The 71,344-nt window shown below is 54.0% G+C and overlaps 2 long non-coding RNA genes across 4 annotated transcripts; both read left to right on the top strand.

Moving 5' to 3' along the window:
- The first annotated feature begins 23,757 nt into the window (after window positions 1-23,757).
- LOC120693007 lies at window positions 23,758-28,338 on the top strand. Of its 3 annotated transcripts, none has more exons than XR_005682818.1 (4): window positions 23,758-24,063; window positions 24,139-24,239; window positions 24,498-24,572; window positions 24,745-28,338. It is a non-coding gene; the product is annotated as an uncharacterized LOC120693007 (long non-coding RNA). The 3 variants fall into 3 exon arrangements; XR_005682817.1 differs by having other exon boundaries at window positions 24,139-24,252; XR_005682816.1 differs by lacking the exon at window positions 23,758-24,063 and having other exon boundaries at window positions 24,079-24,252.
- A 148-nt stretch (window positions 28,339-28,486) lies between these two features.
- LOC120693006 lies at window positions 28,487-29,034 on the top strand. The gene is made up of 2 exons (XR_005682815.1): window positions 28,487-28,808; window positions 28,906-29,034. It is a non-coding gene; the product is annotated as an uncharacterized LOC120693006 (long non-coding RNA).
- The last annotated feature ends 42,310 nt before the right edge of the window (window positions 29,035-71,344 follow it).

Below are 71,344 nucleotides of genomic sequence, written 5' to 3'. Positions count from 1 at the left end.
ACTCGACGACTCGTCCGTTCCAAAATCCAAACTCTGCACATATATGAAATCCTACTAGTACACAACTATCTCCGTTTGCAACGAAAAAGGAAATAAAAAAGGAAGCAAACAACAGCATATCAAGATCTAAGAAACACAAGTGCATTGATGGACCACGACGCGCGAGGAGTCACCTCGTCGCCATGCCCCAAGCTCCCCGCCGACGTGCTCAGCGAGATCGCTGCCTGCCTTTTTTTAGATGATGGGAAAAACGTCCCGGCTTTGACCTCATAGAAGTTACAGCATACAACCCGCTTATTACATCAAACTGCAGCTCCTCTGTCTGCAAACACACTCATAAAGTTTACAAAAGTAAATAGGAGACACCAACAAAGATCTCATGGGAATTTATTAAGCAGCAATCCTATTGCTAAATCTCCATCCATGGTTGGCGAAAATTTGCATAGCCGTTGTCTCCAGTGATCGGCATGCATCCTTCAACAAGTTGGTGTCATTATCATACTTTTGAAGCAGCGACCACATCCGAAGCCAATGTGTGGCCCTGAACAATACCTGCCTATAAGTTTTCATAGGAGAATTGTCAAAAACAATATCATTTCTGCTCAACCATAGAGCCCAGCAAATCGCAGAAACTCCACATACTAATTGCGTTTTAGATTTACAGTCAAAGCGCAATAGCCAATCATTATAGAGTTGAGCAACACTCGTTGGTGGTACCAAGCCAAAAGTGTATTGTACCACTCTCCAAAGGAATTTTGCAAAATGACAATCAAAGAAAAGGTGTTGGATAGTTTCATCATGTGAACAAAACACAAATTTTTTGCTACCATGCCAATTACGCTTAGCTAGATTGTCTTTAGTTAGCACAACACCTCTATGCAAGTACCACATGAAAATCTTAATCTTAAAGGGAATTCTTGTCTTCCACAAGGTCCTATTCTGCCGTACATGGCCATTGCAAATTAAAGCACTATACATTGAATGGACAGCGAAAATTCCACTTTGGTGTAAACCCCATTTAAAGACATCTTCCCTATCATTCAATCTCACTTGAGCTATCCTTGCAACTAGGTTATACCATAATACCAAATTATTCCCTACCAAACCACGTCGGAAAGAGATATTTAAAGGAATGGAATTGAAAACCGTTGCAATGGAAATATGCTTCTTTCTTGCAATGTTATACAGGGAAGGATACTGTTGACTAAGAGTGAAATTGCCCAGTTATTTATCCTCCCAAAACCTGATGTTCTCACCGTTGTTTAGTTGGAAACTATCTAAGTTCAGGAACTTGTCTTTAACCTTCATTAAGCACGACCAAAACTGTGAGTTACCTAGTCTTTTTTTGGATCTGCGCAATTGGTTTATCCTTTATGTATTTTCTCTTTAGTAGATTTTGCCATAGGCCATCCTCATGGATCAGTTTAAACAACCACTTGCTTAGTAAACACTGGTTTTGAATGTCTAAGTTTTTTATGCCCAAGCCACCTTGATCTTTTGGTTAACACAGAATGCTCCATTTAGCTAGTCTGTACTTCTTTTTGTGGTTATCACTTTGCCAAAAGAAACAGGATCTGTAATACTCTAATTTCTCTAGGACTCCCCTTGGGACCTCAAAGAAAGAAAGCATAAACATCGCTAGGCTCGTTAAAACTGAGTTAATCAACACCAATCTACCCCCCACAGATAGGTGTTTCCCTTTCCAACTACTTAATTTCTTCTCAAACCTTTGTTCAATAATGTTCCAATCCCCATTGCTTAACTTTCTGTGGTGCATTGGGATACCCAGGTATTTAAAAGGATAATTCCCTGTTTGGCAACCAAACAACTGTGAGTATTGAGCTTCACATTGTTGTGCCTCTCCAAAGCAGAAGATTTCACTCTTATGAAAATTGATCTTGAGTCCAGACAATTGTTCGAAAGCACACAGGAGTAGCTTTAGATTGATTGCTTTCTCTAGATCATGGTCCATAAAGAGTATAGTGTCATCTGCATATTGGAGTATCGACAAACCATCGTCGATTAGATGTGGGATGACACCTTTTATTTGTCCTTGCACCTTAGCTCTGTTTATAAGGATGGCCAACATGTCTGCCACTATGTTAAAAAGGATAGGAGACAACGGATCGCCCTGTCTCAATCCTTTCTTTGTTTGAAAATCTTGTCCTACTTGATCATTTATTTTAATGCCCACGTGTCCTCCTCTCATGAATGAGTCCACCCATTGGCACCACTTATGAGAAAAGCCTTTCATTTCAAGAGTTTGTTTAACAAAAGACCATTTTATTTTGTCATATGTCTTTTCGAAGTCAATTTTAAATATGACTCCATTCTGTTTTGTCTTGTGCAACTCGTGGATGGTTTCATGCAAAATCACGACACCTTCCATGATGTTTCTACCATGTAGAAAAGTTGTTTGTGTAGGACTGATAACCTTTTGTGCAACTGTGGTGATTCTGTTTGTAGCTACTTTTGTAAAGATTTTAAAGCTAACATTCAGCAAACATATTGGTCTGTATTGCTGAATTCTACTAGCTTCTTTACATTTGGGCAACAAGATTATTGTGCCGAAGTTGAGGCTAAAAAGGGGAAGTGTACCATTGTGGAAATCCTCAAATAAAGCAATTAAATCATCCTTTATTGTACCCCAAAAGGCTTGATAGAATTCAGCAGGGAAACCATCCGGCCCAGGTGCTTTATTATGCTCCATTTGAAAGATAGCTTTTCTCACTTCCTCTTGTGTAAACCGTTCAACAAGAGCTTCATTTTCTAGATCTGTCAGTTGTGGGATATCATCCTTACGCGTCTCGTCCAGTCGAAAATTATTTTCTTCTGGAGGACCGAAAAGACCTTTGTAATATGTGGTGATAAACTTTTTTAGATCTCTGTCACCACTTATTACCTGATTCCCATCATGAATTTGAAATATTATAGTCTTCCTATGTTTTCCATTAGCAATAAGTTGGAAATATTTTGCATTAGAATCGCCTTCTAATAAATCCTTTGTTTTTGCCCTTTGATACCATTTAATTTCCTCTTCACGTAGAAGTTGTGCTATGCGGTTCTTCAAGCATTGTTTAACATCAATTTCACGTGTAGATAGAAAAGAATGTTCTGCTTTTTTATCCATCGCATCAAGAGCATCAAGTATGTCTTTCTTTTCTTTTTTGTTTGCCCCACTTACATTTTTTGCCCATCCCCGAAGGAACTGCCGAAGCCTCCTAATTTTAGCTTGCCATTTTTCCATGGGTGCAGAGCCTGTATCTTCTTCAGACCACACTTTCTTTACCATGTCCATAAAGCCATCTCTGAGCAACCAACCTAGTTCAAATTTAAATGTTGGTTGATTACTATCAGATGATGCTACTCCCGTATTTTGCAGTAAAGGCGTGTGGTCTGATATATCCCTAGACAAGGCAATCACAGTGGATAGGGGAAACTTCTGTTCCCATTCTGTGGCCATTAAAATTCTGTCCAATTTTTCATAAGTAGGGTTTGGTAAAGAGTTAGCCCATGTGTATTTTCGTCCGGACATTTCTAGTTCCCTTAAGTTTAAGCCATCAATAATTGCATTAAACAAGAAGGGCCAGCGGCTGTCAAAATTGTCATTATTTTTGTCGTACGGAGTTCTTAAAATATTAAAGTCACCACCCACAAGGATAGGTAACTTTTCATGACTACACATGTTAACTAACTCTGTTAAAAACTGTTCTTTCGAATTGTTTTGTGCTGGACCATAGACCACCACCAAAGCCCATTTGAAGCCATCCATTTTGGTGCACAAATGGAATTTAACATAGTGATCGCCCTCATCTATAGCTCCTATGTCATAGAAGTTAAGATCAATTCCTAAGAGAATCCCTCCTGAGCGTCCTCTAGGCTCCTTAACATGCCATAGAAAATCTCGTCCAGCACACAAATTTTTAAGAAAAGGGGATGTAAAGTTCTTCCTTCCAGTTTCCGATATAGCGATGAAACTGAGGTTATGCTCTTTCGTGAGATCTGAGATGAATTTGTGTTTTTTTGGGTCTTTAAACCCATCACTGTTCCAAAAAACTCCTTTCATTATACAGAGTTTGGAATATGGATTCCTTGGTCTTTCTTACTCTTTTTGGATTTTAGTTTTGTTTTTGAAGCAATAAGATCTACTTGATCATTGCCCAAATCCATTACCTCCTCCATAATTTCCCCACACAAGTGATTAAGAATAAATTTATCCAACTCCTCTTCCTCAGCCAATTCCTTTTCCTCTTTTTCTAACACATTAGTTTTTTTATCAACAACGTGTAACTCAAGCATCCTATCCAATTCTATTTTTTTCAAATGATCTATCGACCCTTTTACACTAGTAAAATCAACTCTTAGGGAAATACCAATACTACTGTAGTTGGAAGTAATAAGGTCATCTGAAAAATTTAGAAAAGAGTTGGGATGTTTGGTGTCACCTTCGAGGCGTGATGCCTTGAGCTTTTCAGCCTTGTCGAGGCACACCTCGTCCGCTGTCTCCGCTTGGCGCTTGCTCCTGCGCGCCATGGCTTGGACTGGCGATGCCTCCGAGATGGCCGCCAGTTCATCAACTGACGGCGCCGCGCTTTCCACGTCGGACATTCCAAAGCGCTCCAGTTCACGCTCAACTTCATCACTGTACAGCTCTGATTCTTCACCGTCCAGCTCTGATTCTTCACCATGCTCCCCCATTGGAGCAACCCCCTCATCAAGGCCCAGCTTAAGACCTAGCTCCTGATTCTCCATGTGCACGCCACCCTCTTGCAGTAAATCTTTACCATTGGCCTCAGCATTTGTGACAGCAGCAGTGTTATCACCAAGTGCCTCGTCGACCATGGTAGACGTGCCACTATTTGCTACCAGCAAGCCATCTGAACCAGGATCTTGTATACGATAAATAGGACGCTTGTTCTGCTGTGCCGGTGCTATAATCCGGATGGCAGCTCCCTTGCTCACCAGGATGTTACGCCTATGAGTAGCAATATTAGAGTTCCCCCCAGGTAACACCGGTGCATCACTTTTGTTTCTAGACTCTTTGGCCTCTTTGCCATTAGCTGCGCCTTGTTGTGTGCCTGGTGCTTTGTTGTTCTCCCTCGTGCCTTTGTTGTTGTCATCATCTGTCGGTGTCCCGACCCGGGGGCCCGGATCCCAACTAGTAAATACTGCGTGTTTCCTCATCCCAGATGATGATGCAAGAGGCAACACAGTAACGCATGATTTATCCTGGTTCCGGCCGCGGGGCCGTACGTCCTGCAAAGGGGGTGTGCGAGGGCACTGTATTATCTTGCACCCAGAGTGCTTGTAGTAGGGGATACAAGCGAGGCGAGAGAGGGAGGAAGGCTCCCAAGTCTCTGCTAGAAGAGGGGTTGAACGTGGCGAATAGGGATGCCGGAGCGTAAGTGATGATGGATCCCGTCTGGAAGCGTCTCGGCGTCCCTTCTAAAGGAGGCCCGCCTCCTCCTTTTATAGTCACAAGGAGGGGCGGCGCACATGAGTGGGGGCGTGGAAGTCATCGTTTTCCCCCGAACCGCGGGGTACAGTGGTCGAATACTGTAGAAAGTACACTGTGGGGCATGGCGACCGGCGAGGCGGTCGTCCTGGATATCGTCCTTCGTCCCACGGAGATCGCGCCGGTGTCCTGCCAGCTCCTGTAGACGGCGTGGCTGTCGCTGTAGGGCGTACTCCAGTGGTGGCATTCTGCGGGCCCCGCAGGTCAAAGTCTTGCGTGCTCCAGTGGCGGTGGGGCACGCGGCGGTCCCGGACCCCTTGGTCGGAGTACTGGTGTGCACGTTAGGAGGTCCAGAAGGCACGTGGAAGTCCCGGACCCCTCGAGGGGGGTCCGGGGCTTCGGCTACGGTGACGGGCGTCCCTCTTCGAGAGGTCCGTGGCGACACCGGACCTCCCCCTCAGCGGAAGATGGGCCCGGGGCCATACGTATGATGAGGTGGAGCCCGGTCAACCGGAGTTGGCAGAATTGTAACGGGGACTGTGCTGAGCGCGTCTTGTCCTGCGTCGCAGGTTCCACAGTGCGTCAGCCTGGCCGTTGCGTTAGCCAGGGGCTCAGTGCCTTTCTTCGTCACTCGTTCCTCCCCAAGACAGGGAAAATTGCCACGTAGGTGGCAATGTGTTTGTATCTTTCGACGGCCTCGCGGCTGTAACCCTTTGTAATCTTTATTTACATTTGAGCAATGAAGTCCCCTTTTCTTTTTTACGGGGAGTATGATCGAGGGTATAGGGGCATATAGAGGGTTACAGGCCTCGAATATGTGTGAAGTCTCCTTCGCGTGGTTGCGTCAGCGCACACGTGGGTGTAGCCCCTGAGGCTTTGGAGGAGAGTTTGTGCTCGTCCAAGGGATATAAACGTTGTCCCACTGGGTTGCCTCGCCGGGGTGGCCGTCCAGCGTCTTTTTTCAGCCGGCAACGACACTCTTTCAGCCGCCCTCGGCATTCTCTGTGGTGGTACAGCGACCCGGCGTTCAGCTTAATCATCAGGGGAGCGTACGTTAATAGCGAAGGATTTGATTACACACGTGGAGCTTCGTAGTTGACGGTCGTCGGCTTATTCGAGGGTGTGATCGGAACCGTGGCGTGCGAGGAGCCCCCGAGCCCAGGCCTGTGTGAAGGCGTTCAGGGGAACCCTCGACTTTGATTACGACCCTCGTCGCCCTTCCACAGGGAGGAGGGGTGAAGCGCACCATGCTACCCATGCCCGGGCCGCGAGCAATGGCTGCTTCGGTGAGCTGTTAGCGGGTAGTTCAAGTGGACGTCCGTGCCCTGTTCGATAGGGGTCGGCTCGTGGTCCTTGGACACGTCTCATAGAGCGCTCGCGAGGGTTCGCTAGGCGGGGCTCGGACCCATTCGATAGGGTCCGAGGGCTCGATGCTCTCCCTCGATGGGATCCCCCTTCTAGGCACCCTCGACTGGCCTTGAACACTGCGTAGGATGTCTTGAACTCCGCGTTCGAGGGTGGCTTGTATGGCACATCCCTGCAGTCCCTGACTCTGGTGATCTGGGGCGCCTGTCGAACCTCCGAAGGGCCAGGCTTCGGACCCCTGATCAGTAAGGCCTTGAAATGCGATTCCTTCGAGGGTAAAGGGACCCCTGAAGGAATATTCCGTCTTGATTCGAAAACAACGCAGAGTCGCGAGTCACGCGCGCGGGTCTTCCGCTGGTGGTAGGCGACGTGGCCCGATTCGTGCGGTGCGGTGCGGGCAAGCCTTTTCAAGCGGCAGCCTCGGGTAGATGAAGCGGCGTGGGCGGCGGCTGACGGATGGGATAGTGTAATAGTCGCGCCGTGCCCGCCGGTTACCGTGCCGCAGTTATTGCTGCGTGTGCGCGTGGGAGACTCTGCGGTCGCGGGACCCAGCCGTCAGCGACAGCGAAATTTACCGCATTCAATGCGGCAGATTCGGCCTGAGGTGGAGGACCCGCCCATCGTGGTGAATAAAAAACGAAAAGAATGGGGATGTTTGGGCTCACCTGGCTGTTTGCCTTCATCTCACTTTGCCTTCTCCGCGTCCCCTGCATCCTGAGCCCGCAGCCAAGAGCGAAAGGGAGGAACAAGAAGGCGAGGAAGAGAGAGAGAGAGAGAGCACCTTAGCCATCCCGGAGTGTTCATTCCCCTGTCCCCACTTGACTCGAAGAGATGTCGGACATCCAGGAGCCATTGCCGTGGGGGAAATCCTCCGCCACTGTGGCGGTTCTGGAGCAGTTGGTGGCCGACCGGCTGCTGCCACAGATCACCGACTCGGGGGCGCTGGCGTGGATTTCCCCGCATCCGAACGAGACCGAGCCGATGCCCCCGCAGGGCTACGTCGTGAGCTTCGTGCGCCTTCACGAGTGAGGCTTCGGCGTCCCCGTCAGCCAGTTCATGCGGGCGCTGTGCGATTATTATGGAGCGGAGCTGCACAACTATAGCCCCAACTCCATCTCGCAGGTGGCGGTCTTCGTCGCCGTCTGCGAGGGGTACCTCGGGATAGAAGTGCACTGGGATCTCTGGATCCACCTGTTCCGCGGCGAGCTTTTCATCGAGAGCGGGCGGGGCCAACCGAGGTGGTTCGCGCGTGCTGGTGGCCTGACGTTCCGTGCGTCACTCCCGGAGGAACCTCTACATCCACAGCAAGATGACGACAAACAACGCCGGGTGGAGCCGAGGGTGGTTCTATCTTCGGAACTACAGCGGCGCGCTCCCGGCATTCACCAACAGGGTGCTCCGGGAGCGGCCACCGAAGTGGAATTGGGGGGTGTCGCCCCCAGCACCACAAGACAAGCTCGAAGTCCTCACCGACGCGCTGGCGCATCTGGCGAGGAAGGGGTTGACGGCAGCGGCCGTCATCGCAAACTTCCACTAGCATAGGGTGATCCCGCTCGTGGAAAGGGCCCTGCCGATCTTCCAGCTCACCCCCGGGAGCCAGGTGGAGGGCTCGAGGACATCGTACAAGCTGCTTTCCCGCACCACCGCCGCCCGGAGGGCGAAGTACGCGGTGGCGGAGATCCCCTAGGACCCCGAGGATCTTTGGAGGATCAAGATGCGCCCCGAGACGGGGTACATTTCTCTGGTAAGTTTTGACTTCGAATCCGGTGTGTGTTGTGTAGCCCCCTTTTCCTGAGCCCATCTCGGTCGTGCTTTGCAGGGGTTGAGGTGCGGCACCTCGAAGCCCCCGGTCCCGGAACAACGCCTGATCAACCGCCTCCACGCGGAGAAGATGAAAAGGCGAAAGGACGCAGCGGAGGCAAAGGTCGAGAGGAGGAGGAAGAGGAAGGCGAAGCACGACAAGACGTGCAAGCTCGCTCGCGCGGAGGGGAAACCGCGGCCCGTCACGCCCGAGTCCTCGGAGGAGGACGAGGATGAGACCTCGGATGCCGAGGACCACTCTCTGGGGGGAAACGGGGCGGCAGTGGGTGCGAGCCCCCCGCCGAGCTATGAGTGGGAGGATGACGAAGGGGCGCCGGCGGTGCCGGAAGAGACAAGGGCCGAGGCAGAGTCCTCGGCGGGCCCATCCCTCGAGGGTGTGGAGCGGTTGCCGTCGCCTCCGGTAGCCGGTGAGGAGACACCCGCGCCCCAGGTGCTGATCCGCGGCGACGAGGCTGTGGCGGGCGTGGAGTCGTCCGTGCTGGCAGCCTCGAGTCACTAGGCCGACACGAGGGGGCGCCCTCGGGGCAGTCTTCGAGGGGCGGCATGGTGCCTCGGGCCTGAAGAAGCGCCACGAGGAAGCGGAGCATGAGTGCTCGATCCGGGTAAGTAAACTTGGGTTTCGTTTTTGTTGCGTGTTTGGTGGATTTCTCGATCCTGTTGTCCTCAACTCGTGTTCCTTTATTTCCAGCCATGTGGCCGTCGCCAAGGATGCGGTACAGCTTGCCCCGGCTAAGGCTCTCAAGACCGGGGAACGCAGCACGCCGCACACGGCGCCGCAGCCCCTGCCTGCCGTGGACCTCGTGGCGGAGGCGGCGGAGCTGCGGGCGGCCGTAGCCCGAGGGGCCCAGGCGGCCCAGCAAGCCCGAGTACAGGAGGAGGGCGGCGCCGGCCAGAGCGGTGTTGAAGCAGCCGCTCAGGCTGACGACGCCGAGGAGACCGGTCGGGGCGGTGCCGGTGGCCCAGCGTCGCCCGACCGGATACGGGAGGAGAAACTGGCGGGGGCGCGCAGGAGCGCCCTGCCGACCATGTAGAAGAAGGGGCCCTCGTCCTCCAGCCCCCGAGGGCTGAGGCCGAGGGCATCGCAGAGGAAGAGATGGCGCAAGGGGCGCCAGTGGTGGAAGGAGCCCCCGTCTCGGAGCCCACCAAGGCCCCGTACGAGGGTATCGTCGTGGTAGTGCCCGTGCCAACGGCGCAAGGGAGCGTGGCGGCGGTGGTGGAGCTGCCGGACAGCAGCGAGGAGTACGGGGACTCGATGGACATCGACCCCGCTGCTGCGGCAAGCACCGCCGCGCACATCGCCGAGTTCGCGTCGGCCAGCTCGGGCGTGCTCGAGGCGGGGACGTCCGAGGGGCGTCATCTCGGGGCGATCGTCCCGTCCGGGATCCCCTCGGAGTTCCTCCGCAAGGAGCAAGAGGAGGAGGAGGCCTGGAACACGCAGTTTGGCGTCGGCCGCGATATCCTGCATGCTCTCGACCGCGCGTTCCAGCTCCATCAGGGGGCGGATTACCAGGTCAGCTAGGTAAATGCTTTCCCCTGAAAATTGCTCAGATTCGATTCGTCCTTAACGTGTTTTTTACCCACGCTTTCCCACCTGCAGCGGCTGAGTGACATCTCGCGCGAAAAGAGCGCCGAGATGATCCGGATGTACTCCCAGATGAGCCAGCTCGGGCAGCTCAACGCCGAGCTGGTGCTCAAGAACATCGACGCCAACACGAAAATGGCGGATCTGGGAGCGCGTCAGCAGGCGCTGGAGGAGGAACTGGCGCAGGTTACCGGTGAGTGGGACGTCCAGAAGGCAGCAGCGGAGCAAACGGCTTGGGAAGCCGAGGCGCAAGCTGCCGAGCTGCAACGCCTCCGGACGGTGCTCGAGGAGAAGGCTCGGGAAGCCGAGGCGCAGAGCGCCGAGCTACAGTGCCTCGGGACATCGCTCGAGCAGCAAAAGACCGAGCTCCTCCACAAGGAGATGGCCATGGTCGCGCTCACCGGGACCCTCCGGGAAATGGGCGAGGCCCTCGAGGAGAAGGGGGTGGCCCTCCAGAACGTCGGGTCCGCCCTCAAAGAGAAGGAAGCCTCCTTGTCCTTGCTCGCAGAGGCCGCCCGAGCCCAGAGGGAGGAGGCACAGAGGAACATCACAGGTGAGTACCTTCGAGTTTTCGTCGATTTGTTTCCTTTCATAACTTACGTTGATTTCCTTTGCCCAGAGCTGAGGCAGAAGGTGGCGGACGAGTCCACGGCGAAGGAAGCAGTCCACACGACGCTCACGGCGGCGCAAATGGAGTTTGCTGAGCTGGAGCAAACCGCCGTGAGCGTGTGTCAAGAGCTCGAGGGGGAGGGTGCTGTCTCGGGCAGTTCGGTGATCAGCCGCCTGCGCGCGCTAGGCGGTCGGATCGCCGAACACGCCAAGAGCACCTTCCGCCTCGGTGTCCTGCGGGCTCTCGCCGTGGCCTCGACACACTACCTCATGGATCTCCAGAGGGTGTCGTCGGGGTACGTCGTTCCCGATGACGCTGATGCGGACGCCACGTCGGCCATTATGGACGAAGCCGACGCAGCCACAGAGGAGTTCGCCACCGTACTTGCTGAGAAGCTCGAAGCCGACATCCCTCCCATTGCTGAATTCGACGCCCCTGAAGACCCGCAAGGGGGGGATGGTAGCCTGTAGGAAATCCGGGCCTCGAAGCCCGTGTAATAGATTAGTGAATATATCATAGTCGCGCTTTGTAATCGCATCCGATGAATATAAGATATTTATTTTCGTTGAATTGACTGTGTGGCCCATCGAGGCCTTGTGCGTTCGAGCCTATGTTTCTTTACTTTATTTCCGTGTTCTCGTATGTGACTTAGATAAATGTCTGCGAGGAATTTCGCGTTCATAAGCAACGTAGGCGTAGGGTGGTGAGGGGGGTGCCGTATCCCAGAGGCGTAGGCGGCCCCACGACTCGGCCGGCCCCGTACCGTAGTTGCTTATGCCTCGCATCCATTTTTTCCAAGGATTCGAGAAGCTTAGAGGCGAGACGGAAATATTTCGAAAAACATTGGTGACTTTTTGGGGACGTTCAGGGGTTCCCCCCGTAGTAGCCCCCGAGGGAGGCTCGACTTTGCCGAGGGTAAAGCCGAGCGTACCTCAGTGTTAGCGCGGATCCGAGCCTTCGAGGGCCCGGAAGGTTCCTAAAAATAAACAAGTAATGTGTACTTCTTTATTATTTCGGGAAAATGAAAATGCGAGAACAAACGATGTACAAATAGCTTGGAATGCTAAGGATAGAAGCGATGTAGCTGTTGTATGTTCCAAGCGTTGGTGAGGACTTCGTCATTTTCGTTCGCCAGCTTGTACGTGCCGGGTTTGAGCACCTCGTCGATTATGTACGGTCCTTCCCATGGAGGTGAGAGCTTGTGGCGGCCCCTGCTGTCCTGTCGAAGCCTCAGCACCAAGTCTCCTTCATTGAGGTCTCGGCCCCGGACCCTCTGCGCTTGATACCTTCGTAAGGACTGCTGGTAGCGCGCAGAGTGGAGGAGCGCCACGTCTCGAGCCTCGTCCACTTGGTCCAGCGAGTCTTCGCGAGCTCGCTGGTTTTGTTGCTCTTGGTATGCCTTGAGCCTTGGCGATCCGTACTCCAAGTCAGTGGGGAGTATGACCTCGGCGCCATAGACGAGGAAGAACGGGGAAAAGCCCGTGGCTCTGCTTGGGGTCGTCCTCAGGCTCCAAATGACCGAGGGTAGCTCCGTGAGTCACCTCCGGCTGAATTTGTTCAGCTTGTTGAAGATCCTTGGCTTCAGTCCTTGGAGGATCATGCCATTGGCACGCTCCACTTGCCCGTTCGTCTGTGGGTGTGCCACAGCCGACCAGTCCACATGTATGTGGAAACTGTCGCAGAACGCCAAGAACTTCTTGCCTGTGAACTGGGTGCCGTTGTCAGTAATGATCGAGTTCGGGACCCCGAACATGAAGACAATGTCGGTGAAGAATAGAACTACTTGCTCAGATTTGATCTTGCCGATGGGTCGAGCCTCGATCCACTTGGAGAATTTGTCAACCGCTACCAGCAAGTGGGTGAAGCCCCAGGGCGCCTTCTGCAGCGGACCGACGAGGTCCAGTCCCCACACGGCAAACGGCCACGTGATGGGGATGGTCTGCAGAGCATGGGCCGGGAGGTGTATCTTTCGAGCGTAGAACTGGCAACCCTCGCAGGTCCGCAGGACGTTAGTGGCGTCGGCGACCGCGGTGGGCCAATAGAAACCTTGCCGAAACGCGTTACACACGAGGGTGCGCGGCGCAGCGTGATGGCCGCAGATGCCGGCGTGGATGTCGCGGATCAGCTCCTTGCCCTCGGGGACGGGGATGCATCGCTGCATGACGCCCGAGGGACTGCGCTTGTATAGCACGTCGTCGATTAGAACGAAGGACTTGGCCCTCCTGGCGAGGCGCCGCACTTGAGCACGGTTCGAGGGTAGGTTCCCTCGAATCATCCAGTCGATGTACTGAACGCGCCAATCTTGTGAAGTGGGGGCCTCGTCAACTTCCATTGTTTCGGCCTCGTCCGCGGAGGTGGTCCCAAAGTCATTGTCCATGGGCTCGACCCCGTCCGCCGGGGGGTTCCCGCTGGGGGACCCGGTGGACGAGGGGCCTGGCTCCGCCGGATCCTTGAATTCGGCGAAGGGCTTGGTGATGTCGCGGGCAAAGATATTCGGAGGGACGGTGGTCCGCCCCGAAGCGATCTTGGCCAGTTCGTCGGCGTCCTCGTTGTACTTGCGCGGGATATGATTGAGCTCTAGGCCGTTGAATTTGTCTTCGAGGCGGCGCACTGCATTGCAGTACGCCTCCATCTTCGGGTCATGACAGCTAGACTCCTTCATGACTTGATCGACGACGAGTTGAGAGTCACCGCGCACATCGAGGCACTTGACGCCGAGCTCAATGGCGATGCGGAGGCCACTGAGGAGGGCCTCGTACTCCGCCATGTTGTTCGAAGCAGGGAAATGCAAGCGTATCACGTACCGCATGTGTTCTCCGAGGGGTGAGATGAGGAGGAGGCCGGCACCGGCGCCGGTTTTCATCACCGACCCGTCGAAGTATATAGTCCAGCATTCGCCCTGGATTTGTGGCGAAGGTAGCTGAATGTCCGTCCATTCAGCTACGAAGTCGGCCAAGATTTGCGACTTGATCGCTTTGCGGAGGGCGTAGGTAAGAGTTTCCCCCATCAGCTCCACGGACCATTTGGCAATCCTACCCTCGGCTTCCCGGTTGCGGACTATGTCTCCCAAAGGAAAAGACGAGACCACAGTGACGGGATGGGCCTCGAAGTAGTGGCGCAGCTTGCGCCGAGCCAAAACCACTGCGTAGAGCATCTTCTGAATCTGCGGATAGCGTGTCTTAGTTTCAGACAACACCTCGCTGATGTAGTACACCGGCCGTTGGACGGGCAGAGCATGGCCCTCCTCTTGTCTTTCGACCACGATCACCGCGCTGACCACTTTGGTCGTCGCAGCTATGTACAGATAGAGGGGCTCACCGTCCGTGGGTGGCGTGAGAATGGGGGCGCGAGTGAGCGACACCTTTAGCCTTTCGAGGGCTTCTTGGGCTTCGGGGGTCCACGTGAAGCGTTCGGTTTTCCTCAAGAGTCATTACAAGGGTAAGCCTTTCTCGCCGAGACGCGAGATGAACCGGCTAAGGGACGCTAGGCATCCCATGACCCTCTGTACCCCCTTTAGGTCTCGGATCGATCCCATCCGAGTGATGGCCGAGACTTTTTCAGGGTTGGGCTCGATGCCCCGCTGGGAGACAATGAAACCCAAGAGCATGCCTCGAGGCACCCCGAACACGCACTTCTCGGGGTTGAGTGTTACCCCCTAGGCCCCCACTAGGTCGTCTGCCTTCCTGGATTTTACAACGATATCGTCGACATATGCCTCTACGCTGCGCCCGAGATGGTCTCCGAAAACGTGGAGCATACACCGCTGGTATGTGGCTCCGGCGTTTCTGAGGCCAAAGGGCATCGTAACGTAGCAGTGCATGCCGAAAGGTGTGATAAAAGAAGTCGCGAGCTGGTCGGACTCTTTCATCTTGATTTGGTGGTAACCGGAGTAAGCATCAAGAAAGGATAGAAGTTCGCATCCCGTAGTAGAATCTACAATCTGATCAATTCTTGGCAAAGGAAAGGGAACCTTCGGACATGTCATATTTAAACTAGTGTAATCTACACACATCCTCCAGTTTCCACTCTTTTTCTTCACTAATACTGGATTAGCTAGCCACTCGGGATGGAATACCTCCTTGATGAATCCGGCCGCCAGAAGTTTCTGCAACTCCTCGCCAATCGCCCGGCGCTTGAGCTCGTCGAAGCGTCGCAGGCGCTGCTTCACCGGCTTGGAGTTGGGTCGGACATCAAGGGAGTGCTCGGCGACCTCCCTCAGTATGCCAGGCATATCCGAGGGGCTCCACGCGAAGATGTCTGCGTTGGCGCGGAGAAAATCGACGAGCACCACTTCCTATTTGCCGTCGAGGGTGGCGCTGATCTGCAACGCCTTGTCGTTGGGGTGGCTCAGGTCAAGGGGCACCTTCTTGATACCCTCGGCGGGTTCGAAGCTCCCGGCGTGTCGGTGTGTGGAGTCCAAGGCCTCGCTTGCCATTTTGTCGAGGGTGGCTGCGAGGGCCTCATCCTCCGCGTGAGCCTCCGTGCGCTCAACGCACTCGACGTCGCACTCGTAGGCGTGTTCGAACGAAGAGCCAATGGTGATGACGCCCTTTGGACCCGGCATCTTGAGCTTGAGGTAGGTGTAGTTGGGGACGGCCATGAACTTGGCGTAGCAAGGACGGCCAAGGATGGCATGGTAGGATCCTCGAAACCCCACCACCTCAAAAGTGAGTACCTCCTTGCGGAAGTTAGCTGCCGTGCCAAAGCATACAGGTAGATCGATCTGTCCGAGGGGTTAGACTCGCTTCCCCGGCGCAACGCCATGGAATGGCGATTTGCTGGGGCGAAGCTTGTCCAGTCCGATCCCCATGACCTCCAAGGTGTGGGCGTACATGATGTTGAGGCTGGTGCCTCCGTCCATGAGCACCTTGGAGAAGCGTGTGTTGCCGATGATGGGATCGACAACAAGCGGATACCGTCCCGGATGCGGGATGTAGTCGGGGTGGCCCTCGCGGCCAAAGGAAATGGTATCCTTCGACCAATCGAGGTAGGATGGCGTGGCCTTGGTGACGGAGAAAACTTCCCGGCGCTCGCGCTTGCGCTGCCGAGAAGTCATGTTCGTCGTTGCTCCTCCAAAGATGAAGAAGGTGTTCTCCACTGGGGGGAACTCGTCATCTCCACCTTTGTCGAGAGCATCCTTCTTCTTGTCTTCGTCACGATGCGCGACGCGGTTGTAGTACTTCTTGAGCATTTTGCACTGCTCGAGGGTATGATTAACCGGGCCCTTGTGGTAAGGGCACGGCTTCTTAAGCATATCGTCGAACTGGCCGCCACCGCCTCGAGGGGGGCCTCGAGGTCCTTTGCGATCCGGGGTGGCAGCGAAGGCCTCCTCGGAGTCCTCTGCCCGCCCCGACCCGTGCTGGTTCGGTGGGACCGGCTTCTTTCCCTTCCTTCCCCGCTTCTGTTTCTTAGCGAGGGCGTTGGGCTTGACGTTGCTGCCCTCCGCGGGCGCATCGTCCTTGCGCTTGCTTGGCTTGTCGTCGAAGATGTTACCAACAGCCTCTTCGCCGGCGGCGTAGTTGGTGGCAGCGTTGAACAGCTCGTTGGTGTTGGTCGGATGGCTTCTCGCGAGCTCATGCACCAGGTTCCTGCACGTCGTACCCTCGAGGAAGGCGTTGATGACCTCGACGTGGGTGACGCTGGGGAGCTCGGTGCATTGCTTGGAGAAGCGCCGCACGTAATCGTGTAGGGACTCGTTGGGCTTCTGAAGACACCCTTTGAGGTCCCAAGAGTTCCCAAGGCGCACGTATGTGCTCTGGAAATTGCCCACGAAGATCTGGACCAAGTCGGCCCAGTTGTGGATCTGATCCGCAGGCAGATGCTCGAACCATGTTCGTGTGGCGTCAGCAAGGTGAAGAGGAAGGTTGCGGATGATGACCGCGTCCTCTGTCGCGCCGCGTAGTTGGCACGCTAGGCGGTAGTCGTTGAGCCAGACAGCAGGGTCGGTCTCGCCCGAGTACTTGACGAGGGTGTTGGGTTGTCGAAAGCGCGGGGGAAAAGATGCAGTTCGGATTTCCCGGCTGAACACCCGGGTTCCCGGAGGCTCCGGTGACTCATCCCTGTCATGCTCGGGGTCGAAGCATCCACCCCGTCGAGGGGTGTACCTCCTGCCGTCGATGATGTTGCGGGCGTCGCCGTCGCCGACATGCCCGCGCGTGTCACGGATTCGCTCTCTTACGGGAACTCTGCCAATGCGCTCATGCACCGAGGGTGCCTTCGTACCAGGCGCAACGGCTGCCTTGCTCTTCCCTGGTGGTGGTGTGTGCACAGAAACCTCGCGGTCCTGGTGCGCAGTCCCATCAGGCTGCTCCAGGGCTTTCAAGTGCATACGAAACGCAGAACTCTCGGCCTGCTGCACGGCAGCTTGCTCGATGAGCTCCTGTGCCTCGCGGCGCAGGTTGCGGCCCGAAGGCGTCGATGGTTTGGGCATAGCTTGGAGTAGATAGGCCGAAGCGACGAGTTTTTCGCCAGCCGTCTTCAGTTCCGGAGATTTGTCGACGTTGTCGTCGGCCAGGATGCGCTCCCAGGCAACACGTCCCGCCACCTGGGCATGTACACCACGCGCGGTACGCTGCTGCTCGAGTGTGGCGCGCAGCTCCTGGGTTTGTTGACGCTGCTCGTCGAGCTTGGCTTGAAGCTCCTTGAGCTGCGCCAGCTGAGCTTGCCGCGCCGCCGAGCTTGACGAGGAAGGGGCTGCAGGCAGGACCACCGGTTGGTTTGCCTGCGCGTCCGCCCCGCCGTCCCCGTCATTGCTCGGGGCGTTGTCGTTTTGCTCGTCCGCGAGTTGGACCATGAAGCACTCCCGGGAAGGATCGAAATCCCCCTCGCTGGAGTCTTCGGAGCAGGTGAGGTAGTAAGCCGTCGCCAGCTGGAACGAGCGAAGAGCGTCGGGGTCGCAGACTCCGGAGTAGTCCTCGGCCTCCTTGGCCGTGAAGTTGTTCATGAAGAAGTTGATGTCGTCGGCGATCAAGCTCGCCATCTCGGGATAGGATTCGTCGAGAGACGATGCGATGAGATTGCGGATCGATAGAAGATGATGTCCCGGCAGATCCTCATACTCGGTGAAGTTAGTGCTGATTGAAGAGGCGTAGGTGCGGGCGGCAGTGTTGCGCATCCCGAAGGGGAAGGGCAAAGGCGGGGTCGAGCCCCCCCTGGGAGACACTGGTGCCGCAGCAGGTGATGGTGCCGGCGCAGATGACGCCGAGGCACGTGATGACGAAATGGTGGCCCCGTTGGCCATGATGCAGAGTTGCGACATGCCAGTCTCGACCCACGTGGGGGAGCCGTGGCGTGCCGCGCGACGTCGCTCCGCGCATGCTTGTCGCGAACGCTGACCCGAGCGCCTGTTGTGCCGGGCTGGTGAAGTCGGGGTGATGGGGTTGCGTCTGGGTGAGAGGAGCCGCATGAGGTAACCGTTGCCGGTTGCTCTGAACTCGAGACTCCCGAACCAGATCACGAATCCCGCTGGGAGCGGATCCGAAACACCCATAGGGTATGGGTTGGATCTGCCCGCCATCCCTGGAGATCAAATGGGAACAAGAGAGAAAAATGTCACGCATCGATCCCCTACCTGGCGCGCCAACTGTCGGTGTCCCGACACGGGGGCCCGGATCCCAACTAGTAAATGCTGCGTGTTTCCTCGTCCCAGATGATGATGCAAGAGGCAACACAGTAACGCACGATTTATCCTGGTTCCGGCCACGGGGCCGTACGTCCAGCAAAGGGGGTGTGCGAGGGCACTGTATTATCTTGCACCCGGAGTGCTTGTAGTAGGGGATACAAGCGAGGCGAGAGAGGGAGGAAGGCTCCCAAGTCTCTGCTAGAAGAGGGGTTGAACGTGGTGAATAGGGATGCCGGAGCGTAAGTGATGATGGATCCCGTCTGGAAGCGTCTCGGCGTCCCTTCTAAAGGAGGCCCGCCTCCTCCTTTTATAGTCACAAGGAGGGGCAGCGCACATGAGTGGGGGCGTGGAAGTCGTCGTTTTCCCCCGAACCGCGGGGTACAGTGGTCGGATACTGTAGAAAGTACACTGTGGGCATGGCGACCGGCGAGGCGGTCGTCCTGGATATCGTCCTTCGTCCCACGAAGATCGCGCCGGTGTCCTGCCAGCTCCTGTAGACGGCGTGGCTGTCGCTGTAGGGCGTACTCCAGTGGTGGCATTCTGCGGGCCCCGCAGGTCAAAGTCTTGCATGCTCCAGCGGCGGCGGGGCACGCGGCGGTCCCGGACCCCTTGGTCAGAGTACTGGTGTGCACGTTAGGAGGTCCGGAATGCACGTGGAAGTCCCGGACCCCTCGAGGGGGTTCCGGGCCTTCGGCTGCGGTGACGGGCGTCCCTCTTCGAGGGGTCCGTGGCGACACCGGACCTCCTACTCAGCGGAAGATGAGCCCGGTGCCATACGTATGATGAGGTGGAGTCCGGTCAACCGGAGTTGGCAGAATAGTAACAGGGACTGTGCTGAGCGCGTCTTGTCCCGCGTCGCAGGTTCCACAGTGCCGCCACAGCGTCCGGGATGGCGGAGCAGTGACCGGAGGTGATGGATGGGACTCCTGTCACAACTACTGTGGGAATGGCGGCCCGACGCCGTCTGTCCTGAGCACTGTGGAAGAAGCGATGGGCATTCAATGCCTTCGTACGGCGAGCGGTTGGGCGACGGGGCCGTTCGTCCCTTGTGCCGAGGGGTAGCCTCGAGCGAGGCGGAGATGAGCTTCCCGCTCGAGGGTAGTTCGTTACCCTCGAGCGAGGCGGAGGTGCGCTTCCCGCTCGAGGGTGGGTTCGCTACCCTCGAGCGAGGCGGAGGTGCAGGGCGCAGTCGAGGGGTCTCGACGGGGACCCTCGAGCGAGGCGGAGATTGTCCCGCGGGTTCGAGGGGGATGCGAATGGGCCGCGTGCTGGGCTTCTTTGAGTCATTTCCTTCCTTCCAGATTTGAAAGAAGGCCGTGGGCCTTCATGGGCTCAGTCGCTTAACATGTGTTTGCGTTTTTAAGGCGGTCTGAGTACCCCAATTAGGGTGTCCCTAATTGTGGTACCTGACACCATCCTCTTTTCCATGGTGATCCATGTCCATTGGTGCCGGATTATTAGCATCCCCATTAATCTCAACCATGAATTGTAGTTCATATAAGTAGTCACCTATAACGATATCTACAAATTGTGGAATGAGATTGGGGTCAAGTACTAGAACCTGCAAGCGACAAACTGCATGCTGTCTAGTAAATCTCATGTCGACCGCCTTCGTGACTCCTAGTATCGAGCCAATGGCCCAAATGGTTAGGAAGTCATGGAGATCATTGGGTAGGCCAGTGAACTGCACCCAAATTTTTGGCAAAGCAAACTTGGCTTTATCTCCCAGAGGTCGCTCCTCTATCTTGAGCTTTGCATTATTGAACTTTGTTTGCACAACTCCCCATTCTGCCATGCGTTTCAGTTCAGTTTTTGATGGAAACAAGGTTTTGAAAGTGTTGCTATTACCACCACTCTCAACATTCCACTTCCACTTCCCAGGAATCACCCGTTCGAGCTTAGAAATTACATTAGGAATGGTTAGTGTACCATCTGTAACTCTGATTACTGTTGCCCTTGGATCACTTCTCTGTTGTGGTGTAACTGATTGTGGGATATGATAGAAACTCAATCCCTCTACTGCATACCCACAGGGTATAGCACATGGCTTATCTCCACGGAATTTTGGGCATCTGGATGTGAAGTGCTCAATGCAATCACATATATCACAATACATCTCAGCATCACAATCCTCTCGAACATGGCCTTTTGTGAGACATCGATAGCAGTACGGCGTTTTGCCACTGCTATCTCTAGTTGCCGCTTGGGCAGATGATTCAGGTGCCTCATTTGACAGAGTTGCTTTAGACATCTTGTGAATTGGCACCAGTTCAGAAGCATCGTTACCCTCCTTTGGCTTGGTTGTTTTCGCCATGGCATTGACGTTGTCCTTAACTGGAGGCAGGTGTGCTCCCTGGTGAATAGATGCAAGAGCTTGTTGAAGAAGAGCAGCAACATCAGTAGGTAGCGTTGGGGTTTGTGTCCCGTTGCCATGCACGTTGGGAAACAATAGGTTGTCCCCTAAGTGCATCCTCGATCTGCTGGTCTCCAGAGCCTAGGTGACCGCCATGGGCTTGGCCATAACCGTGGCCGCGGCGACCACTAGCGCCTCCCCTTCCACGACCTCCGAAGTTGCTGCCGTCGTGACGTCCTCGACCGCCGCCGCCACGGCCCGAATAGCCACGACCACCACCACCGTAGCCAGGGTGAAAGCCCTGGTTAGTGGCGTGAAAGCCGCCGCCACCGCGGCCAACCATGCCGCCTTGTCCGCGGCCGTTGCCGCGGTGTGCGCCACCACTTCGCAGCTGGTTCCCATGAGATCCCCCCTGCGCACCACCGTTCTCCATGGTTCGACGAGCGACCTCGACGTAGGACGAGGCGGCGACGAAACGTGAACGAGCGTGTGGTGCTCTAGGGTTTTTTCCACCTGTGCCTGTTCTTGCAAAAAGGGAAACCAGGCCAGCAGTAGGACAGTAGGGTACATCTGGGCCCAAGATTAAAATCTGACGGCCCATTCTTTTTGTGCATGCTTTGAAAGGAAAATCCAAATCAGATGGGCCAACACCAGACCCCAGAATCGGATTATTTTTGAATTTTGAAAATTTCCTTGAATGCCCAGATCCGAAAAACAAGGATCGCGAGTTATTCACCTGCGCCGTCTCCGGCGATCGCCGAGATCGGCCGGTAGAAGCTGTTGGAGAGGAACCAGAAATCCATGAACGAGAAGAAGAACCAGGACATACCGTTGCTGCCTCGATGGCATCTCCCAATGTTCGCTTCGGGGATACCCGTGGTGGCGGCAGAGGTCCCCGCCATGGCCGTCGGGCAGGTTTTGATGAAGCATGCTTAACCATCGTGTTGAGGATCTTCGCTGCAATGGACCCCTCCACGATAGGTACTTGACTGGTCGGCGATGGCATCTCGTTTTCAGCCTGCAGAAGTTCTGGCACCGTGAAGCCCAATTCCATCGCCCTTCGGATGAACTCCGGCGACGAAACGGACTCACAGTCGTCCTCCTGCTCGCTCTCCTCGTCAGTTTCCTCCTCCAACTCAGGATCACTCCCACGCGCCCAGAAACGCGTGCCGATTCTATCTTCGACTCCATGAACGTGCGGCCTGGTTACCGGCGATGAGAGGTGTGTGATCTCTATGGCCCGAGAAAAACGCTCCTCAGCCATAGTCCTCTCCTCCTCCTCGACCTTCTTCACGCCCGCCGCAAGGAGCTCCGGCAAAGCTGCCGGTGCTAAAGTTAAGCGGCGGACACGAAGACGACCCCTCATCGCCCTGCCTGCACGACGCCGGCGACTTCGTCCGCTTCCGCGCCGCGTGCAGGCCGTGGCACGAGGCTCTGCCGCCGGCCCGCGCGCCTAGCTTCCTCCCGTGGATCATCGAGGCGTACGACTCGTCGATCGACGACCCCCGCGTGCTCCTCTGCTCGCCCTTCTCGACGAGGAGGACTCGGCACCTCCTGCCCCTCCCCGCCATCGGAGGCACGTCGATAAAGGGATCCGACGCCTCCGGCGGCCGCGTCCTCGCCGTCCCCGACGAGGGCCGAACGGCCGCGCTCGTCAACCCGCTCGACGGGCACGACGCCGCCTCGTTGCCTCCGGTGCCCCAGAGCAAGTCCCGGCGCGACATCAGGTGGGGAAGCGCCAGCGGCGCCGTCGTCTCGAGCAACGGCGCCGTCGTGTTCCACACTCTCCGGCACCGGGAGGATTATTCCTTTGCGGCCATCCAGATGCGGCCCGGCGAGCCCAGCTGGGAGGAAGTGTACGTGCCCTACGCGGTGGGGTGGCGCTTGGAGTTGGACGATGACGAACGCCGCGCCGCGGCGCTGTGGTCGTCCGCGGTTGTCCCCGGAGCCGCGTGCCGCGTCGCGGAGCTGCCGCCGCGGCCTCGTGGGAGCAACAGATTCGTGCGAGCTCCTCTGCGTCGATGTCGTCTTGCGGCCGAGGCCGAACTTGGTGTCCGTCCGATTCCACGCGATGCGGGCCGAGGACGACGGGTGGCGCAGTCGCGGTGACACTGACCATCTCTGCCTCTTCCTCGGCATCAGGAGCAGCTTCGCCATGGATGCTCGGGAGTTCACAGGCAGCGCGGAGGTGACAGGCGGGTGCGCCTACTTCTTCCTCCGGCGCGCGAACAAGGCGAGAGAGGAGCAGCCTCTTGGTCGCATACTTCTGTACAGGTACAGCTTCCAGAGCGACTGCGCCACGTTTGTCGACGAGCTGATGAGCCCCATGGTAATTCCCACTTGGTTCATACCTCGGCCGAGGATGTCTCCTCCGCTACCACGTCTGCAGTAACCGCAACAGACCAGGTTAATTTAGGTATTGTTTAGATCTTTATCCGTAAACGTCACATCGAATGTTTTTACACATGCATGGAATATTAAATGAAGTTTATTTACAAAATTTTTTGCATGAATGGACTGTAAATCGCGAGATGAATCTAATGAGCCTACTTAATCCATGATTTGCAACAATGATACTACAGTACCCATCCATTAATCATGAATTAATCATGAATTAATTAGCATCATTAGATTCGTCTTGCAATTTACAATCCATCTGTGAAAAAAGTTTTGTAAATAGACTTTATTTAGTACTTCAAATTAACAAAATTTCAACGCAAAATTTTTACATGTAAAAAACTAAACACGGCCTTACATACTCCTGGGAAAAAGATGTTTCCTGGGATCAGGCCCACTGCTCGCAAAGCTGGTTCTACGGGTGACCGGGTGTTCGGCTTCTCATGGTCGATTTGACTACTCACGTGGGTAGGTCCCACAGCCACATCAATTCATCACTTATTACTAGCTTCATCCATCCGTCGTCCTCATTCAAAGCACCGAGCGCTTCTTCTCCTTTCTTTTTTTTTCTCCCCTTCATCTCTCTCTTTTTGCTTCAGATCTGAATCCTAGGGAAGCTCCGCGAGCTTCGGCCCCAGGAGCGAGCGGTGCGGAGCGCTAGCGGCAGGGGAGGTGCGGCGCGACGGCAGGATTCTCGAGCGGCGGCGGCGGCGTCTCCAGTTGGTGGAGCTCCGCGAGCGGTGCGGCGCGACACCGGCCTTCCTCAGGAGGCGCGACGGCCTTTCAAGGGAGCCGTGACAGCGGCGGCAGGGACCTCCCCGGGCGCTCGCCCCTAGCGGCGGCGGCGAGCTTCACGGGGGTAACGGCGTTTTTTCTTATTTTTTTCCTTTTTTTGTTGATAAGAGATTTGGGTGTTTTTTTGTTTTTTTTTCAGGTGTGATTCTGGTTTCGCGGCTATTCGTATCTACTGTAGGGGGTGGGGGTGTTACAGATCAAGTTAGACTGCATATAAAAAGTAGAGCACCAGTATCGTCGGTACGGATTCATGGTAGTCAAACATAGCCAATCCATATCAGTTTTTATTTTCAGTTATATTCTGGTAGCTGTATTATCTTCACAGATCATTGAACTTTGAATGTCCAAGTATTTGAATAGGGATGCAGAGATCTAGAGGGTTTCAAACACCTTTTTTATGAATCTAGTAATAGATGTCACTAGTTTTTCTGAATGAGTATATACCTTTTTTTTCTAATAGCTATAGACAAACCTTTTTTCATTTTCTTTTTTGTACAGTAGATGGATGACAATACTAATTCGGAAGGTGTCCGGTCAAGTAATGAAGCTAAAAGATCGAAGCAAACCTCCAGAGTTAGTATATCTTTTTCACCATTTTATCTCCCCATGCGCCTTTTTCCATTACTTCTGAATAATCAGATTGTTCCTTTTATGTTGTGTGCATGATTTTTTTTACCGGGACCAAGTAAGTAATGTAACACCTCCCCCCCTCCTCCACATTTTTTTTGTACCTTTATGTTCTCAGGAAGATGAACACACAAGCACCTGTGATGGCGGCTCTTCAAGAGCGGCAGTGCCAATGAATTTGGAAGGATGTTCAGTATGTGCCCCCCATCAACAACTGCTGTTATTTTTGTTTTTGTTTTTTCATGCCGCTACATATGGCCTTAGGAGACCTTAGCAATAAATTTATAACAAGGTTTATATCAGAGACCTTAGCAGTAAAGTTTTTTTATGTGTTAGTTAATTTTTTATATGGATATGTTCTGTATCTGGCGGCCATCTTTTTTTTTTGGTTGATAACTTTTGACCAATTTTTTTCACCTTTTATATCATCACAAAAAGCTTTTTCATCTACCAAAATTCCCCCTGTAAAAAGTTTTCATGTAAAAGTTATACGGTACTATGTTATCACTTCGACAATGACAAAAATTTTTGCTTCTGTTCACACAAACTTTTATACCATCCATGTTCAACTTTTGTATTTGGTAAATTTTTCATCAAAAAGTTTCTCCACTAAACTTTTTCTCACACCTTCAACATAATTTATTTCTTTGCAACAAAATTTTGTCTCTCGCGTCAGTTAATTTTTTTATGGACAAGTTCTGTATGCAAGGGCAGAAGTTTTCTTAGCATTTTCAGCACCATAGAAGTGTCTCAAAAGTTTTGCAGCTATAATTTTTTTCTATGAACAAGTTCTTTCTGATGAGTATAGTTCAATGGACATTTTTCTTTCTACTCATTTTTTTTATGCACCAAAATTTAAATCTACTAGTATCATGACAAAGCAATTGCATATTATTCTGAGGCTCATTCCAACAAAAACCATATTCAGGTTTTTTTTGCATATTACTTAAATTTATTTTTTTTCTCCTATATAATTGAATTCATTTTTTTGTTTCTCAAAATACAACCCAGCTCTGACAATATTACTTAAATTTTATTTTTTCCCTATATAATTGAATTGAATTCATTTTTTCTCCTATATAAGTTTTTTTATTCAAAAAATTTATGATAAATATTTTTTCTCTTAAATTTTTTCATTCCAAAATTTTATGAAAAATATTTTATTCTTTTCTCAGAAGCATTTTTTCAGTAGTGACCATGATAAATATTTTTATTATCTTAAACTTTATGCAAGTTTGAAAATATTTTTTTCCTATTCTTTTTCTTCTGAGTTTTTGTTTGCGGATAGAACTTATTATGATAAATATTTTTACTATGCATAATCTTTTCATTTTGAAATCTTTTTTCTGCCTCATAAAGTTTTCTGATACATTTTTTTATTCTCAGCTTAACATAAAATTCTTTTTGCCTATATTTATCGTTTGCAGAAATTTAGCTACAATTCTCACTTGCGAAGATGACTAGACTTGTTGGTAGACTGTCAAAAGTTCAGAAAGAGATTGTTACATCCTGTGGATTTGGGTCATTACTTGCTCTTAGCTGCTCATCCATCCCAAACAATCTAGTAATTTGGCTGGCAAAACATTATGATTCCAGATCCAAGTCTGTAAAGCTTCCAGGTGGCATACTCGTTCCAACTGATTAGGGTCCGTCACGTCAACCTGCCATACTCGGCCCAACTGATTAGGGCCAGTCACGTCATCCTGCCATACTCAGCCCAACTGATTAGGGCCAATCACGTCATCCTACCATACTCGGCCCAACCAGTTAGGGTTTTTAGGGTTCGACTTCATTACCATATGTCTTGATTTTTAGTATATTTGAAGGTTGACTTGCCATAATTGGCTCAACTGATTAGGGTCAGTAACGTCCACCTACCATACTCGGCCCAATTGATTAGGGTTAGTCATGTCATCCTGTCATACTCGGCCCAACTGATTAGGGCCAATCACATTATCCTACTATACTCAGCCCAACGAGTTAGGGTTGTCTGGGTTTTAGTGTTCGACTCAATCATCATATCCTGTCATACTTGGGTTTTAGTATTGACTTGCCATACTTGTCCCAACTGATTAGGGCCAATCACGTTCTCCGGCCATACACGGCGCAACTGATTAGGGCCAATCATTATCAACCAGCCATACTCATTCCAACTGATTAGGGTCCGTCACGTCAACCTGCCCTACTCGGCCCAACTGATTAGGGCCAGTCACATCAACTTGCCATACTCAGCCCAACTGATTAGGGCCAATCACGTCATCCTACCATACTCGGCCCAACCAGTTAGGGTTGTTTGGGTTTTTAGGGTTCGACTTCGTCACCATATGTCTTGATTTTAGTATATATAAAGGTTGACTTGCCATAATTGGCTCAACTGATTAGGGTCAGTAACGTCCACCTACCATACTCGGCCCAATTGATTAGGGTCAGTCACGTCATCCTGTCATACTCGGCCCAACTGATTAGGGCCAATCACATTATCATACTATACTCAGCCCAACGAGTTAGGGTTGTCTGGGTTTTAGTGTTCGACTCAGTCACCATATCCTGTCATACTTGGGTTTTAGTGTTGACTTGCCATACATGTCCCAACTGATTAGGGTCAATCACGTTCTCCGGTCATACATGGCCTAACTGATTAGGGCCAATCATTATCAACCAGCCATACTCGGTCCAACTGATTAGGGTCCGTCACGTCAACCTGTCATACTCGGCCCAACTGATTAGGGCCAGTCACGTCATCCTGCTATGCTCGGCCCAACTGATTAGGGCCAATCACGTCATCCTACCATACTCGGCCCAACCAGTTAGGGTTGTCTGGGTTTTAAGGTTTGACTTCGTCACCATGTGCTTTGTAGTTTTGTCAAGTGTTCAACTAGCTCGAGCTATCAGGTGATTTATTGTAGTTTCGTTTATGACTTTGTCTGCATACAGCAAGGCTAGTTCATGTGGGGGTTTTACAGTCCTTGCTCACTGATGAGTCGATTTGATTAGTGCTTTGGCAGATGTGTTGTTTGCTTGTTATTATGATTTCGTTTGTGAACTAGCCATACAATCTGGATGGATCTATCTTCATGTAGCTTAGCGATGTTGATATTTTGATGCTTTATGCCAGTTCTAAGTGCAATTTATTGTCTGCATCTAGAAGGCCTTAGTTCTTTTCGCCTCATTTGTAGCTAGGGAATTGATGAAGATTGGCTCTTATTGATATATTAGTATATTCTGTTCGGTATCTGAATCGTGGCTTGGGGTTTGAGCTTGGCATAGGATTGACTTTGTGCTATTGGGCTTTGCGAGTCTAGATTAGTTGCAGACTTGCAGTTTGGCGCTTTTGCTTTCAATTTATATGTTCTGGTTTTGGTTAACTGGACACAAGTGCCCATGAATTATTTGATTTAACACACCCATCTGCCAATTTGGATGGTGCTTACATGTTTTGTATCCGTTTTGGTATTCAGATCCTAAAATTTAAAATGTATTTGCACATGAAACTTATATGGCCCCTCCGTATGGTTATTTGCTGATTTTATGGTTCCTTCTGGATCCTTGTCATGAATCGTGTTTTAGTAGTATCCGTAGGACACCTGAAATGTGCTTTGAGCATTTTTGGACATGGCCCAGGAATTCACTTGAACACTAGTGAGCTCTGTGAGTCTAGATTTTCGTTCTGGTTTAGTTTTTATTCTCTAACTCTATATGTTCTTTGTTTTTTTTTAAAAAAAAGTTCGCTACCAGGAAAAGGTTGTAATTGAATTCAGCAGGTTTTTGCTAATAATTTTGTTTATTGCTAATGACTGGTATATTCTACCATGCCACAGACCAAATTGACCATCTGTGAAGGAAAAGATGGCACCGAGTCATCTAATGGAGATGTGTTGATCTTTCCAGATATGATCAGATACAAAGCCTTCTAACTAATAAGCTTGTTTAGGCTTTTAAAGCCAACTGCTTCTTATTTTTTCAATCTGTAACATAATGCTTGCAGAGGTCTGACTCATTTTGACGTCGACAACTTTGTTGAAGAAGTACTTGTGAAGGATACTGAGTGGCTTCCTGGATCTCCTGAGGCTATCAGCGAGTCCTATGTCTTCACCTTCTTCATCATTTCTTTTAATTAAATTTTATTTCTATCTCTATAAACCAGGGTGTAATTCTGGAGAACAACATTGCAGGGACCAGAAGGTACCCCACCACCCTAGCCTATACCCATCCGTTAGTTCACCAAATTCAAATATCATATATTTTACGTATCTTATATTTTGCAACTTTTTTTTTGTAGGAGCCATACTTGAAGATTTCCAAACAGGCATCATTGCGTTGTTAGACCACTAAGTAACGTCAAAAAAAAGTTTGCAGGAAGAAAATATTTCTATTTTTTATGCGCACCTAAATTCTGTTGGTTATTGAATAGTTGTAATCCTTTATTATATATATATATATATATATATATATATATATATATATATATATATATATATATATATATATATATATATATATATATATATATGGAGACAGTAAAGGTGTGGCGTACATTTTTTTGTTCGATCATTCTATTTTTTCCAATTGTTTGTTGTTTTGTTGATGAAGTAAACTTGTCCTCAATTTTTTTAAAGATGTTCATGTAGTAAAGTTTTTTTTTCTCAAATTCATTTTCTTCCAATCTTTTTTCGCGGACAAGGTTTTCCCACAAAATTGTTCAATACTATATTATCTATAAATTTTTTCATGTAAGAAATTTTCATGTCAAACCTTTTTCCTTCTTTTCGAACATGTAAAGTTTGCCGGGTTCAATTTTGTTAATTTTAAATTTATTTTTTTATGTATAATTTTTTCCCACAAAATTGTTCAATACTCTATTGTCTATAAATTTTGTCATGTCAAAAATTTTTATATCAAACTTTTCCTTTTTTTACAACATGTAAATTTTGTCGAGGTCAATTTCGTAAATTATATATTTTTACTTGTTTTTACTGTTCCAAATTCTTTAATTGTAACTCTAAAACTTAGTTTTATTTTGACTCCCCCACCCAATATTTGCACCCTATTATCTCACATCCCGGAAAAAAAAAGATTCCTGAAAGAGATGGAGTGGGGCGCCATTAGTCTTCTCGCATGCGGCGGAACCTGTTTCCCGAAAAGAAAAGGAAAGAAGCGGCGGGAATCTGTATTCCGAAAAGAGAAAGAAAGAAATATAATTTCTTACTTGAAATGGAAAGGTGCGCTGGTCAGAGAATCGACCGCACCGTCGAATCCCAACGGGCGACCGTAAACTAGGCACGCCCCCCACTGCTACATACTCCAGGAGTACTACTTTCTTATCGAGCCCATACCACTATCAAGCTGTACAAATGTTTCCTGGGTAAAAATAATCACTATTTTCAAGCTTTCATCTTATGTTTATCGATATTTCTTCTCAGGTTTTTGGTCTATATATATTAAACGGTGCGCAAGTGTGTCACCTCCATATTTACAGCAAGAATTACCATGTCTATTTAAAGAACTTTTTTGTCTTGTGCAACTCGTGGATGGTTTCATGCAAAATCACGACACCTTCCATGATGTTTCTACCATGTAGAAAAGTTGTTTGTGTAGGACTGATAACCTTTTGTGCAACTGTGGTGATTCTGTTTGTAGCTACTTTTGTAAAGATTTTAAAGCTAACATTCAGCAAACATATTGGTCTGTATTGCTGAATTCTACTAGCTTCTTTACATTTGGGCAACAAGATTATTGTGCCGAAGTTGAGGTTAAAAAGGGGAAGTGTACCATTGTGGAAATCCTCAAATAAAGCAATTAAATCATCCTTTATTGTACCCCAAAAGGCCTGATAGAATTCAGCAGGGAAACCATCCGGCCCAGGTGCTTTATTATGCTCCATTTGAAAGATAGCTTTTCTCACTTCCTCTTGTGTAAACCGTTCAACAAGAGCTTCATTTTCTAGATCTGTCAGTTGTGGGATATCATCCTTACGCGTCTCGTCCAGTCGAAAATTATTTTCTTCTGGAGGACCGAAAAGACCTTTGTAATATGTGGTGATAAACTTTTTTAGATCTCTGTCACCACTTATTACCTGATTCCCATCATGAATTTGAAATATTATAGTCTTCCTATGTTTTCCATTAGCAATAAGTTGGAAATATTTTGCATTAGAATCGCCTTCTAATAAATCCTTTGTTTTTGCCCTTTGATACCATTTAATTTCCTCTTCACGTAGAAGTTGTGCTATGCGGTTCTTCAAGCATTGTTTAACATCAATTTCACGTGTAGATAGAAAAGAATGTTCTGCTTTTTTATCCATCTCATCAAGAGCATCAAGTATGTCTTTCTTTTCTTTTTTGTTTGCCCCACTTACATTTTTTGCCCATCCCCGAAGGAACTGCCGAAGCCTCCTAATTTTAGCTTGCCATTTTTCCATGGGTGCAGAGCCTGTATCTTCTTCAGACCACACTTTCTTTACCATGTCCATAAAGCCATCTCTGAGCAACCAACCTAGTTCAAATTTAAATGTTGGTTGATTACTATCAGATGATGCTACTCCCGTATTTTGCAGTAAAGGCGTGTGGTCTGATATATCCCTAGACAAGGCAATCACAGTGGATAGGGGAAACTTCTGTTCCCATTCTGTGGCCATTAAAATTCTGTCCAATTTTTCATAAGTAGGGTTTGGTAAAGAGTTAGCCCATGTGTATTTTCATCCGGACATTTCTAGTTCCCTTAAGTTTAAGCCATCAATAATTGCATTAAACAAGAAGGGCCAGCGGCTGTCAAAATTGTCATTATTTTTGTCGTACGGAGTTCTTAAAATATTAAAGTCACCACCCACAAGGATAGGTAACTTTTCATGACTACACATGTTAACTAACTCTGTTAAAAACTGTTCTTTCGAATTGTTTTGTGCTGGACCATAGACCACCACCAAAGCCCATTTGAAGCCATCCATTTTGGTGCACAAATGGAATTTAACATAGTGATCGCCCTCATCTATAGCTCCTATGTCATAGAAGTTAAGATCAATTCCTAAGAGAATCCCTCCTGAGCGTCCTCTAGGCTCCTTAACATGCCATAGAAAATCTCATCCAGCACACAAATTTTTAAGAAAAGGGGATGTAAAGTTCTTCCTTCCAGTTTCCGATATAGCGATGAAACTGAGGTTATGCTCTTTCGTGGGATCTGAGATGAATTTGTGTTTTTTTGGGTCTTTAAACCCATCACTGTTCCAAAAAACTCCTTTCATTATACAGAGTTTGGAATATGGATTCCTTGGTCTTTCTTACTCTTTTTGGATTTTAGTTTTGTTTTTGAAGCAATAAGATCTACTTGATCATTGCCCAAATCCATTACCTCCTCCATAATTTCCCCACACAAGTGATTAAGAATAAATCTATCCAACTCCTCTTCCTCAGCCAATTCCTTTTCCTCTTTTTCTAACACATTAGTTTTTTTATCAACAACGTGTAACTCAAGCATCCTATCCAATTCTATTTTTTTCAAATGATCTATCGACCCTTTTACACTAGTAAAATCAACTCTTAGGGAAATACCAATACTACTGTAGTTGGAAGTAATAAGGTCATCTGAAAAATTTAGAAAAGAGTTGGGATGTTTGGTGTCACCTTCGAGGCGTGATGCCTTGAGCTTTTCAGCCTTGTCGAGGCACACCTCGTCCGCTGTCTCCGCTTGGCGCTTGCTCCTGCGCGCCATGGCTTGGACTGGCGATGCCTCCGAGATGGCCGCCAGTTCATCAACCGACGGCGCCGCGCTTTCCACGTCGGACATTCCAAAGCGCTCCAGTTCACGCTCAACTTCATCACTGTACAGCTCTGATTCTTCACCGTCCAGCTCTGATTCTTCACCATGCTCCCCCATTGGAGCAACCCCCTCATCAAGGCCCAGCTTAAGACCTAGCTCCTGATTCTCCATGTGCACGCCACCCTCTTGCAGTAAATCTTTACCATTGGCCTCAGCATTTGTGACAGCAGCAGTGTTATCACCAAGTGCCTCGTCGACCATGGTAGACGTGCCACTATTTGCTACCAGCAAGCCATCTGAACCAGGATCTTGTATACGATAAATAGGACGCTTGTTCTGCTGTGCCGGTGCTATAATCCGGATGGCAGCTCCCTTGCTCACCAGGATGTTACGCCTATGAGTAGCAATATTAGAGTTCCCCCCAGGTAACACCGGTGCATCACTTTTGTTTCTAGACTCTTTGGCCTCTTTGCCATTAGTTGCGCCTTGTTGTGTGCCTGGTGCTTTGTTGTTCTCCCTCGTGCCTTTGTTGTTGTCATCATCTGTCGGTGTCCCGACCCGGGGGCCCGGATCCCAACTAGTAAATACTGCGTGTTTCTTCATCCCAGATGATGATGCAAGAGGCAACACAGTAACGCACGATTTATCCTGGTTCCGGCCGCGGGGCCGTACGTCCTGCAAAGGGGGTGTGCGAGGGCACTGTATTATCTTGCACCCAGAGTGCTTGTAGTAGGGGATACAAGCGAGGCGAGAGAGGGAGGAAGGCTCCCAAGTCTCTGCTAGAAGAGGGATTGAACGTGGCGAATAGGGATGCCGGAGCGTAAGTGATGATGGATCACGTCTGGAAGCGTGTCGGCGTCCCTTCTAAAGGAGGCCCGCCTCCTCCTTTTATAGTCACAAGGAGGGGCGGCGCACATGAGTGGGGGCGTGGAAGTCATCGTTTTCCCCCGAACCGCGGGGTACAGTGGTCGAATACTGTAGAAAGTACACTGTGGGGCATGGCGACCGGCGAGGCGGTCGTCCTGGATATCGTCCTTCGTCCCACGGAGATCGCGCCGGTGTCCTGCCAGCTCCTGTAGACGGCGTGGCTGTCGCTGTAGGGCGTACTCCAGTGGTGGCATTCTGCGGGCCCCGCAGGTCAAAGTCTTGTGTGCTCCAGTGGCGGTGGGGCACGCGGCGGTCCCGGACCCCTTGGTCGGAGTACTGGTGTGCACGTTAGGAGGTCCAGAAGGCACGTGGAAGTCCCGGACCCCTCGAGGGGGGTCCGGGGCTTTGGCTACGGTGACGGGCGTCCCTCTTCGAGAGGTCCGTGGCGACACCGGACCTCCCCCTCAGCAGAAGATGGGCCCGGGGCCATACGTATGATGAGGTGGAGCCCGGTCAACCGGAGTTGGCAGAATTGTAACGGGGACTGTGCTGAGCGCGTCTTGTCCTGCGTCGCAGGTTCCACAGTGCGTCAGCCTGGCCGTTGCGTCAGCCAGGGGCTCAGTGCCTTTCTTCGTCACTCGTTCCTCCCCAAGACAGGGAAAATTGCCACGTAGGTGGCAATGTGTTTGTATCTTTCGACGGCCTCGCGGCTGTAACCCTTTGTAATCTTTATTTACATTTGAGCAATGAAGTCCCCTTTTATTTTTTACGGGGAGTATGATCGAGGGTATAGGGGCATACAGAGGGTTACAGGCCTCGAATATGTGTGAAGTCTCCTTCGCGGGGTTGCGTCAGCGCACACGCGGGTGTAGCCCCTGAGGCTTTGGAGGAGAGTTTGTGCTTGTCCAAGGGCTATAAACGTTGTCCCACTGGGTTGCCTCGCCGGGGTGGCCGTCCAGCGTCTTTTTTCAGCCGGCAACGACACTCTTTCAGCCGCCCTCGGCATTCTCTGTGCTGGTACAGCGACCCGTCGTTCAGCTTAATCATCAGGGGAGCGTACGTTAATAGCGAAGGATTTGATTACACACGTGGAGCTTCGTAGTTGACGGTCGTCGGCTTATTCGAGGGTGTGATCGGAACCGTGGCGTGCGAGGTGCCCCCGAGCCCAGGCCTGTGTGAAGGCGTTCAGGGGAACCCTCGACTTTGATTACGACCCTCGTCGCCCTTCCACAGGGAGGAGGGGTGAAGCGCACCATGCTACCCATGCCCGGGCCGCGAGCAATGGCTGCTTCGGTGAGCTGTTAGCGGGTAGTTCAAGTGGACGTCCGTGCCCTGTTCGATAGGGGTCGGCTCGTGGTCCTTGGACACGTCTCATAGAGCGCTCGCGAGGGTTCGCTAGGCGGGGCTCGGACCCATTCGATAGGGTCCGAGGGCTCGATGCTCTCCCTCGATGGGATCCCCCTTCTAGGCACCCTCGACTGGCCTTGAACACTGCGTAGGATGTCTTGAACTCCGCGTTCGAGGGTGGCTTGTATGGCACATCCCTGCAGTCCCTGACTCTGGTGATCTGGGGCGCCTGTCGAACCTCCGAAGGGCCAGGCTTCGGACCCCTGATCAGTAAGGCCTTGAAATGCGATTCCTTCGAGGGTAAAGGGACCCCTGAAGGAATATTCCGTCTTGATTCGAAAACAACGCAGAGTCACGAGTCACGCGCGCGGGTCTTCCGCTGGTGGTAGGCGACGTGGCCCGATTCGTGCGGTGCGGTGCGGGCAAGCCTTTTCAAGCGGCAGCCTCGGGTAGATGAAGCGGCGTGGGCGGCGGCTGACGGATGGGATAGTGTAACAGTCGCGCCGTGCCCGCCGGTTACCGTGCCGCAGTTATTGCTGCGTGTGCGCGTGGGAGACTCTGCGGTCGCGGGACCCAGCCGTCAGCGACAGCGAAATTTACCGCATTCAATGCGGCAGATTCGGCCTGAGGTGGAGGACCCGCCCATCGTGGTGAATAAAAAACGAAAAGAATGGGGATGTTTGGGCTCACCTGGCTGTTTGCCTTCATCTCACTTTGCCTTCTCCGCCTCCCCTGCATCCTGAGCCCGCAGCCAAGAGCGAAAGGGAGGAACAAGAAGGCGAGGAAGAGAGAGAGAGAGAGCACCTTAGCCATCCCGGAGTGTTCATTCCCCTGTCCCCCCTTGACTCGGAGAGATGTCGGACATCCAGGAGCCATTACCGTGGGGAAATCCTCCGCCACCGTGGCGGTTCTGGAGCAGTTGGTGGCCGACCGGCTACTGCCACAGATCACCGACTCGGGGGCGCCGGCGTGGATTTCCCCGCATCCGGACGAGACTGAGCCGAAGCCCCCGCAGGGCTATGTCGTGAGCTTCGTGCGCCTTCACGAGCGAGGCTTCGGCGTCCCCGTCAGCCGGTTCATGCGGGCGCTGTGCGATTATTATGGAGCGGAGCTGCACAACTTTAGCCCCAACTCCATCTCGCAGGTGGCGGTCTTCGTCGCCGTCTGCGAGGGGTACCTCGGGATAGAAGTGCACTGGGATCTCTGGATCCACCTGTTCCGCGGCGAGCTTTTCATCGAGAGCGGGCGGGGCCAACCGAGGCGGTTCGCGCGCGCTGGTGGCCTGACGTTCCGTGCATCACTCCCGGAGGAACCTCTACATCCACAGCAAGATGACGGCAAACAACGCCGGGTGGAGCCGAGGGTGGTTCTATCTTCGGAACTACAGCGGCGCGCTCCCGGCATTCACCAACATGGTGCTCCGGGAGCGGCCACCGAAGTGGAATTGGGGGGTGTCGCCCCCAGCACAACAAGACAAGCTCGAAGTCCTCACTGACGCGCTGGCGCATCTGGCGAGGAAGGGGTTGACGGCAGCGGCCGTCATCGCAAACTTCCACTGGCAGAGGGTGATCCCGCTCGTGGAAAGGGCCCTGCCGATCTTCCAGCTCACCCCCGGGAGCCAGGTGGAGGGCTCGAGGACATCGTACAAGCTGCTTTCCCACACCACCGCCGCCCGGAGGGCAAAGTACGCGGTGGCGGAGTTCCCCTAGGACCCCGAGGATCTTTGGAGGATCAAGATGCGCCCCGAGACGGGGTACATTTCTCTGGTAAGTTTTGACTTCGAATCCGGTGTGTGTTGTGTAGCCCCCTTTTCCTGAGCCCATCTCGGTCGTGCTTTGCAGGGGTTGAGGTGCGGCACCTCGAAGCCCCCGGTCCCGGAACAACGCCTGATCAACCGCCTCCACGCGGAGAAGATGAAAAGGCAAAAGGACGCGGCAGAGGCAAAGGTCGAGAGGAGGAAGAGGAAGGCGAAGCACGACAAGACGTGCAAGCTCGCTCACGCGGAGAGGAAACCGCGGCCCGTCACGCCCGAGTCCTCGGAGGAGGACGAGGAGGAGACCTCGGATGCCGAGGACCACTCTCTGGGGGGAAACGAGGCGGCAGCGGGTGCGAGCCCCCCACCGAGCTATGAGTGGGAGGATGACGAAGGGGCACCGGCGGTGCCGGAGGAGACAAGGGCCGAGGCAGAGTCCTCGGCGGGCCCATCCCTCGGGGGTGTGGAGCGGTTGCCGTCGCCTCCGGTAGCCGGTGAGGAGACACCCGCGCCCCAGGTGCTGATCCGCGGCGACGAGGCTGCGGCGGGCGTGGAGTCGTCCGTGCTGGCAGCCTCGAGTCACTAGGCCGACACGAGGGGGGCGCCCTCGGGGCAGTCTTCGAGGGGCGGCATGGTGCCTCGGGCCTGAAGAAGCGCCACGAGGAAGCGGAGCATGAGTGCTCGATCCAGGTAAGTAAACTTGGGTTTCGTTTTTGTTGCGTGTTTGGTGGATTTCTCGATCCTGTTGTCCTCAACTTGTGTTCCTTTATTTCCAGCCATGTGGCCGTCGCCAAGGATGCGGTGCAGCTTGCCCCGGCTAAGGCTCTCAAGACCGGGGAACGCAGCACGCCGCACACGGCGCCGCAGCCCCTGCCTGCCGTGGACCTCGTGGCGGAGGCGGCGGAGCTGCGGGCGGCCGTAGCCCGAGGGGCCCAGGCGGCCCAGCAAGCCCGAGTACAGGAGGAGGGCGGCGCCGGCCAGAGCGGTGTTGAAGCAGCCGCTCAGGCTGACGATGCCGAGGAGACCGGTCGGGGCGGTGCCGGTGGCCCAGCGTCGCCCGACCGGATACGGGAGGAGAAACTGGCGGGGGCGCGCAGGAGCGCCCTGCCGACCATGTAGAAGAAGGGGCCCTCGTCCTCCAGCCCCCGAGGGCTGAGGCCGAGGGCATCGCAGAGGAAGAGACGGCGCAAAGGGCGCCAGTGGTGGAAGGAGCCCCCGTCTCGGAGCCCACCAAGGCCCCGTGTCGGGTGCCACAATTAGGGACACCCTAATTGGAGTACTAAAACAACTTTCGAAAACACAAACACATGTTAAGGCAACTGGGCCCACAAAGGCCCCCGGCCTCCTTCCAAATCTGGAAGAGAGGAAAAGACTCAAAGAAGCCCAGCATGTGGCCCATTCGCACCCCTCTCAGGCCCACCGAACAATCTCCGCCCCGCTCGAGGGTAGCGAATCTACCCTCGGGCGGGTCACTCATCTCCGCCTCGCTCGAGGGCTCCCCTCGGACCCTCGACCGCGCAATCGCATTTCCGCCTCGCTCGAGGACAGCGGACCTGCCCTCGAGCGGGTGGCCAGTCTCCGCCTCGCTCGAGGACAGCGGACCTGCCCTCGAGCGGGTGGCCAATCTCCGCCTCGCTCGAGGCCATCTCTCGGCACAAGGGACAAGTGGCCCCGCCGCCCAACCGACCGCCGTACAAAGGCATTAAAGGCCAGCTACTCCGCCACGGCTCAAAGGACGGGCGGTGTCAGACTGCCACCCCCGCAGTGGATGTGACCGGCGTCCCGTCCACTGACCCCGGTCACCGCTCTGCCACCCCAGCCGCTATAGCAGCTGGGGTACAAGACAAGTTGGCGCCGCCCTCGTTACTGTCACGCCGACATCAACCATCCGAACACTCCTCCCCCTGGGGAAGGGGTCTGGCGATGTCACGTGCCCTTCCGGGAGGGGCACTCCGCATGCGCGGACGGTCCCGGACCTCCCTCTTGTGGGGTCCGGGACTTCCACGCGCCCCCGGACCTTCTAGTGCGCACGCTCGCACCCCGACTAGGGGGTCCGGGACCGTCCCACGCCATTACTACCGCTGGGACTCTGCAGGACGGCCGCCGCCATCTCCACGAGACCAAGGACGGAGCCCAGGATGATGGCGATGTGCGTCGCCCTCCCACAGTACACTTCCTACAGTGCTCGACCACTGTACCCGCGATTCAGGGGAAAACGACGACTTCCGCGCCCCTACACTCATGTACGCCGCCCCTCCTTACAACTATAAAAGGAGAGGGTGGGCTTCCTTTTGGAGAGGCTGATCGACTCTCTCCAATCAAAGGTTGGAAGTAAGTTCTCTGAACTCCCCCTTAGAGGACTCTCAGCACGACTGAGCACTCATCTCAACCAACTCCACCTCTAGCAGAGACTTGGGAGCTTCTCTCCCTCTCTCGCCTCGCTTGTATCCCCTACTACGAGCACTTCGGGTGCAAGATAATACAGTGCCCTCGCACACCCCCTTTGCTGGACGTACGGCCCCGCGGCCGGAACCAGGATAAAACCGTGCGTTACTGTGATTGCCTCTTGCATCATCATCTGGGACGAGGAAACACGCAGCATTTACTAGTTGGGATTCAGGCCCCACGGGTCGGAACGCCGACAGTTGGCGCGCCAGGTAGGGGCGCTGCGTGACTTTTTCTCTCTTTTTCCCACTTGATCTCCAGGAATGGCGAGCAGATCGAACCCATACCCTATGGGTGTTTCGGATCCGTTTCCAGCGGGACGCGCGATCTCGTTCGGGAGTCTCGAGTTCAGGACAACCGGCAACGGTTACCTCATGCAGCTCCTCTCCTCCGAACGCAACCTCATCACTCCGACTTCGCCAGCCCGGCGCAACAGGCGCTCGGGTCAGCGTTCGCGACAAGCACGCGTGGAGCGGCGTCGTGCGGCACGCCACAGCTCCCCCACGTGGGTCGAGGCTGGCGTGTCGCAACTCAGCATCACGACCAATGGGGCAACCATTTCGCCATCGCGTGCCTCGGCGTCATCTGCGCCGGCACCATCGCCTGCGGCAACACTAGTGCCTCCCAGGGGGGACTCGACTTCGGCGTCGCCCTTCCCCTTCGGGATGCGCAACGCTGCCGCCCACGCCTCGTCAACCGTCGCTGACTTCATCGAGCGTGGGGATCTGCCGGGTTATCATCTTCGGTCGATTCGCAGCCCCATCGCGTCATCTCCTGACGAATCCTACCCCGAGACGGCGAGCTCGATCGCCGACGACATCGACTTCTTCATGACCAACTTCGTAGCCAAGGAGGCCGAGGACTACTCCGGGGCCCGCAACCCCGACGCTCTCCGCGCGTTCCAGCTGGCGACGGCCTACTGCCTCACCTGCTCCGAAGACTCCAGCGAGGGGGATTTCGATCCTTCCCGGGAGTGCTTCATGGTGGACCTTGCGGACGAGCAAAATGACAACGCCCCAGGCAACGACGGGGAAGCCGGGGCGGACGCGCGGGCAAAGCAACCAGCGAACCCGCCTGCAGCGCCTTCCTCGTCAAGCTCGGCGGCGCGACAGGCCCAGCTGGCGCAGCTCAAAGAGCTTCAAGCCAAGCTCGACGAGCAGCGTCAACAACCCCAGGAGCTACGCGCCGCACTCGAGCAGCAGCGTGCCGTGCCTGGAGCACACGCCCAGGCGGCGGGACGTGTTGCCCGGGAGCGCATCCTGGCCGACGACAACGTCGACAAATCTCCGGAACTGAAGACGGCGGGCGAGAAGCTCGTCGCTGCGACTTACCTACTCCAAGCTATGCCCGAGCCATCGACTCCTTCGGGCCGCAACATGCGCCGCGAGGCACAGGAGCTCATCGAGCAAGCTGCCGTGCAGCAGGCCGAGAGTTCTGCGTCTCGCATGCGCTCGAAGGCCCCGGAGCAGTGTGATGGGACTGCGCACCAGGACCGTGAGGTCTCCGTGCACACACCCCCAGCGGCGAAGGGCAAAGCAGCCGTAGCGCCCGGCGCGAGGACACCCTCGGTGCACGAGCGCATCGGGAGAGTTCCCGTAAGGGAGCGAATCCGTGACACTCGCGGGCATGCTGGCGACGGCGACACCCGCAACGTCATCGACGGCAGGAGGTACACCCCTCGACGGGGTGGACGCTTCGACCCCGAGCACGACAGGGGTGAGTCACCAGAGCCTCCGGGCACCCGGGTGTTCAGCCGGGAGATTCGAACCGCGCCTTTTCCCCCGCGCTTCCGACAACCCAACACCCTCGTCAAATACTCGGGCGAGACTGATCCTGCAGTCTGGCTTAACGACTACCGCCTAGCATGCCAGCTAGGCGGCGCGACAGAGGACGCGGCCATCATCCGCAACCTTCCTCTCCATCTTGCTGACGCCACACGAACGTGGCTCGAGCACCTGCCGGCGGATCAGATCCACAACTGGGTCGATTTGGTCCACATCTTCGTGGGCAATTTCCAGGGCACGTATGTTCGCCCTGGGAACTCTTGGGACCTCAAAGGGTGTCGCCAAAAGCCCCGCGAGTCCCTGCGTGACTACGTGCGACGCTTCTCCAAGCAGTGCACCGAGCTCCCCAGCGTCACCCACGTCGAGGTCATTAACGCTTTCCTCGAGGGTACGACGTGCAGGAACTTGGTGCATGAGCTTGCGAGAAGCCGACCCGTTAACACCAATGAGTTGTTCGACGCTGCCACCAACTACGCCGCCGGCGAGGAAGCGGTTGGTGCCATCTTCGACGACAAATCGAGCAAGCGCAAAGACGATGCGCCCGCGAAGGGCGGCAGCGTCAAACCCAATGCCCCCGCCAAGAAACTGAAGCGGGGGAAGAAGGGAAAGAAGCCGGACCCACCAAGCCAGCGCAGGTCAAGACAGGCAGGGGACTCCGAGGAGGCCTTTGCAGCTGCCCCAGACCGCAAGGGACCTCGAGGCCCCCCTCGAGGCGGTGGTGGCCAGTTCGACGACATGCTTAAGAAGCCGTGTCCTTACCACAAGGGCCCGGTCAACCATACCCTCGAGCAGTGCGAGATGCTCAAGAAATACTACAACCGCGTCGCGCATCGCGACGAGGACAAGAAGAAGGATTCTGGTGACAAAGGTGGAGATGACGAGTTCCCTCCAGTGGAGAACGCCTTCTTCATCTTTGGAGGAACAACGACGAATATGACTTCTCGGCAGCGCAAGCGTGAGCGCCGCGAAGTCTTTTCCGTTACCAAAGCCACGCCATCCTACCTCGACTGGTCGAAGGATACCATCGCCTTTGGCCGCGAGGACCACCCCGACTACGTCCCGCATCCAGGACGGTATCCGCTCGTTGTCGATCCCATCATCGGCAACACTCGCTTCTCCAAGGTGCTCATGGACGGAGGCAGCAGCCTCAACATCATGTACGCCCCTACCTTGGAGCTCATGGGGATCGGACTGGACAAGCTTCGCCCCAGCAAGTCGCCATTCCATGGCGTTGCGCCGGGGAAGCGAGTCCAACCCCTCGGCCAGATCGATCTGCCTGTATGCTTCGGCACAGCCGCCAACTTCCGCAAGGAGGTTCTTACTTTCGAGGTGGTGGGATTTCCAGGGTCCTATCATGCCATCCTTGGTCGTCCTTGCTACGCCAAGTTTATGGCTGTCCCCAACTACACCTACCTCAAGCTCAAAATGCCGGGTCCGAAGGGCGTCATCACCATCGGCTCTTCGTTCGAGCACGCCTACGAGTGCGACGTCGAGTGCGTTGAGCGTGCGGAAGCTCAAGCGGAGGACGAGGCCCTCGCAGCCACCCTCGACAAAATGGCGAGCGAGGCCTTAGACTCCACGCACCGACACGCCAGGAGCTTCGAGCCCGCTGAGGGTATCAAGAAAGTACCCCTCGACCCAAGCCACTCCGACGACAAGGTGTTGCAGATCAGCGCCACCCTCGACGACAAATAGGAAGTGGTGCTCGTCGATTTCCTCCGCGCCAACGCAGATATCTTTGCGTGGAGCCCCTCGGACATGCCTGGCATACCGAGGGAGGTCGCCAAGCACTCTCTTGATGTCCGACCCAACTCCAAGCCGGTGAAGCAGCGCCTAAGACGCTTCGACGAGCTCAAGCGCCGGGCGATCGGCGAGGAGTTGCAGAAACTTCTGGCGGACGGATTCATCAAAGAGGTATTCCATCCCGAGTGGCTAGCTAATCCAGTATTAGTGAAGAAAAAGAGTGGAAACTGGAGGATGTGTGTGGACTACACTAGTCTAAATAAGACATGTCCGAAGGTTCCCTTTCCCTTGCCACGAATTGATCAGATTGTAGATACTACTGCGGGATGTGAGCTCTTATCCTTTCTTGATGCTTACTCCGGTTACCACCAAATCAAGATGAAAGAGTCCGACCAGCTCGCGACTTCTTTTATCACACCTTTTGGCACGTACTACTACGTTACGATGCCCTTTGGCCTCAGAAACGCCGGAGCTACCTATCAACGGTGTATGCTCCACGTTTTCCGAGACCATCTCGGGCGGAGCGTAGAGGCATATGTCGATGACATCGTTGTAAAATCCAGGAAGGCGGACGACCTGGTTGCCGATCTCAGGATCGCATTCGATTGCCTACGGGCCAAAGGGGTAAAACTTAACCCCGAGAAGTGCGTATTCGGGGTGCCTCGAGGCATGCTCTTGGGTTTCATTGTCTCCCAGCGGGGCATCGAACCCAACCCTGACAAAGTCTCGGCCATCACTCGGATGGGACCGATCCGAGACTTGAAGGGGGTACAGAGGGTCATGGGATGCCTAGCGTCCCTTAGCCGTTTCATCTCGCGTCTCGGCGAGAAAGGCTTACCCCTGTATCGACTCTTGAGGAAAACCGAGCACTTCACGTGGACCCCCGAAGCTCAAGAAGCCCTCGAAAGGCTGAAGGCATCGCTCACTCATGCTCCCATTCTTATGCCACCTACGGACGGCGAGCCCCTCTATCTGTACGTAGCTGCGATGACCCAAGTGGTCAGCGCGGTGATCGTGGTTGAAAGACAAGAGGAGGGTCAGGCTCTGCCCGTCCAGCGGCCGGTGTACTATATCAGCGAGGTGTTGTCCGAAACCAAGACACGCTATCCGCAGATTCAGAAGCTGCTCTACACAGTAGTGCTAGCTCGACGCAAGTTGCGCCACTACTTCGAGGCTCACCCCGTCACCGTTGTCTCGTCTTTCCCCTTGGGAGAGATAGCCCGCAACCGGGAAGCCGAGGGTAGAATTGCCAAATGGTCTGTGGAGCTGATGGGAGAGACCCTCGCCTACGCCCCCCGCAGAGCGATCAAGTCCCAAATCTTGGCTGACTTCATGGCTGAGTGGACGGACACTCAGCTACCCTCGGCACAAATCCAGGGCGAATGCTGGATTATGTACTTCGACGGGTCGGTGATGAAAACTGGCGCCGGTGCCAGCCTCCTATTCATCTCACCCCTCGGAGAACACATACGGTACGTGATCCGCTTGCATTTCCCTGCTTCGAACAACATGGCGGAGTATGAGGCCCTCCTCGGTGGCCTCCGCATCACCATCGAGCTCGGCGTCAAACGCCTCGACGCGCGCGGTGACTCTCAGCTTGTCGTCGACCAAGTAATGAAAGAGTCCAGCTATCACGACCCGAAGATGGAGGCATACTGCAACGCGGTGCGCCGCCTCGAAGACAAATTCGACGGTCTCGAGCTCAATCATGTCCCGCGCAAGTACAACGAGGATGCCGACGAACTGGCCAAGATAGCCTCGGGGCGGACCACTGTCCCCCCGAATATCTTCGCCCGCGACATCGCCAAGCCCTCCGCCGAATTCGAGGACCCGCCGGAGCCGGGCCCCTCGTCCACCGGGTCCCCCGGCGGGAACCCCCCGGCGGACAGGGTCGAGCCCATGGACATTGACTTTGGGACCACCTCCGCGGACGAGGCCGAAGCAATGGAAGTCGACGAGGCCCCCACCTCGCGAGACTGGCGCGTCCAGTACCTTGACTGGATGATTCGAGGGATCTTACCCTCGAACCGTGCTCAGGCACGGCGCCTCGCCAGGAGGGCCAAGTCCTTCGCTCTAATCGACAATGAGCTACACAAGCGCAGTCCCTCGGGCGTCTTGCAGCGATGCATCCCCCTCCCCAAGGGCAAGGAGCTGATCCGCGACATCCACGCTGGCATCTGCGGCCATCACGCCGCGCCACGTACCCTCGTGGGCAACGCGTTTCGGCAAGGATTTTACTGGCCCACCGCGGTCGCCGACGCCACCGACGTCGTGCGGACCTGCGAGGGTTGCCAGTTCTATGCTCGAAAAACACATCTTCCGGCCCATGCTCTGCAGACCATCCCCATCACGTGGCCGTTCGCCGTGTGGGGGCTGCACCTCGTCGGTCCGCTGAAGAAGGCGCCCGGGGGCTTCACCCACTTGCTGGTGGCGGTCGACAAGTTCTCCAAATGGATCGAGGCTCGACCCATCGGCAAGATCAAATCCGAGCAAGCAGTCCAATTCTTCACCGACATCGTCTTCAGGTTCGGGGTCCCGAACTCGATCATCACCGACAACGGCACCCAGTTCACAGGCAAGAAGTTCTTGGCGTTCTATGACAGCTTCCACATACGTGTGGACTGGTCGGCTGTGGCACACCCACAGACGAACGGGCAAGTGGAGCGTGCCAACGGCATGATCCTCCAAGGACTAAAGCTAAGAATCTTCAACAAGCTGAACAAGTTCGGCCGGAGGTGGCTCACGGAGCTACCCTCGGTCATCTGGAGCCTGAGGACGACCCCGAGCAGAGCCACGGGCTTTTCTCCATTCTTCCTGGTCCATGGTGCCGAGGCTATCCTCCCCACTGACTTGGAGTACGGATCGCCGAGGCTCAAGGCATATCAAGAGCAACGAAACCAGCGAGCTCGCGAAGACTCGCTGGACCAAGTGGACGAGGCTCGAGACATGGCGCTCCTCCACTCTGCGCGCTACCAGCAGTCCTTGCGAAGGTATCAAGCGCAGAGGGTCCAGCGCCGAGACCTCAATGAAGGGGACTTGGTGCTAAGGCTTCGACAAGACAACAGGGGCCGCCACAAGCTCTCACCTCCATGGGAAGGACCGTACATAATCGCCAAGGTGCTCAAGCCCGGCACGTACAAGCTGGCCAACGAAAAAGGCGAAGTCCTCACCAACGCTTGGAATATACAACAGCTACGTCGCTTTTATCCTTAGCATTTCAAGCTATTTGTATATTGTTCGTACTCGCATTTTCAATTTCCCGAAATAATAAGGAAGTACGCTTTACTTATTGCTTTTTGGGAACATTCCCGACCCTCGAGGGCTCGGGCGCGCACGAACATCGAGGTATGCTCGGCTTTACCCTCGGCAAAACCGAGCCTCCCTCGGGGGCTACTACGGGGGGAACCCCCGAACGTCACCAAAAAGTCGCCAATGTTTTTTCGAAATATCTCCGTCTCGACCCTAAGCTTCTCGTATCCTTGGAAAAAACGGACGCGAGGCATAAGCAACTACGGTACGGGGCTGGCCGAGTCGTGGGGCCGCCTACGCCTCCGGGATACGGCACCCCCCTCACCACCCTACGCCTACGTTGCTTATGAACGCGAACTTCCTCGCAGATGTTTATCTAAGTCGCATACGAAGAACACGGAAGTAAAGTAAAGAAACACAGGCTCGAACACACAAGGCCTCGACGGGCCACACATTCAAATTACAAAAACAAATCGCTTATATTCATAAAGTGCGATTACAAGGCGCGACTATGATAAACACTAATCTATTTACAATGGGCTTCGAGGCCCAACTTTCCTACAGGCATCCATCCCCCCCTGCGGGTCTTCAGGGGCGTCAAATTCAGCGATGGGAGGGATGTCTGCCTCGAGCTTCTCGGCGAGGACGGTGGCGAATTCCTCTGCGGCTGCGTCAGCTTCATCCATGATGACTGACGCGGCGTCCGCGTCGGCATCATCGGGAATGACGTACCCCGACGACACCCTCTGGAGATCCATGAGGTAATGCGTCGAGGCCACGGCGAGAGCCCGCAGGACACTGAGGCGGAAGGTACTCTTGGCGTGTTCGGCAATCCGGCCGCCTAGCGCGCGCAGGCGGCTGATCACCGAACTGCCCGAGACGGCGCCCTCCCCCTCGAGCTCTTGACACACGCTCACGGCGGTCTGCTCCAGCTCAGCAAACTCCATCTGTGCCGCCGTGAGCGCGGTGTGGACCGCTTCCTTCGCCGCGGTCTCATCCGCCACCTTTTGCCTCAGCTCTGAGCAAAGGAAATCAACATTAGCCACGAAAGAAAGCAAAACGACGGAAAATCGAAGGTACTCACCCGCCATGTTCTTTTGCGCCTCCTCCCTCTGGGTACGGGCGGCCTCCTCGAGCGAGGAAATGGAGGCTTCCTTTTCCTTAAGGCTAGCCCCCATGTTTTGGAGGGCCACCTCCCTCCCTTCGAGGGCCACACCCTGTTCCTGGAGGGTCCCGACGAGGGCAACCACGGCCACCTCTTTGTGGAGGAGCTCGGCTTTCTGCTGCTCAAGAGTGGCGCCGAGGCGTTGCAGCTCGGCGCTCTGCGCCTCCGCCTCCCGAGCCCTCTCCTCAAGCGCCGTCCGAAGGCGCTGCAGCTCGGCAGCTTGTGCCTCGGCCTCCTGGGCCTTCTCCTCCGCTGCCGCCCTCTGGACGTCCCGCTCACCAGCAACCCGCGCCAGCTCCTCCTCCAGCGCCTGCTGACGCGCTCCCAGATCGGCCATTTTGGTGTTGGCGTCGATGTTTTTGAGCACCAGCTCGGCGTTGTGTTGCCCGAGCTGGCTCATCTGGGAGTACAGCCGGTTCATCTCGACGCTCTTTTGGCGCGAGATTTCCCTCAGCTGCTGCAAAGGGGGAGTGTGTGGGTGAGGACGCGTAAAAGCTAAAACCGAATCCGAGCAATTTTCGGGGGGAAATATTTACCTGGCTGACCTGGTAATCCGCGTTCTGATGAAGCTGATAAGCGTGGTCGAGGGCCTGCAAGATCTCGCGCCCAACGCCCATCTGCTTGTTCCAGGCCTCCTCCTCCTCCTGCTCCTTGCGAAGGAACTCTGAGGGGACACCGGACGGGACGATAACCCCGAGGTGGCTCCCCTCCGACGCCCCCGCTTCGAGCACGCCTGCGCTGGCCGACGCGAACTCGGCAATATTTGCGGCGGCGCTCACCGCAGCAGCGGGGTCAATATCCATCGAGTCCCCGTACTCCTCGCTGCTGTCTGGCAGCTCCACCACCGCCGTTGCGCCCCCCTGCGCCGTGGGCACGGGCACTATCGCGGCGGTACCCTCGTCTCGGGCCTCGGTGGGCTCCGAGATGGGGTCTCCTTCTACCGCTGGCGCCTCTTGCGCCATTTCTTCTGCGAGACCCTCGCCCTCGGCCCTCGAAGGCTCGAAGACGGGGGTCTCCTCCGCAGTTTGGCCGGCTGGGTGCTCCTATGCGCCCCCGCCAGTTTCTCCTCCTATGTCCGGCCGGGCGGCGATATCTGCGTCGCCCTGACCGGCCTCAACATCAATGACCGCTTGGGCGGCGCCACCGGCACCGCCCTGGCCGGTCTCCTCGGCGTCGGTCGCTTGAGCAGCCGCCTCGACGCCACGGTGGCCGGCGTCACTCTGACCAGCGTCACCCTCCTTCTCCCGGGCTTGCTGCGCCGCCTGGGCCCCTCGGGCCACTGCCTCCCGTAGCCTAGCGGCCGCCGCCTCGAGATCCAAGGCGGGCGGGGGCTGCGGCGCCGTGTGTGGAGTGCTGCGAGCCCCGGTCTTGAGAGCCTTGGCCGGGGCAAGCCGCACTGCATCCTTGGGAACGGCCCCGGGGCTGGAAGTCAAGAGGCACGAGTTGAGCGGGATCGAGAAATTTACCAAGTACATAACAAAAAACGAAATCCAAAATGCTTACCCAGATCGAGCACTCATGCTCCTCTTCCTCGTGGCGCTCTTTCGAGTCTGGGGCATCGGGCTGTCCCTCGAAGACTGCCCCGAGGGCGCCCCCTCGTGTCAGCCCGATGGCTCGAGGCTGCCAGCACGGACGACTCCTCTCCCGCCGCGGCCTCGTGGCCGCGGATCAGCACCTGGGGCGCAGGCGGCCCCTCGCCGGTCGCCGGCGAGGATGACCCCCGTATCGCACCCTCGAGGGTGGGATTCGCCGATGACCCCGCTACGGCCCCCGGCTCCTCTGGTGCCACGGTTGCTCCCTCTTCCTCGTCCCACAGGTAGAACGGTAGGGGGCTCGCGCCCTCCCCGTCCCCCCTCGGCGCGCGGTCCTCGGCATCCGAGGCCTCCTCCGAGTCCTCCTCCTCGTCCTCCTCCGAGGACTCAGGTGTGGCGGGTCGCGGCTTCCCCTCTGCCCGAGCGAGCTGGCGCGCCTTGTCGTGCGCCGCCTTCCTTTTCCTCTTCCTCTCGGCCTTGGCCTCCACCGCGTCCTTCCGCCTCTTCATCTTCTCCGCGTGGAGGCGATTGATCAGGCGCTGTTCTAAGACCGGAGGCCTCGAGGTGCCGCATCTCAAACCCTGTACAATACACACAGATGGGGTCAGGAAAGGGGAACTACACGATGCACGACGAGTTCGAAGCCAAAACTCACCAGGGAAATATACCCCGGCTCGGGACGCATCTTGATCCTCCAAAGATCCGCGGGATCTTGGGGAAACTCCGCCACCGCATACTTCGCCCTTCGGGCGGCGTTGGTGTGGGAGAGAAGCTTGCTCGACGTCCTCGAGCCCTCGACCTTGCTCCCGGGGATGAGCCGGTAAATCGGCAGGGCCCTCTCCACAAGAGGGATCACCCTCTGCCGGTGAAAGTTCGCGATGACGTCCGCCGCTGTCAATCCCTTCCTCGCCAAACGCGCCAGCGCATCGGTAAGGCCCTCGAGCCTGGCTTGTTGGGCTGGGGGTGACACCCCCCAGTCCCACTTCGCCGGACGCTCCCGAAGAACCATGTTAGTAAACGCCGGGAGCGCGCCGCTGAAGTTTCGAAGGTAGAACCACCCTCGGCTCCACCCGGAGTTGTTTGTCGTCATCTTGCTTGTGATGTAAAGGTTCCGCCGATTCGGGCGGACGTGGAGCGTCAAGCCACCGGCGCGCGCGAACCGCCTTGGCTGGTTCCGCGCGTTCTCGACGAAGAGCTCGCCGCGGAACAGGTGGATCCAGAGATCCCAGTGGACGTCGATGCCGAGGTACCCCTCGCAGACGGCGACGAAGACCGCCGCCTGCGAGATGGAGTTGGGGCTGAAATTGTGCAGCTCCACTCCGTAGTACTCGCACAGCGCCCTCATAAACTTGCTGGCGGGGACGCCGAAGCCCCGTTCGTGGAGGCGCACGAAGCTCACAACATAGCCCTGCGGGGGCTCCGGCTCAGACTCGTCCGGGCGCGGGGAAATCCACGCCGGCGCCCCCGCGTCGGGGTTCCGCGGCAGCAGCCGATCGGCGACCAGCTGCTCCAGCACCGCGATGGTGGCGGAGGACTTCCCCCATGGCAAGGGCTCCTGGATATCCGACATCTCCGAGAGTCGAGGGGGGATGGAAAAAGGAAGGCTCCAAAATGGCTAAGTCTCTTCCTCTCTCTTTCTCCTTTTCTCCTTCTCGCTCTAGGCTATGGGTTCAGGAGGCGACGGAGGCGGAGAAGGCGAAACAGGATGAAGGCAAATGGCCAGGTGAACCCAAAACATCCCCTTCTTCTCCATATTTATGTACCACGGGGGGCACACCCACAGCCACAGCCACGGCCCAAATCTACCGCATTCAATGCGGTAGATTTTGCTATCACTGACGGGTAGGCCCCACGACCGCGGAGTTCCCCACGCGCGCACGCGGCGATAAATGCGGTACGGTAACCGGCGGGCGCGACGCGACTATTGTGTTATCCCATCCGTCAGCCGCCGCCCACGCCGCTCCGTCTGCCCGAGGCCGACGCCCGAAAAGGCGCGCCCACGCCGCACCGCACGAATCGGGCCACGTTCGCCCACCACCAGCGGAAGACCCGCGCGCACGACTTGCGACTCTGCGTCGTTTCAAACCAAGACGGAATATTCCTTCAGGGGTCTCTTTACCCTCGAAGGAATCGCATTTCGAGGCCTTACTGATCAAGGGATCGAAGCCTGGCCCTTCGGGGGGTTCGACAGGTGCCCCAGATCACCGGAGTCAGGGACTGCAGGGATGTGCCATACAAGCTACCCTCGAATGCGGAGTTCGAGACATCCTACGCAGTGTTCAAGGCCAGTCGAGGGTGCCTAGAAGGGGGATCCCATCGAGGGAGAGCGTCGAGCCCTCGGACCCTATCGAATGGGTCCGAGCCCCGCCTAGTGAACCCTCGCAAGCGCTTTATGAGACGTGTCTATGGACCACGAGCCGACCCCTATCGAACGGGGCACGGACGTCCACTTGAACAACCCGCTAATAGCTCACTGAAGCAGCCATAGCTCGCGGCCCGGGCATGGGTAGCATGGTGCGCTTCACCCCTCCTCCATGCGGAAGGGCGACGAGGGTCGTAATTAAAGTCGAGGGTTTCCCCTGAACGCCTTCACACGGGCCTAGGCTCGGGGGCTCCTCGCACACCACGGTTCAAAACCACACCCTCGAATAAATCGACAACCATCACTTATGAAGCTCCACGCGTAAACCGAACCCACCGCTATTAGCGTACGTCCCCCTAACGGCTAAAGCTGAACGCCAGATCGCCGTACCAGCACTAAGAGTGCCGAGGCCGGCTGAAAAAGTGCCGATGCCGGCTGAAAAAGACGCTGGACGGCCATCCCAGTAGAGCTACCCAGCGGGACAACGTTTATAGCCCTTGGACGAGCACAAACTCACCTCCAAGGCCTCGGGGACTACACCCGCGGGTGCACTGACGCGCCCCCGCGAAGGTGACTTCACACATATTCGAGGGTCGTGACTCTCTATACACCCCTATACCCTCGGTAATCCTCCCCGCAGAGGAGAAATGGAACTTTATTGCTCAAAAGCAAGTAAAGATTACAAAGGATCACCGGCGCGAAGCCATCGAAAGATACAAACACATTGCCACCTACGTGGCAATTTTCCCTGTCTTGGGGAGGAGCGAGCGACGAAGAAAGGCACCAAGCCCCTAGCTGACGCAGCGGCGGGGCTGCTAGGGATGCGAGAAGCGGCCCCCAGACCTCACGGGTCTAGCGGGACGCTCTCCTCGCAAGCCTTCTTCTAGTGTCTCCTCCACCGAAGACCGCGCGGGGGGTCAAGCTGGCGGACAGCGCCCTCCGCACCGTCTCCCCGAGAGCAACCTTGTCGCCGGGGGGGGCGATGCGAAAAACAGCCGTCAGACCTGGCGCCAGCGCCCCGGTTAGGCGTCTCCATCCCCCTTCAGGCTAGGGGACATCGCAGGAGCAGGACCCCACGGGCCCAATGCTCTTCCGCTAATCCCACTGAAGCTGAGGGATGGTGCGCACGCCCACTCCGGTCTTCCCCAACCGCTCGCAAGCATTCTTCTAGCGCCAAAAGCTTAAAAAAGCCAGGCCACCCCATCTGGGGGCCGGTCGCAAAAAGGCAATGGAAACATTACAAGATTTAGGCAATGCTGGAAGAAAGAGTCGGAAGGCTGGAGAAGAAGGGAAATCCCACGACCCCTATTTATAGATGTGCCGGGCACAAAGCTTCGAGCTTTCCGAAGAGCGGAGGCTTGTATCGCCCGTGACAAAGCGGCGCTCCACGAGCAAAGGATGTCCTCGGTCCCTGCGCCGAGACACGACCGAACGAAATAAAGCGGAGCTGAGTCCCCGGATGCTAAGCGGTGCAGCATCGGCCATGGCCGGATGCCCTCGAACGGCGCGCCGTAAAGCAACCAGGAACGCTGGGGCCAAGGCCCTACGTACGGGACAGCACGATGGGAGCACCAGCTGCCAAGCAGCGGGTGCCACCGTCGCCCTGGCCCCCCTCAGTGCGCGGACACGTCTTGTCCTTCAAACAAACAAACAAAGAGGCGCGCGCCTCGAAGTACACCCCCACGGGCGTACTATCCCGACCGGCGTGTGGTCGCACCCGCCGGGCCCGCGCTCAGGCGCGCCCAGCAGGTGCGCGACTTTGACTAAACACGTCGAGAGAGAAACCGCCGAATTACCCTTTGGACGAATCCCATGACTCGACCAAAGCCTAGGGGGCTACTGTCGGGTGCCACAATTAGGGACACCCTAATTGGAGTACTAAAACCACTTTCGAAAACACAAACACATGTTAAGGCAACTGGGCCCACAAAGGCCCCCGGCCTCCTTCCAAATCTGGAAGAGAGGAAAGGACTCAAAGAAGCCCAGCATGTGGCCCATTCACACCCCTCTCAGGCCCACCGAACAATCTCCGCCCCGCTCGAGGGTAGCGAATCTATCCTCGGGCGGGTCACTCATCTCCGCCTCGCTCGAGGGCTCCCCTCGGACCCTCGACAGCGCAATCGCATTTCCGCCTCGCTCGAGGACAGCGGACCTGCCCTCGAGCGGGTGGCCAGTCTCCGCCTCGCTCGAGGACAGCGGACCTGCCCTCGAGCGGGTGGCCAATCTCCGCCTCGCTCGAGGCCATCTCTCGGCACAAGGGACAAGTGGCCCCGCCGCCCAACCGACCGCCGTACAAAGGCATTAAAGGCCAGCTACTCTGCCACGGCTCAAAGGACGGGCGGCGTCAGACTGCCACCCCCCGCAGTGGATGTGACCGGCGTCCCGTCCACTGACCCCGGTCACCGCTCTGCCACCCCAGCCGCTATAGCAGCACTGTGGAGCATTCAACGCGGTACAAGACAAGTTGGCGCCGCCCCCGTTACTGTCACGCCGACATCAACCATCCGAACACACCTCCCCCTGGGGAAGGGGTCTGGCGATGTCACGTGCCCTTCCGGGAGGGGCACTCCGCATGCGCGGACGGTCCCGGACCTCCCTCTTGTGGGGTCCGGGACTTCCACGCGCCCCCGGACCTTCTAGTGCGCACACTCGCACCCCGACCAGGGGGTCCGAGACCGTCCCACGCCATTACTACCGCTGGGACTCTGCAGGACGGCCGCCGCCATCTCCACGAGACCAAGGACGGAGCCCAGGATGACGGCGACGTGCGTCGCCCTCCCACAGTACACTTCCTACAGTGCTCGACCACTGTACCCGCGATTCAGGGGAAAACGACGACTTCCGCGCCCCTACACTCATGTACGCCGCCCCTCCTTACAACTATAAAAGGAGAGGGTGGGCTTCCTTTTGGAGAGGCTGATCGACTCTCTCCAATCAAAGGTTGGAAGTAAGTTCTCTGAACTCCCCCTCAGAGGACTCTCAGCACGACTGAGCACTCATCTCAACCAACTCCACCTCTAGCAGAGACTTGGGAGCTTCTCTCCCTCTCTCGCCTCGCTTGTATCCCCTACTACGAGCACTTCGGGTGCAAGATAATACAGTGCCCTCGCACACCCCCTTTGCTGGACGTACGGCCCCGCGGCCGGAACCAGGATAAAACCGTGCGTTACTGTGATTGCCTCTTGCATCATCATCTGGGACGAGGAAACACGCAGCATTTACTAGTTGGGATTCAGGCCCCACGGGTCGGAACGCCGACACGCCGAACGAGGGTATCGTCGCGGTAGTGCCCGTGCCAACGGCGCAAGGGAGCGTGGCGGCGGTGGTGGAGCTGCCGGACAGCAGCGAGGGGTACGGGGACTCGATGGACATCGACCCCGCTGCTGCGGCAAGCGCCGCGTCGCACATCGCCGAGTTCGCGTCGGCCAGCGCGGGCGTGCTCGAGGCGGGGACGTCCGAGGGGCGTCATCTCGGGGCGATCGTCCCGTCCGGGATCCCCTCGGAGTTCCTCCGCAAGGAGCAAGAGGAGGAGGAGGCCTGGAACACGCAGTTTGGCGTCGGCCGCGATATCCTGCAAGCTCTCGACCGCGCGTTCCAGCTCCATCAGGGGGCGGATTACCAGGTCAGCTAGGTAAATGCTTTCCCCTGAAAATTGCTCGGATTCGATTCGTCCTTAACGTGTTTTTTACCCACGCTTTCCCACCTGCAGCGGCTGAGGGACATCTCGCGCGAAAAGAGCGCCGAGATGACCCGGATGTACTCCCAGATGAGCCAGCTCGGGCAGCTCAACGCCGAGCTGGTGCTCAAGAACATCGACGCCAACACGAAAATGGCGGATCTGGGAGCGCGTCAGCAGGCGCTGGAGGAGGAACTGGCGCGGGTTACCGGTGAGTGGGACGTCCAGAAGGCAGCAGCGGAGCAAACGGCTCGGGAAGCCGAGGCGCAAGCTGTCGAGCTGCAACGCCTCCAGACGGTGCTCGAGGAGAAGGCTCGGGAAGCCGAGGCGCAGAGCGCCGAGCTACAGTGCCTCGGGACATCGCTCGAGCAGCAAAAGACCGAGCTCCTCCACAAGGAGGTGGCCATGGTCGCGCTCACCGGGACCCTCCGGGAAATGGGCGAGGCCCTCGAGGAGAAGGGGGTGGCCCTCCAGAACGTCGGGTCTGCCCTCAAAGAGAAGGAAGCCTCCTTGTCCTTGCTCGCAGAGGCCGCCCGAGCCCAGAGGGAGGAGGCACAGAGGAACATCACAGGTGAGTACCTTCGAGTTTTCGTCGATTTGTTTCCTTTCATAGCTTACGTTGATTTCCTTTGCCCAGAGCTGAGGCAGAAGGTGGCGGACGAGTCCACGGCGAAGGAAGCAGTCCACACAGCGCTCACGGCGGCGCAAATGGAGTTTGCTGAGCTGGAGCAAACCGCCGTGAGCATGTGTCAAGAGCTCGAGGGGGAGGGTGCTGTCTCGGGCAGTTCGGTGATCAGCCGCCTGCGCGCGCTAGGCGGTCGGATCGCCGAACACGCCAAGAGCACCTTCCGCCTCGGTGTCCTGCGGGCTCTCGCCGTGGCCTCGACACACTACCTCATGGATCTCCAGAGGGTGTCGTCGGGGTACGTTGTTCCCGATGACGCTGATGCGGACGCCGTGTCGGCCATTATGGACGAAGCCGATGCAGCCACAGAGGAGTTCGCCACCGTACTTGCTGAGAAGCTCGAAGCCGACATCCCTCCCATTGCTGAATTCGACGCCCCTGAAGACCCGCAAGGGGGGGATGGTAGCCTGTAGGAAATCTGGGCCTCGAAGCCCGTGTAATAGATTAGTGAATATATCATAGTCGCGCTTTGTAATCGCATCCTATGAATATAAGAGATTTATTTTCGTTGAATTGACTGTGTGGCCCATCGAGGCCTTGTGCGTTCGAGCCTATGTTTCTTTACTTTATTTCCGTGTTCTCGTATGTGACTTAGATAAATGTCTGCGAGGAATTTCGCGTTCATAAGCAATGTAGGCGTAGGGTGGTGAGGGGGGTGCCGTATCCCGGAGGCGTAGGCGGCCCCACGACTCGGCCGGCCCCGTACCGTAGTTGCTTATGCCTCGCGTCCATTTTTTCCAAGGATACGAGAAGCTTAGAGGCGAGACGGAAATATTTCGAAAAACATTGGCGACTTTTTGGGGACGTTCGGGGGTTCCCCCCGTAGAGGCTCGACTTTGCCGAGGGTAAAGCCGAGCGTACCTCAGTGTTAGCGCGGATCCGAGCTTCGAGGGCCCGGAAGGTTCCTAAAAATAAACAAGTAATGTGTACTTCTTTATTATTTCGGGAAAATGAAAATGCGAGTACAAATGATGTACAAATAGCTTGGAATGCTAAGAATAGAAGCGATGTAGCTGTTGTATGTTCCAAGAGTTGGTGAGGACTTCGTCATTTTCGTTCGCCAGCTTGTACGTGCCGGGTTTGAGCACCTCGTCGATTATGTACGGTCCTTCCCATGGAGGTGAGAGCTTGTGGCGGCCCCTGCTGTCCTGTCGAGGCCTCAGCACCAAGTCTCCTTCGTTGAGGTCTCGGCGCCGGACCCTCTGCGCTTGATACCTTCGTAAGGACTGCTGGTAGCGCGCAGAGTGGAGGAGCGCCATGTCTCGAGCCTCGTCCACTTGGTCCAGTGAGTCTTCGCGAGCTCGCTGGTTTTGTTGCTCTTGGTATGCCTTGAGCCTTGGCGATCCGTACTCCAAGTCAGTGGGGAGTATGACCTCGGCGCCATAGACGAGGAAGAACGGGGAAAAGCCCGTGGCTCTGCTTGGGGTCGTCCTCAGGCTCCAAATGACCGAGGGTAGCTCCGTGAGTCACCTCCGGCCGAATTTGTTCAGCTTGTTGAAGATCCTTGGCTTCAGTCCTTGGAGGATCATGCCATTGGCACGCTCCACTTGCCCGTTCATCTGTGGGTGTGCCACAGCCGACCAGTCCACATGTATGTGGAAACTGTCGCAGAACGCCAAGAACTTCTTGCCTGTGAACTGGGTGCCGTTGTCAGTAATGATCGAGTTCGGGACCCCGAACATGAAGACAATGTCGGTGAAGAATAGAACTACTTGCTCAGATTTGATCTTGCCGATGGGTCGAGCCTCGATCCACTTGGAGAATTTGTCAACCGCTACCAGCAAGTGGGTGAAGCCTCAGGGCGCCTTCTGCAGCGGACCGACGAGGTCCAGTCCCCACACGGCAAACGGCCACGTGATGGGGATGGTCTGCAGAGCATGGGCCGGGAGGTGTATCTTTCGAGCGTAGAACTAGCAACCCTCGCAGGTCCGCAGGACGTTAGTGGCGTCGGCGACCGCGGTGGGCCAATAGAAACCTTGCCGAAACGCGTTACACACGAGGGTGCGCGGCACAGCATGATGGCCGCATCTTGAGCTTGAGGTAGGTGTAGTTGGGGGACGGCCATGAACTTGGCGTAGCAAGGACGGCCAAGGATGGCATGGTAGGATCCTCGAAACCCCACCACCTCAAAAGTGAGTACCTCCTTGCGGAAGTTAGCTGCCGTGCCAAAGCATACAGGTAGATCGATCTGTCCGAGGGGTTAGACTCGCTTCCTCGGCGCAACGCCATGGAATGGCGATTTGCTGGGGCGAAGCTTGTCCAGTCCGATCCCCATGAGCTCCATGGTGTGGGCGTACATGATGTTGAGGCTGGTGCCTCCGTCCATGAGCACCTTGGAGAAGCGTGTGTTGCCGATGATGGGATCGACAACAAGCGGATACCGTCCCGGATGCGGGATGTAGTCGGGGTGGCCCTCGCGGCCAAAGGAAATGGTATCCTTCGACCAATCGAGGTAGGATGGCGTGGCCTTGGTGACGGAGAAAACTTCCCGGCGCTCGCGCTTGCGCTGCCGAGAAGTCATGTTCGTCGTTGCTCCTCCAAAGATGAAGAAGGCGTTCTCCACTGGGGAGAACTCGTCATCTCCACCTTTGTCGCCAGCATCCTTCTTCTTGTCTTCGTCACGATGCGCGACGCGGTTGTAGTACTTCTTGAGCATTTCGCACTGCTCGAGGGTATGATTAACTGGGCCCTTGTGGTAAGGGCACGGCATCTTAAGCATATCGTCGAACTGGCCGCCACCGCCTCGAGGGGGGCCTCGAGGTCCTTTGCGATCCGGGGCGGCAGCGAAGGCCTCCTCGGAGTCCTCTGCCCGCCCCGACCCGTGCTGGTTCAGTGGGACCGGCTTCTTTCCCTTCCTTCCCCGCTTCTGTTTCTTAGCGAGGGCGTTGGGCTTGACGTTGCTGCCCTCCGCGGGCGCATCGTCCTTGCGCTTGCTTGGCTTGTCGTCGAAGATGTTACCAACAGCCTCTTCGCCGGCGGCGTAGTTGGTGGCAGCGTTGAACAGCTCGTTGGTGTTGGTCGGACGGCTTCTCGCGAGCTCATGCACCAGGTTCCTGCACATCGTACCCTCGAGGAAGGCGTTGATGACCTCGACGTGGGTGACGCTGGGGAGCTCGGTGCATTGCTTGGAGAAGCGCCGCACGTAATCGTGTAGGGACTCGTTGGGCTTCTGACGACACCCTTTGAGGTCCCAAGAGTTCCCAAGGCGCACGTATGTGCCCTGGAAATTGCCCACGAAGATCTGGACCAAGTCGGCCCAGTTGTGGATCTGATCCGCAGGCAGATGCTCGAACCACGTTCATGTGGCGTCAGCAAGGTGAAGAGGAAGGTTGCGGATGATGACCGCGTCCTCCGTCGCGCCGCCTAGCTGGCACGCTAGGCGGTAGTCGTTGAGCCAGACTGCAGGGTCGGTCTCGCCCGAGTACTTGACGAGGGTGTTGGGGTTGTCGAAAGCGCGGGGGAAAAGATGCAGTTCGGATTTCCCGGCTGAACACCCGGGTGCCCGGAGGCTCCGGTGACTCATCCCTGTCATGCTCGGGGTCGAAGCGTCCACCCCGTCGAGGGGTGTACCTCCTGCCTCGATGATGTTGCGGGCGTCGCCGTCGCCGACATGCCCGCGCGTGTCACGGATTCGCTCTCTTACGGGAACTCTGCCAACGCGCTCATGCACCGAGGGTGCCTTCGTACCGGGCCAACGGCTGCCTTGCTCTTCCCTGGTGGTGGTGTGTGCACAGAAACCTCGCGGTCCAGATGCGCAGTCCCATCAGGCTGCTCCGGGGCTTTCAAGCGCATACGAGACGCAGAACTCTCGGTCTGCTGCACGGCAGCTTGCTCGATGAGCTCCTGTGCCTCGCGGCGCAGGTTGCGGCCCGAAGGCGTCGATGGTTTGGGCATAGCTTGGAGTAGATAGGCCGCAGCGACGAGTTTTTCGCCAGCCGTCTTCAGTTCCGGAGATTTGTCGACGTTGTCGTCGGCCAGGATGCGCTCCCAGGCAACACGTCCCGCCACCTGGGCATGTGCACCACGCGCGGTACGCTGCTGCTCGAGTGTGGCGCGCAGCTCCTGGGCACGTGTCACTGTAACTCTGATTACTGTTGCCCTTGGATCACTTCTCTGTTGTGGTGTAACTGATTGTGGGATATGATAGAAACTCAATCCCTCTACTGCATACCCACAGGGTATAGCACATGGCCTATCTCCACGGAATTTTGGGCATCTGGATGTGAAGTGCTCAATGCAATCACATATATCACAATACATCTCAGCATCACAATCCTCTCGAACATGGCCTTTTTGTGAGACATCGATAGCAGTACGGCGTTTTGCCACTGCTATCTCTAGTTGCCGCTTGGGCAGATGATTCAGGTGCCTCATTTGACAGAGTTGCTTTAGACATCTTGTGAATTGGCACGAGTTCAGAAGCATCGTTACCCTCCTTTGGCTTGGTTGTTTTCGCCATGGCATTGACGTTGTCCTTAACTGGAGGCAGGTGTGCTCCCTGGTGAATAGATGCAAGAGCTTGTTGAAGAAGAGCAGCAACATCAGTAGGTAGCGTTGGGGTTTGTGTCCCGTTGCCATGCACGTTGGGAAACAATAGGTTGTCCCCTAAGTGCATCCTCGATCTGCTGGTCTCCAGAGCCTAGGTGACCGCCATGGGCTTGGCCATAACCGCGGCCGCGGCGACCACTAGCGCCTCCCCTTCCACGACCTCCGAAGTTGCTGCCGTCGTGACGTCCTCGACCGCCGCCGTAGCGGCCGCCGCCACGGCCCGAATAGCCACGACCACCACCACCGTAGCCAGGGTGAAAGCCCTGGTTAGTGGCGTGAAAGCCGCCGCCACCGCGGCCAACCATGCCGCCTTGTCCGCAGCCGTTGCCGCGGTGTGCGCCACCACTTCGCAGCTGGTTCCCATGAGATCCCCCCCTGCGCACCACCGTTCTCCATGGTTCGACGAGCGACCTCGACGTAGGACGAGGCGGCGACGAAACGTGAACGAGCGTGTGGTGCTCTAGGGTTTTTTCCACCTGTGCCTGTTCTTGCAAAAAGGGAAACCAGGCCAGCAGTAGGACAGTAGGGTACATCTGGGCCCAAGATTAAAATCTGACGGCCCATTCTTTTTGTGCATGCTTTGAAAGGAAAATCCAAATCAGATGGGCCAACACCAGACCCCAGAATCGGATTATTTTTGAATTTTGAAAATTTCCTTGAATGCCCAGATCCGAAAAACAAGGATCGCGAGTTATTCACCTGCGCCGTCTCCGGCGATCGCCGAGATCGGCCGGTAGAAGCTGTTGGAGAGGAACCAGAAATCCATGAACGAGAAGAAGAACCAGGACATACCGTTGCTGCCTCGATGGCATCTCCCAATGTTCGCTTCGGGGATACCCGTGGTGGCGGCAGAGGTCCCCGCCATGGCCGTCGGGCAGGTTTTGATGAAGCATGCTTAACCATCGTGTTGAGGATCTTCGCTGCAATGGACCCCTCCACGATAGGTACTTGACTGGTCGGCGATGGCATCTCGTTTTCAGCCTGCAGAAGTTCTGGCACCGTGAAGCCCAATTCCATCGCCCTTCGGATGAACTCCGGCGATGAAACGGACTCACAGTCGTCCTCCTGCTCGCTCTCCTCGTCAGTTTCCTCCTCCAACTCAGGATCACTCCCACGCGCCCAGAAACGCGTGCCGATTCTATCTTCGACTCCATGAACGTGCGGCCTGGTTACCGGCGATGAGAGGTGTGTGATCTCTATGGCCCGAGAAAAACGCTCCTCAGCCATAGTCCTCTCCTCCTCCTCGACCTTCTTCACGCCCGCCGCAAGGAGCTCCGGCAAAGCTGCCGGTGCTAAAGTTAAGCGGCGGACACGAAGACGACCCCTCATCGCCCTGCCTGCACGACGCCGGCGACTTCGTCCGCTTCCGCGCCGCGTGCAGGCCGTGGCACGAGGCTCTGCCGCCGGCCCGCGCGCCTAGCTTCCTCCCGTGGATCATCGAGGCGTACGACTCGTCGATCGACGACCCCCGCGTGCTCCTCTGCTCGCCCTTCTCGACGAGGAGGACTCGGCACCTCCTGCCCCTCCCCGCCATCGGAGGCACGTCGATAAAGGGGTCCGACGCCTCCGGCGGCCGCGTCCTCGCCGTCCCCGACGAGGGCCGAACGGCCGCGCTCGTCAACCCGCTCGACGGGCACGACGCCGCCTCGTTGCCTCCGGTGCCCCAGAGCAAGTCCCGGCGCGACATCAGGTGGGGAAGCGCCAGCGGCGCCGTCGTCTCGAGCAACGGCGCCGTCGTGTTCCACCCTCTCCGGCACCGGGAGGATTATTCCTTTGCGGCCATCCAGATGCGGCCCGGCGAGCCCAGCTGGGAGGAAGTGTACGTGCCCTACGCGGTGGGGTGGCGCTTGGAGTTGGACGATGACGAACGCCGCGCCGCGGCGCTGTGGTCGTCCGCGGTTGTCCCCGGAGCCGCGTGCCGCGTCGCGGAGCTGCCGCCGCGGCCTCGTGGGAGCAACAGATTCGTGCGAGCTCCTCTGCGTCGATGTCGTCTTGCGGCCGAGGCCGAACTTGGTGTCCGTCCGAGTCCACGCGATGCGGGCCGAGGACGACGGGTGGCGCAGTCGCGGTGACACTGACCATCTCTGCCTCTTCCTCGGCATCAGGAGTAGCTTCGCCATGGACGCTCGGGAGTTCACAGGCAGCGCGGAGGTGACAGGCGGGTGCGCCTACTTCTTCCTCCGGCGCGCGAACAAGGAGAGAGAGGAGCAGCCTCTTGGTCGCATACTTCTGTACAGGTACAGCTTCCAGAGCGACTTGCGCCACGTTTGTCGACGAGCTGATGAGCCCCATGGTAATTCCCACTTGGTTCATACCTCGGCCGAGGATGTCTCCTCCGCTACCACGTCTGCAGTAACCGCAACAGACCAGGTTAATTTAGGTACTGTTTAGATCTTTATCCGTAAACGTCACATCGAATGTTTTTACACATGCATAGAATATTAAATGAAGTTTATTTACAAATTTTTTTGCATGGATGGACTGTAAATCGCGAGATAAATCTAATGAGCCTACTTAATCCATGATTTGCAACAGTGATGCTACAGTACCCATCCATTAATCATGAATTAATCATGAATTAATTAGCATCATTAGATTCGTCTTGCATTTACAATCCATCTGTGCAAAAAAGTTTTGTAAATAGACTTTATTTAGTACTTCAAATTAACAAAATTTCAACGCAAAATTTTTACATGTAAAAAACTAAACACGGCCTTACATACTCCTGGGAAAAGATGTTTCCTGGGATCAGGCCCACTGCTCGCAAAGCTGGTTCTTCGGGTGACCGGATGTTCGGCTTCTCATGGTCGATTTGACTACTCACGTGGGTAGGTCCCACAGCCACATCAATTCATCACTTATTACTAGCTTCATCCATCCGTCGTCCTCATTCAAAGCACCGAGCGCTTCTTCTCCTTTCTTTTTTTTCTCCCCTTCATCTCTCTCTCTTTTTGCTTCAGATCTGAATCCAAGGGAAGCTCCGCGAGCTTCGGCCCCAGGAGCGAGCGGTGCGGAGCGCTAGCGGCAGGGGAGGTGCGGCGCGACGGTAGGATTCCCGAAGCGGCGGCGGCGGCGTCTCCAGTTGGTGGAGCTCCGCGAGCGGTGCGGCGCGACACCGGCCTTCCTCAGGAGGCGCGACGGCCTTTCAAGGGAGCCGTGACAGCGGCGGCAGGGACCTCCCCGGGCGCTCGCCCCTAGCGGCGGCGGCGAGCTTCACGGGGGTAACGGCGTTTTTTCTTATTTTTTTCCTTTTTTGTTGATAAGAGATTTGGGTGTTTTTTTGTTTTTTTTTTCAGGTGTGATTCTGGTTTCGCGGCTATTCGTATCTACTGTAGGGGGTGGGGGTGTTACAGATCAAGTTAGACTGCATATAAAAAGTAGAGCACCAGTATCGTCGGTACGGATTCATGGTAGTCAAACATAGCCAATCCATATCAGTTTTTATTTTCAGTTATATTCTGGTAGCTGTATTATCTTCACAGATCATTGAACTTTGAATGTCCAAGTATTTTGAATAGGGATGCAGAGATCTAGAGGGTTTCAAACACCTTTTTTATGAATCTAGTAATAGATGTCACTAGTTTTTCTGAATGAGTATATACCTTTTTTTTCTAATAGCTATAGACAAACCTTTTTCATTTTCTTTTTTGTACAGTAGTGTAGGGAAACGGGTAGGCTACGCTAGCATCACTACCGCATAAACCCAAGATACTTGCGAGTAGAAGATCATAGATCGTTACCACTAGACGCGCAGCGCAGCGGAAGAAGTCGCGCGTCGATGTAGAGGAAGTAGTCGATCACGTCCCACGAACCAAGCTCCTCGTACTGATCCCAGCAGCCGATCAGCGCAGCAGTCGCAGCAGCGCCTCCACGGAGTCCACACATACGGGGATGAAACGCCGGGCGTCGGTGTGCTAGCACCGCACGCACGGCAAGGGCGGCGGCCGAGAGAGAGGGAGGGGCGGCGGCTAGGGAGGTGGCGCGGCTCAGGCATCGCCCCCCTAGCCACCTCCCTCATATATATAGGGCGTACTAATGGGTTTCTATCTCATAGGGCCCATTAGTAAACCCTAATCCCTCTTGGATCAATATCCACTTGGGCCTTTAAACCGTATTGTGATGATGGGCTCTTGGGCATATCACCAACATTCTCCCACTTGCACTAGAGACAATCATACATGCAAGCTTTCCAACATTCCAAACCGCTTAAGTGTGTGACCCGTTAGGTTCATGTGTAGGTGGTCGTGATCGGAAATCATTTCCGAATCACAAGTCAATAGCGGCACCTAGCAGGGCATAGTGACTCACAAATACACATAAAGATCATATCGGCCGAACCATAGATATACTCATACACCGATCCCTTTGCCACACACGATACCAGTCAAGCTCAAAGCGAGATGCGTGCCACCTTTGTGATAGCTCGACCATTCTCTCGATCTAATAGTGGATTCTATTCATAACTAACCTTTAGTCATCATGATTAACTCTTTAATCACTTTGGCATGGCCATGCACTTTCAAATCCAACTATCTCGAGGGGCCCAGAGATATCTCTCCCGTTATCTAGGAGGGGCAAATTCCATCTTGATCCGCTCACATCCCATTCCATGTTTCATGACATACCTGTAAGCTGCTTTTGTAACTACCCAGTCACGGAGTAGCGTTTAGCAGCCCCAAGATGCACCACTACACACAGTGAGAAACAATGGCGATCTCAGGTCTAAGGATTCAGTAGGTATAACACTCAAGAAACAACTGATGGCACATACAAAATAACAATCCCAACATTGTCTTGGAGTGGGTCAATCCAACACCATGTTCACCAACATGTGTCCACATCATTAATCCGATATCTCCATATCCATGATCCGTGAAACATGATCATCAATTAATGCATGTGCTAGTCTCAACGTCGTTGTTGTCCCACACAACGACATAAACTAGGGATAATTTAGAATCATATCATTTTCAACAAAGAGTTTCACGAACAAGTCACATACTTGATAATCAATGTAAAATAATCATCCATGGAACAATAACAATTATTTATCATTACATAACATACTCATGACACAAAATCTCCCACGCACACTAGAATCACTGATGTAAGTATCTAATACCCATAGATCTCATGTGCGCCTCATGCTTTGGTTGTGGGAGAGGCTTCGTCAACGGATCAGTAACGTTTGAATCCGTGTGCACCTTGCAAACCTTCACATCACCTCTCTCAACAAAGTTACGGATGAGGTGATACTTTCGCAGTATATGTCTGGACTTCTTAGTTGTTCTAGGCTCCTTTGCTAGTGCAACGGCACCACTATATCACAATAGAGGTCCACTGGACTGGACGCACTAGGAACAACACCCAAGTCAGAAACAAACTTTCTGATCCAAACAGCTTCTTTTGCAGCTTCGGAAGCTGCAATATACTCGGCCTCTGTCGTCGAATCAGCACCGTATCTTGCTTGGAACTCTTCCAGCTCACTGCCCCACCATTGAGGCAGAAAACAAAACCGGATTGCGATTTGGAGTCATCTTTGTCTGTTTGAAACTAGCATCGGTGTAACCCTTTACAAGGAGCTCATCTTCGCCTCCAAATATTAGGAACATATCCTTAGTTCTTCTCAAGTACTTAAGGATACTCTTTACAATTGTCCAGTGAGGTTCACCGAAATCTGACTGATACCTGCTCGTAACACTTAGAGCAAAGGAAACATCTGGGCGCGTGCAAAGCATAGCATACATGATCGACCCTATGGCTGAAGCATAAGGAATCGTACTCATCCTCTTTTGCTCATCAGGTGTCGTAGCACACTGACTCTTGCTTAGAGTAATGCCATGTGACATTGGCAAGAAACCTTTCTTGGAATCTTGCATATTGAACCGATTCAATATCTTGTCAATGTACGTGTCTTGGCTCAATCCAATTAGCCTTTTTTGATCTATCTCTATAGATCCTAATACCCAGAATATAAGCCGCCTCTCCTAAATCCTTCATCGAAAAATTCTTTTTCAATGAGGTTTTAACGGCTTCAAGCATTGGAATATCATTTCCGATCAGTAATATGTCATCCACATATAGGACCAGAAACACAAGTGCGCTCCCACTAGCCTTTTTGCAAACAAAGGCTCATCTTCATTCTTGATGAAGCCAAACCCTTGACTACTTCATCAAAACGGATATTCCAACTCCGAGAGCTTGCTTCAATCCATAGATGGACCTCTGAAGCTTACATATTTTCCCAGCATTTTTAGGATCGACAAAACCTTCAGGCTGTGTCATATACACATCCTCACTTAGATGTCCATTAAGAAAAGCGGTTTGACATCCATTTGCCATATCTCATAGTCATAATATGCGGCAATTGCTAGGAGAATCCGAACAGACTTTAGCATTGCGACAGGCGAAAAGGTTTCCTCATAGTCAACACCTGAATTTGTCGGAAACCTTTCGCCACCAATCGTGCCTTATAGATGTGAACATTTCCATCCATGTCTAATTTTTTCTTAAAAATCCACTTACAGTCGACAGGTCTTACACTGTCAATCTGATCGACCAAGTTCCAAACTTGATTATCATGCATGGATTTTAACTCGGATTCCATGGCTTCAAGCCATTTGTCGGAGTCTCCCAGCATTACTTCTTTGTAGGTCAAGGGCTCATCATTTTCCATCAATAATACATGGCGCTCCTCCGTAATAAGGAGTTGAGCTTGTCAGTAGCGCGACGTGCCCTTATAGACCTTCGTGGGGCTGGTGCCTCAACTACGGGTTGCAACATCTTGCACATCCCGTGGATCTTCAGTGGGTGCTGAAACAGTTTCGGGTGTTTCCTGAATTTCTTCAAGTTGCACCTTGCTCCCACTAAATCCTTTTGAGAGAAACTCCTTTTCTAAGAAAACCATTGCGAGCGACAAACACTTTGCCTTCCGCCTTATTGTAAAAATAATATCCTTTGGTTTCCCTAGGATACCCCACAAAGAACATTTGTTTGACTTTGGAGTGAGCTTATCTGACATCAAAACGTTTGACATAAGCCTCACATCCCCAAACTTTGAGAAAAGATAATCCGGGACGCTTCCCAGTCCATATCTCATATGGTGTCTTCTCAACAGACTTACTTGGAACCCTATTCAGTGTGAACGCAGCAGTTTCAAGAGCATAACCCCAAAATGACAATGGAAGATCAGCTTGGCTCATCATGGACCTAACCATGTCCAACAAGGTTCGGTTCCTCCGTTCGGATACCCCATTCCATTGAGGCGTTCCGGGCGGAGTTAGCTGCGGAATAATTCCACATTGCTTCAAATGATCACCAAATTCAAGGCTCAAATATTCTCCTCCACGATCAGATCGCAGAAATTTAATTGTCTTGCCTAATTGATTTTGTACTTCATTCTGAAATTCTTTGAACTTTTCAAACGATTCAGACTTGTGCCTCATTAAGTAGAATATAGCCATATCTACTAAAGTCATCAGTGAAAGTAATGAAGTACTGAAAACCACCTCTGGCTATTGAGCTCATTGGTCCACATACATCGGTATGTACAAGTCCCAACAAGTCACTCTCCCTCTCACTCTGACCAGTGAAAGGCGCTTTGGTCATCTTTCCAAGCAAACAAGACTCACATGTGTCAATGATTCAAAATCAAATGAGCTTAACAATCCATCTTTATGGAGTTGGTTCAATGCGCTTCTCATTTATGACCTAAGCGACAATGCCAAATAAAAGTGGGATTCAAATCATTTGGTCTAAGCCTCTTAGTATTAATGTTACAGACAGATTTATCCTCAAGATCAAGAACATATAATCCATTCACCAATGGACAATGAGCATAAAAAATACCATTGCAAAAGATAGAACAACGTTTGTTCTCAATTACAATCTTAAAATCACCAACTTCTTCCAAACATGAAGAAGAAATAATGTTCTTGCTCAAAGAAGGAATGCAATAACAATTATTTAATTCCAAAACTAATCCGGAGGGTAGAGACAAGTGGTAGGTGCCGACCGCCAACACCGCAACCTTTGCGCCATTGCCGACCGAACGTCCAACTCGCCTCTTGCAAATCTTCTAGTCTCACTTAGACCCTGCAACGATTTGCAAGTGTGAATCATCGATCCAGTATCAAATACCCATGATTCACTAGAAGATAATGCAATATTTATTTCTATAATATTTATACCTGAAGTGGAAGTCTCACTTCCCTTCTTCTTCTTTTCTTCCAAGTACTTCTTGCAGTTCCTAGACCAATGTCCCTTTTCATGACAGTGGAAGCATTCATCTTCAGAAGTAGGGCCAGATTTGGCCTTAAGTGCTGGCTTTAGCTTAGAGCCTGAGGACTCACCACCGGAACTCTTTTCCTTGCCTTTACCTTTGGGATTAGGAGGCGTCCAACGCTTCCTCTTTTGTTCCCCTTCTGAATCATCATCACATGATTGGGATTCTTCTTAATGCTCTCCTCTGCTGTTTTTAGCATCCCATGCAACTCACTCAATGTTTTATCCAAGCCATTCATCTGAAAGTTCATGATAAAAGGCTCATAGCTCGCCGGGAGCGACTGGAGAATAACATCAGTAGCCAAGTCTTGGTGAAGTTCAGAACCAAGTCTATCCAAAGTCTCAATGTACCAATCATTTTGATCACATGAGGACTGATGGGCTACCTTCTGCCAGCTTGCACGCAAACAAGGATTTTGAGATATTGAACCTCTCAGTCCTGGCTTGGTTCTGAAACATCCCACGCAGCCCTCGATCATGGTATGAGCATCCGCATGCTCATACTGCTTCTGCAGATTAGGGGACATGGTGGCGAGCATCAGACAGCTGACATCAAGTGAGTCATTGCAGTGCTTCTCATAAGCTCTGCGATCAGCAGCAGTTGCATTGTCAGGGAGATCATCAGGATATGGCTGCTCAAGAACATACTCCTTTTTCTCTTGCCTGAGAACAATTCTCAGGTTGCGGTACCAATCAATAAAGTTTGTTCCATTCAACTTTTCTTTCTCAAGAACAGAACGCAAATTGAAAGCGGAATTGTTACTGGCAGACATGATCTACAACATTAAAGTAAAGCAAGATTTCAGCACTAAGTTTATGTAAAGACTTTCATTAACTGATTTAACAAAAGACAACCTACTATATCAAAGTCATCTTCCCTCTAATGACATATAGTGGTTTCAAGATCCATAATCACTAAAATTCTAGTGAGCTTTAGCATCACGGCTAGAAAAGTAGTGATCAGGTAAGTAACAAATTACTAATCACATCTCTATGCGACTCTTGTTTGTTGGGTGGCATCCAATGCCCGGCCCCAACCCTATGCCTTAAAGCCAAAACTGTTTTGATAGCTTGCTGAGTAAACCAATACTATGCTTGTGAATGTCCGACATCCACCCTATACAAAAGTGATAGCTGAGGGTACTCTACTTTGGTAAACCTACCACACAACGATCAAAATTTATAGGTGCAGCTATTGGTAAAAGGCATAAAAAACTCAAACTTTTCTGAGGAAGCTATTCTATCATGATTAAAGCATCCACCATATGTAAAAGCATGAAAGAATAGTATGACAGGAAAATAAACATCACAGGCATATAATCATATTATATTGTGAATAGTATGGCCTCTTGCATCACAATGGGCTCCATCGCCATGGCTCCAAGGTGACCTCCATTGCCATCCGTCCTGCCTTGTGGTGATCATCATCGCCATCATGATTGAAACCTCCATGAAAAGATACTAAGCTACTACATCTAATAGCTAGTGAAATAATTACATGAGGATTCAAACATCACAAGTCGACACGCAGGTCGTTATACAATAATGGTGCAACCTCAACCCGGTTGTGTCAACTTGCGACAGCAGGTCGCACAATCATCACATACATCATCACATGACATTGAGGCCATACCATTCACATCACACCCTGCAAAAACAAGTTAGGCGTACGACGTGTTCTACCAAAGTAGCGCTTGGGAAGCCGCTACAGCGAGAAAGCAACGGCGGTCCCCGCGGGTCTTAGGGCAGCGCCCAGAAACTCACGGAATTACACAGATCGCATCTATGGAATCCCTATGAAAATCTCATCAAAGTGATCGCATCACCTCAAATCCGAGCCATTCATAATGCCTCAATTTTCACTAGGTCAATCACCTTGACCGTGCAACTTTGCACTTGAGAAGACTGCATCTACACATGACCTTGATCTGTTGGTTCAATCTACTGACTATGCACACAGTTAGTCCCGATGGTGATTCCACCGGTAGGGACATGTCGTATGCATAACAGAGAAAGAACACAAACTAATCTTTTGTCACAGCCGCGCAATCAACTCGCTCCAGTTTTTAACCCTTATGACCAATTGATCTAATCAAACCGTGCAAAAGTAATAGATCCAATCTACTACAAACACATATCACCTATGCAAAAATCCAGACCAAAACTACGCAAGATGGCTTCTGGTACCACTGTAGGGAACGGGTAGGCTACGCTAGCATACTACCGCATAAACCCAAGATACTTGCGAGTAGAAGATCATAGATCGTTACCACTAGACGCGCAGCGCAGCGGAAGAAGTCGCGCGTCGATGTAGAGGAAGTAGTCGATCACGTCCCACGAACCGAGCTCCTCGTACTTGATCCCAGCAGCCGATCAGCACAGCAGTCGCAGCAGCGCCTCCACGGAGTCCACACGTACGGGGATGAAACGCCGAGCGTCGGTGTGCTAGCACCGCACGCACGGCAAGGGCGGCGGCCGAGAGAGAGGGAGGGCGACGGCTAGGGAGGGCGCGGCTCAGGTCATCGCCCCCCCTAGCCCCTCCCTCATATATATAGGGCGTACTAATGGGCTTCTATCTCATAGGCCCATTAGTAACCCTAATCCCTCTTGGATCAATATCCACTTGGGCCTTTAAACCGTATTATGACGATGGGCTCTTGGACATATCACCAACACATCGATCGGTCGACCGAGCTAGCTCGCGGCACGGCGCGGCAGCTAGCAAGCTAGCGACTCGGCGTCGGCCGCGAGAGCTCCGGTCCGCGCGCGCGCGGCCCTGGCGCTTCTCCTCATTGCACGTCGCTGTACAGCTTTGTTTTGTCGACGACGACCAGTACTACCGCCGTTCCCCCTCCCCTCCGGTTGCTCCACTGGCATCCCTCCCCTCCCATTCACGGTTCATCGGACCACCGCGCTACGCGTACTAGCTAGCAAGCGGTAAGCTTTTGTTTTGTTTTGTTTTGTTTTGTTTTGTTTTGTTCTGTGCGCAGCTCACTTTGTCACGACGTGTGGTTTCTCACCGGGTTTTTCCGATCATTCCTACTACTGGTACGGTGCTTGAGAATAGTATTGCTCTGGCTTTGCCCTACGATAGCTCCTGATGAATAGTACTAATAACCTAGGCTAACTTCAGTTTTGGCTCTGCATATCGATCCATATCCAGAACTGTCCATATCTACACAAAAAAGATGCCAATACCTACCTCCGGTACAAATACTCCACGATCTGTATAATATCGCGTCAACACTTTCAAAACCTAAACTATCATAACTTTAAGATATTTATGTTAGAAGTGCGAAAACCTTCAATTTAGTTTTATCTCCAAAAACACTTCCGTAATCTAAAAAAATGCTGTATTTTACAATCGTTCTATTTTAAAATAAATGGTGGAATGAAGTACGCATAACTTTTGAGAACCCGTAAATATTTACGGACCCGACCCGTAAATATTTTTAGTCATGACGCATGACCGTTATGCCAAAACCAACCCATTTGTATATTTTTGCAGATGTGTAGCCAGCAACGTC

The sequence above is a fragment of the Panicum virgatum genome, chromosome 9N (assembly GCF_016808335.1).
Source record: "Panicum virgatum strain AP13 chromosome 9N, P.virgatum_v5, whole genome shotgun sequence".
Lineage (NCBI taxonomy): Eukaryota > Viridiplantae > Streptophyta > Magnoliopsida > Poales > Poaceae > Panicum > Panicum virgatum.
This window is presented reverse-complemented; position numbering and strand designations above follow the sequence as displayed.